This window comes from Malus domestica, chromosome 01 (genome assembly GCF_042453785.1).
Source record: "Malus domestica chromosome 01, GDT2T_hap1".
In the NCBI taxonomy this organism is placed as follows: Eukaryota; Viridiplantae; Streptophyta; class Magnoliopsida; order Rosales; family Rosaceae; genus Malus; species Malus domestica.
In genome coordinates, this window is record NC_091661.1 from 23,087,742 (window position 1) to 23,158,811 (window position 71,070).

Sequence of the window (71,070 nt, forward strand, 5' to 3'; positions counted from 1 at the left end):
AACCTTTCTCACATATCTTTGTTATGCTTATGTGGACCATTTTTAATCCTTTTACTATATTTATGATCCATGTTTTACTTAATAAAACAAAGTTAATAACGGTTATTAATAAGGGCAATCCTATCCCTATTGTAAATTTGTAATTAAAAAAAATTCTTTGGGTATTATTATTCCCACACGCCTATTAGTGAAAAAATGTTCATGGCAAATGGATATAAGTCGAGTGAAAATATGAAAAATTCTCACTCTGCTCCTCATAAAGCCTTGAGGAAAAACGGAATACTAGCTTGATCGGTCTTAATCATATATGTTCAAGAGAAGTTACAACTTTTCCTGCAGAATAAAACTGTTCAGTTATATCATACATATTCTTTCAATATAGGCTTCTTCGTATCAGCACACCAATTTTACGGTGTACTTTCAATCCTTCACACATGATTACACTCATTGTGAAAAAAAACCATGTCATTATAAATCATATTCCAACAGGCACACCCTCTCCCTCCACCACTAGCGACCTAGTAATGAAATCTCCTTTTTTTCCTAACACCAACAGGCGAGACCAGTAAGATCACTAATCTCTCTTGGTGCCAATAAAAATGTGAGGGAGAATAGGAGAGTCGCAAGAGATCAGGGGAGGAGGCGTCAACAAATTTTTTTCCTATTATATTTTGAATTGAGTAAGACACTTGCAGGTGGTGCTTTAATAAAAGAAAGAAATAATTGTTCGCAGGTGGTGCTTTATCACAATGGTGGAAAATAATAATGTCTGTGTACCAAGATACGGGTTTGATCTCCACTAAGTTATTTTCCCCATGACAACCAACTATTTAACCTACTAACGTTATTGTTTGTAAAAAAAAAAAATGTTGAGCTTAAAAGGACAAACCTGGCATCAAATTTGTAAATAAAATTTGGGATTCAACTTCAATAGTACGTAACATTGAGTCATATAAATTTTCAGTAAGATTAACTATTACGAATTTCATTAGATCCATGTATCTAATATCTAATCGTTACTCAGGTACGAATAGAAAACCCCAATTTATTTATTTTGTCACAATGGTGGAAAACTAGACTTGGCAAACGGTTGTGTTCATTTCGTGGTCGTGTCATATCTGTTATTTTAACATATAAAAATGTTATCTTAATAAATTATTAACATGTGACTCTGTAGCGACTCGACTCGTTAATGAGTCATATGGTTTTGTATCAGGTTAATGACTCATGGAAGAATTGTTATGCTTAATGTCTAGATGACAAACAAGTCATATTCGTATCATTTACGTGTATACTCGTTATCTTAACAAGTTTTTAACGTGTGACTTGATAACAATCTGAATCATGTTAATAAAAAATTTATAATTTTTAAGAAAAACTAATGAAAATAACTTGAAAACTTTGAGTTTTAACCATAAGGAAAAAAATAAAACTTAAAATAAATAGTACCAAGATTGATTTTTTACTGTAAAAATATAATTTTTCGTTAAAATAAACAGGATGGAGCTTTCCTTCCTTATTTTTATTTTTTATGCTGTCTTGGTCAACCGCCAAACACCAAGTCCTCCTCCTAAACCCGCAAACACGACCCAACCTAGACCCCCGGTCGTTGAACCTCAAACCCTCCCTCCCTCCCTCCCTCCTCCTTTCTCTCCGCATATCTATATCGCTGTTCTCGCCAATCTGCCCCTAATAATTTTTATTAATTTTTCGTGCTTTTTATAAATTTCATTCGTGCTATTTGGTATTGATAATTAGGTTTTTTCAATCCAAATTCTTGTTTTTTATTGCTTCTTCTTGCTCGTTCTTGTTGTTGATCTCAATCTGTTTTCTGGGTTTTTCTCCGCCCTCCGATTCCATTTATCAGCTTTCGCGTAAGTCAAACTGCGTTTCGTGGTTGATGCCCTGCGTTTTGTTTGAAGGTACCGATATTAATTGGCAATCAATTAGGGTTTTGGATTCTTGTTATCGAAGATTTTTGGGATTTTTACTGTGGATTGTGTAGTATGTTTGATTATTTTGTTTGTTTGGTTCATTTTTGTTTTGATTTTGTTGTAGCAGGATGCTAAAGATATGATGAATCAAGGAGGTAATGCTGAGACGATAGCTCCACTGGACCCGAATTCGCTTGAGGTGATTACTACTAAGCCCACTTCTCTGTTACGTTTTTTGTATTAAATTCTGATTGACAGCAGGAGATTTCAATTTCAAACAGATTTTGTTGCCATATAGAATGTGATTTAATAAAGCATAGCCTCGCCCGCATTTGGTAGTTTAGCTGTAATAAACTTAGTTTTTTTAGTATAGCTCAAAGGATTATCTGGGTGTTGTTCTCTTAGGCAAATAATTATCTTACCAAATGGCCTGTACTGCTCGTCTATAGTGGATGCTAAGCTTGTTGTCTCTGATTTTCCATTTGTTATATTCCGTTCAGTTTACTTGACACGTCTACCAATTTTATGATAGCCATTTTTTAGTTGACTCTGTATAATTTTTCATATATATATATATATATATTAATACTAATTGATTATTGCTTTTTGAATGGCAATAATGATTAACACAATTTTGCATTTATTTGTGTTTTAGAATCGGTATAATATTAATGCAAACCAAGGACAGACGCCTTCATATCCTCCTCTTTCAACAGCTGGTTCAGAAGCCTCGTCCTGGAACGTTCATAGGACGGACAATAGCTCGACAGATAATGGGGTTCATTCCCATTCAACCTATCAATACGATCAGCAACCACAGCCGCCTGGGAGTAGTACATCGAGTTTGGGAACAGTAAATGCACCACAAGATTACAATAGCTATGCTTCATACCAACATTCTTCAGATACATATGGTTATGGAAGCGCAGGGTACCCAGGTTACTATAACAACTATCAGCAGCAGTCCAACACTTCCTACTCACAGCCTGTAGGAGCATATCAAAATACAGGTGCTCCTTATCAGCCTCTTTCCTCATTTCAGAATACAGGGTCTTATGCTGGGTCTGCAAGTTATTCAAGCACTTACTACAATCCTGCTGATTATCAGACAGCTGGAGGTTACTCAAGTAGCAGCTACAATAATCAGACTACCGCTTGGAGTGACGGAAATTATGCAAATTATACGCCTCATCAATATTCACAGTACACCCCGGATACCACTGCTGCATATAGTTCTATTACTGCGACTTCAACTTCACAAAATTATGAGCAGCACTACAAGCAATGGGCAGATTATTACAGTCAAACAGAAGTCAGCTGTGCTCCCGGTACTGAGAACATTTCTGTTACAAGTACACCCAATGCAGGATGTCCGGTTCCAGGTGCTACCACCGGGTATCAAACCTCGGACAGCCAGCTACCCCCACCACCACCACTACCTTCATATGCTCCTTCTTGGAGGCCAGAACCCAGTCCATCTGAATTGCCATCAGTGCAGGTTTGAATTTCCTTCCGCGGAGGGTTTTTGAAAACGTTCCATGCCCTCATATGCCAGCTCTTCTTGATATGGTGCATTGTTCAAATCTATTAATGATCCAAGTCTTAGTATTCATATGATTGAAACTGTCATTAATGAGTGATATTGTCATCAAAGATTATTGCTGGTGTACATTGTAGTTATACTTCAGATTTGTGCATCATCACATATATAGCCTTTATTTTTGTTTTATGTTTTGTTTTAGCTTACAGTTAATCTTTACATTTTAAACCAATCATTAGATAGAGTTCCATGATATTTCTGACAACTACAGTTGATGGTTTATCTAATGATATTGATCTGATTTTAAATTCGAATATCTCTATAGTCATGACTATGCTGTTGAAATATGTTTGGTTAGTAAAATTCTTCTTGTTATTTTTTGGCTTCTCAGTCTGGTGCTGTAGTTATTGGTGCTCATGATGGTTACTGGAATCATGGGGCTCCAACTTCTCAATCTCAAGTTCACCACAATAGTTCCATGCAACAACACATCCAAAAGCCTATGGATGAAAAGGCTTCTTATGATAGCTTTCAGGATCACCAGAAAACTGCATTTTCTCAAGCACCCAACATGCAGTATCCTGCTTCTCAGCCGGTTCCCCATGCGTCTCATACTTACCAATCACCCTTGCAACCTGTTCGATCCCATGCGTCTCATACTTACCAATCACCCTCACAACCTGTTCCATCCCATGCGTCTCATACTTATCAATCACTGTCCCAACCTGTTCCATCCCATGTGTCTCATACTTATCAGTCACCCTTGCAACCTGTTCCATCCCATGCGTCTCATACTTACCAATCACCCTCCAAACCTGCTCCACCTATAGGTACACAAAGAGATAATAAACTGCAGATTCCAACAAACCCTAGAATCACTTCAAATCCAACCTTTGGGTTACCAAAAACTGACAAGGATAGCTGTACAACCACTGCAGCAGCAAAACCTGCTTATATCAGTGTTTCACTGCCAAAGCCGGTTGACAAGGTGACATCCAGTGCCACTGCTGATTCTCTACTTAAGGTATGTCTTCTGCTTTGATGATTGTTGCTTTTTTTTAAGCATCAATACCCAGTTATTTCTTTCCAGACTGACTACTAAAATAATAAAGATATGATGGTCATTGCTTCTCATCTTTTCTTCCAGAAATATCTTTGGAGTGGAAGTTTGTTACCTCTTAAGATACTCTTCTTAGGTTGCGAGTGTGCTATTCTGCTATGTTAATCATACATGGTTCTTAAATTGTAACATAACATAAATTGCCATCCCTTTTACTAACCCTTTTTAAATGCAAGCATACTGACATTCTACTACTTTTAAGAAAACAAAATGTTGATAGCGCTGGGGCAGCATATAGTCCTACAATGAATAAGCAATTAATTAAGAAGTTGGCTTTGGAATGGGCGTGCTTTTTTGAAGGGAAAAGTGAGGCAGTTGGCCTTAAAATTTAGAATAAAAAGGGAAGATTTTGTCACTTCAACATTTATTTGAATACTTGTTTTTCTAGTAGGATATCTGGAATAATAAGTGGAGAAGAATGGGGGAATTCTTTCCTGCAACTTCGTATAAAAAGGAACTCTCTTTTCTCTGAAACTTTTTAATTGAAGAGTTCATTCCAAACATATAAATAACATGAGATGAACCTACGCCTCTAAATATGAGGATGATTACCTCTAGAGTGATTTGAAATTTGCCAGGGCTTGCCTTATGATATGGTTTTGATACAAATTGATAGTAATGAAATAAAGTGTCATTCCTCTCTTAAAGTCCAAGAACTGATGCAAAATCTAGTGAACAGTTATAATTAAGCTATAGGTACTCGACTCTGATTGTGGTTGATAGGTGCACCGCATGTTTTTAGCATCTTAATTCATTTTGAATACTTAATTGTTTAAATTGATAAATCAATGTGTTTGGAGATTTCTGCAGCATCCTACCAACATGGTTTCCTATAATGTGTTTTTACTGTTTTGGGTGTTATGCATGTCTTTGTCCTCTTCCCGTATGTCATAACATTACGCAGAGAATGGTATGTAGTTCATGACTCAATAATCTATATGCTGTAGCTAATGAATATGAATTTATTTATATATGCATCTTTTTTCGTTTTCAGCCTGGTATGTTTCCCAAGTCGCTGTGTGGTTATGTCGAAAGGGCTTTGGCTCGCTATAAAGATGATAGGCAAAAGGCTGCATGTCAGTCTGTCATGACGGAGGTAAGCCAAATTGGTTGGAAGTTTTTCTCTGCCAACTGTGAAATCATACATGTTGATGGACTCTTGCAAACTCCACTTTTTGGCATGACTTTTGGATTTTTTTATCAATTGTAGCCGCCCTTAGTAACTGTTATCTAATAGGTTGTGATGATAATAAAACCACTATATACGTTATTGCGAAGAGTTGAGTCTTGAGGTCTTTGCAAAATGCAATGATTTTCCATGACCCAAAACCTCCTGCATGTTCTATGACTTACCTGCCACATATTTATCTGAAGAACTATTACCTATATATGAACATCAGTTTATCATTAAATGTCATGTTGCGTCTTCCACAAATGTTCATCTGATGGTACACATTTTTTTTTTTTTTGAGAAGAAACAATTTTATTAAAGAATAGAGAAATACACAGAAGTGGATAAGAAGTCCACCAACAAATTAGAAAGGAAAATCCCAATAGGATTTGGCTACAGCAGCCAATTCTAGACCTAGCTCACTTAACTGCTGCTAACAAATCCCACAATATTTGAGATAGAGAGCAATTATTAAACTCTTTAGTAACCGAAGCCCAAAAAGATGCCCAATATTTTACTCTCCCCCAAAGTACTTCTGCCCCCACTCCAGTATAGTCTTCAAAAATCCTTTTGTTGCGTTCCAGCCATATATTCCAAAAAATTGCCGATACCAGGCAACCCCACAAAGCTTTGGATTTTTTCCCTTTTCCAAGTGCCTTAAAATTGGTGCTTAGTAGCTCAAAACACCCTTTAGGAATGACCCAACTTACTTTAACCTCCTGAAACAGTTTCCACCACAGTTGGATCGAGTAGGAGCAATGAAGAAAGATGTGATTTACACTCTCCTCCTTAGCTTTGCATAAACTACACCAATGTGGGGATAAACACATCAGAGGGTTTCTCCTTTGAATTTTGTCGCAAGTGTTGAGACTCCCAGTGGCCACAAGCCATACAAGTATTTTAACCTTCGGAGGAGCTTTTGATTTCCAAATCTGAGAGTAGGGTGGATAATAGTGCCCAATCCCATTGTTGCTCAGTAATGAACGATAGGATTTGCATGTGAACAAACCTGAATGTTCTAGGTTCCACCTTCTATTATCCATTTTTGATGGAGACAAGTGAACCACTTCCACTTTCTGTAATAAGCTGGCCGCCTCTTCTATCTCCATCTCATTCAGATTTCTCCTAAAATCAAAGTTCCAACTCAAGGAACTTGACGAAACTTCCACAAAGCTGGAGATGTTATGATTATGCTTCCTCGATAATAGGAATAATCTGGGGAATTGCTCCTTCAGCGGTCCCCCTGCTAACCACCCATCCTCCCAAAACCTCACCCTCTCTCCATTGCCCACCTCAAACTTGCAACATCTAAGAAACTGATGAGCACCACTCGAAATGTCTTTCCATGGGCTACGACTTGAAACCCTCCTTGGAGGAAGTGCATTCCAACCATTAACTTGTAACCCATACTTGCTTCTTATCACCTTGTGTCATAGGGAATGAGACTCCCTTGGGAATCTCCACAACCACTTAGCCAATAATGCTTCGTTCTGATTCCTCAAATTCCCCACCCCTAGACTTCCTTCCTCCTTGTTTTTAGTAACTAACTCCCATTTGACCAAATGGGTTTTCTTACCTTCCTCCACGCCTTCCCAGAGAAACCCTTTCATTAATTTTTCTAGACGTCTTCTTACCCCGCAAGGAATTTTGAACAATGACATATAGTAAGTCGGCAAGCTTCCCAAGACTGATTGAATTAGAGTTAATCTACCTCCTTTGGATAGGAAAGCCTTCTTCCAACTTTGAAGTCTTATTTCCATTGTTTTTACCACTGGATCCCAAAACCTTATAGCTCTTGGCCTGCCCCCAAGGTGAAGTCCCAGATACATTATAGGCCAACATCCTACCTCGCAACCCCAAGAAACTGCCATCCTGATTAATTTCTCACTTTCTGAATTTATTCCTGCCAAAAAGCACTTAGCTTTGTTGATTATCAATCCTGAGACCGAACAGAATAAGTTGAGCACTTGTAATAGGTTGTTCCAAACTTCCTCGTCTTCCGTCAAGAAGAATATGGTGTCATCGGCAAATTGAAGATGAGAGATCTCCACCTTTTCTTGCCCGATACACAAACCTTTGATGAGATCATTTTCTTGAGCCTTCTCCATTAACCTGCTCAAAACATCGACTACTAAGGTGAAGAGAAAGGGTGACAGTGGGTCGCCTTGTCTCAGTCCTCTTGAAGCTTGAAATTTTCCCCTAGGCCTCCCATTGATCAAAACAGAAAAATTTGCAGAGCATAAACATCCCTGCATCCATTTCCTCCATCTATTGCCAAAACCTTTTCTTTGTAGTACTTGTTCCAGAAATCTCCATTCAACATGATCATATGCTTTTTCAAAGTCGATCTTGAGCACCAATCCCTTCTCTTTTTTCTGCCTTATCTCTTCTACCACTTCATTTGCAATGAGGACAGCATCCAAAATTTGTCGATCCTTAACAAACGCCCCCTGATGTGGAGAGACAGTGGTAACCAAAATTCATGGAAGCATTTTGCTTTCAAGGGTTTGTATGTCATGAAACTTTTGTTTGCAAATTGAGGCAGATGCACTTCTGGCTTGCTGGTCAATTCTATGTTAGTTTCACGGACATGAAGCACTCAATAGTCTATTTTTTCTCCTTATTAACTCTATACTTCGCAGTTCTCAGTGCAATGTTTCAAGAAACATTTCCTTTTTTGGAGTATCTGTATATCTTGGAACTTCTGTTTGCAAATTGAGGCAGATGCGCGTTCTGGGATGCTACTAAGCTGCTTAACTTTTTGTTAGTTTCATGGACATGAAGCATGCAGTATTTTTTTTTCCCTCTATGCTGCTTTTGTGTGTGTTTTTTAGATGGGATGCATATGGTATGTAAAACTACTTAATTTTCGTTTCAGATTATCACCCAGGCAACTGCTGATGGAACGCTTTACACACGGGACTGGGATACTGAGCCTATTTTTCCTCTGCCTAATGAAGATGCTGTTAATAAAGAGCCTCCCTCCGTGGGCTTGTATGTTTACATTGCATTTATGCACCTTGAACTCATTTATTCATGAATATTTTGGTACCCACTGTATGAAAAGTGATCAGCCATTAGTCAGTTTTGGTTTGTTATTTTGTCACATTTCCTAACCTACTCTATGTGGGTTGATTAGCTTAAGGAGAATGCTAGGGAGACCATCTTTTTAGACCATATTTTATAAATTATATGATGTGGCGGTTAATGGTTTGATTCTATCTTTAAATCATTAAACAAGGACTCCAACCATCAACCTCCATCACGTGGTCTACAAAATATGGTTTAAGTAAATGGTCTCTCTGGAATCACCCATAGTAACATTCGTTGCAAGGTTTTAAATTCCAATGTACAGACCATTGACCTTTAAGTGCTTTGGTTGTGCAGCAGTTTACAGTCTTCAAACCTTGTTTCGTCATTGCCAAAGTACAAAAGAAGTCCGAATAAACAATCTAAAAGTAGATGGGAACCTCTACCAGAGGAGAAGCCAGTTGAGAAACCGGCATCTGTCAACAATGACAGTTTAAAATTTTCTTGGATGAATGTCAATGATAAGCAAAGAAAGGTAATTATTTTGTCAACCCGTCTTTTTTATTTATTCTTGGGAAGGAAACCCAATTGTCTTAATCTTAAATACATATATATATATATATATATATATTTTTTTTTTTTTTTAATTTTATGTATGGATGCATATTTCATTTTTACTTGCATTATCTGGAATATACATGATTCAAGCATAATAGCTGTCAAACATTTCTAGCCTACCCCTATATAACGTGGTGTTCACACATGCAGCCATGGATGGGGAGTGCTGGGTTCAAAGATGGTAATACAAGTAATGGAAAGTTTACTCCACAGGAGCCGAAAAATGGAAGTAAGATAACCCAGAAACCATTTAAGAAGCAGCGCCTTTCTTATGTTTTAAGTACGGTTGAGAACGATGATGCATCTAGTGATAGTGACAAGGAACAAAGTTTAACCGCATATTACACTGGAGCAATGGGCCTTGAGGATTCACCCGAGGAAAGAAAGAGACGTGAAAATCGCTCTAGGCGTTTTGAAAGAGTGCAAGGACATCGGGCACAAAATAATCACTTCAAACCAAAAAAAGCTGGTGGTGGAAACTTGTATGCCAGAAGGGCTACTGCCTTGGTGCTTAGCAAAAATTTTGAAGATGGTGGCAGCAGGGCAGTTGAGGACATCGACTGGGATTCTCTTACTGTTAAGGGCACCTGCCAGGAGATTGAGAAACGTTATTTGCGCCTCACCTCCGCTCCTGATCCTGCCACTGTAAGAATCTCTATCTCATATCTTTCTTTTCTATGAACATTCTAGTTAAATAAATCAAATGAACTGGTGAATTTGATGTGTGATGTAACTAATCTGCTAAAGAATCTGTTCTACCTGACAGGTAAGGCCAGAGGATGTTCTTGAAAAAGCTCTGCTTATGGTACAAAATTCTCAAAAGAATTACCTATATAAATGTGATCAGTTGAAGTCCATTCGTCAGGATTTGACTGTGCAACGAATTCGCAATCACCTAACAGTAAAGGTATATTTGATATCATATGGTCTTTATTAATCCTATATCATATGGACTCTAGTTTATTTACCCTTTTTCTGCTGACTGACTACCATATCTTTCAAAACTGACTGTTGACTACTTAAATCAACTTAACCAGGTCTTTTCGGCTAATTAGAGTCACTTTGATCACCCATAATTTTTAGCATTTGCTTCTTTACATCCTAATACAGCATTTAAACTTTTGCTGAAGTTTAATTATGTTATCTGTAATATTATCTTTCGTTTTCAACTACCGAACCAAATCTTTGTATGAGTTATGTTCTCATCAGTTTGTCATTCATTCTGCCTAATTTCATGGCCAGGTGTACGAAACCCATGCTCGCTTAGCAGTGGAAGTTGGGGACCTGCCCGAGTATAATCAGGTTGGTGATCTTAGTGTGGTTGAAAACAATTTTGTAAATACTTTATGGCATGACTCAGATAAGATGACAATAGAAAAATTTTACCTTGCCAAGGGAGGTTGTGGTAATTATCTGTGGGTATCAATAAATTTGATTAGTTTGGCTTCAAAACTGATAATTCTTTATAACTTTTTATTTGAGATACGAATTTATCTGATGCAGTTAAAAGTTTATGCACCTTTTTTCAGAAAGAAAAAGAAACAAATATTGTTGCGCAATTTTAATATTTGTAGGTATTTATTCCTCATAAGTTAGGGTGTCGAATAAGAGTCTTTCATGTTGTTTTCAGTGCGCGTCACAGTTGAAATCTCTCTATGCTGAAGGTATTGAGGGATGCTATATGGAGTTCTCTGCATACAACTTACTTTGTGTTATCCTTCACTCAAATAATAACAGAGATCTAGTATCATCAATGGCAAGGTCAGTAACACTCAAGTAAAGTCATCTTTACTTGTATGGATATTGTGGCTTCTTACTATTAATATATTCAGGTCTCTTCTTTTTTGTTGATTAAAGTTCCATAAAAACTCGGAGTCATGAACGGGTCCATAGGACCATAGGTAGTGAACTTTAGTTTATGGAAATACACATTTGGCAGATATTGGGACACTAAAAAGTTACAAAGATATGTTTTATTGTCTTCTACTTGACTATCAACAATGTTATTCTATATTTGAAATATGGAGTAGAAATAAATTGTACATGTCCTATATTGCCCAATTGTGTGAGATAACAAGTTTGGTGCAGAATCGAAATTTAAGAAATTAATGATTGGTCACCTGATTTTTGATAGTAATGATTACTTTTTCACCACAAAAGAGATCATATTTGATGAAATATGAATCAAACCATGCATGGTCTAAGATTCTTGAATTTCACTACTTGTTTCTTGCAACTTTGCCTCTTAGTTGCACTGTAGAGTACGATTATTGCATGCAGAGCAAAAGTGATATTTCCCCCTTCCAGTTTATCAAGCCATGTGAGATGACCCTTAATATATTGTTCAACGTTGTTGAATGTAGCTTGTCAGCTGAAGCGAAAAGAGATGAAGCTGTTAAGCATGCTCTTGCGGTTCGTTCAGCTGTGACTTCGGGAAATTATGTTATGTTCTTCAGGCTCTACAAGACAGCTCCTAACTTGAGCACCTGCCTTATGGGTGCGCATCTCTTTCAAATGAAATTATCTTTTACATTTTGGATTATAAAAAATATAAAAATGGATTATTGTATAATAACTCTTCCTTCTGCAGATCTCTATGTTGAAAAGATGCGGTATAAGGCAGTGAGCTGCATCTGCAGATCATATCGGCCTACGATACCTGTTCCTTATGTTGCTCAAATTCTGGGATTTACCACCAGTACACCCACAAACGAGGAAAGTGAGGAGAAGGATTCAGAGGGATTGGACGAATGCATTGAATGGTTGAAAGTACACGGTGCATGCCTCACTGTTGATAACAGCGGAGAAATGCAGCTTGATACAAAGGTAGATTTTAATTACACAAATTTTGCTCACACGGATATACACATTCCCTGTGCTAAATTTATTTTCGATTGAATTGCGCATTAGCTGTTTGATGTCTACTTGGTGGCAATTGCTATATAGACAGTGGCTTGAAATGGTTATGTTTGATGTGCAGCCTACGTCCTCAAGTCTTTACATGCCGGAGACTGATGCGGTGTCCCACGGAGATGCCACTCTCGCAGTTAACGATTTTTTGACAAGGACACCTTTATAGCGAATTTGTTAGTACCCGATTTTATTTCGAGTCTCAGAGAGCGGTGGAAGAAGATGCTGCCTTCAGAATTTAATGCGGAAGAAACGAGCGGGCAACTTCCCAGACTCGTAGGGCATTCGGGGTTCCCTGTAACATTAGAGAAAGGAAAAAGAAAAGATAGGTTAGTGTTGTGTAATTGGAATATTTGATGAAAAAGGAATCCGAGTTGGGTAATATGTAATATCCATTCTTTCTTTTTTGGGCAAGGATAGAATATGGTAAATACACAGAGAAGAAAGAATAAGAAATTTTAGAAATTATTTTATGAGATTAATCTGTACTTTTGAGTATATTATTTTGGTATTTTAGCCAAAATAGTCATAGATTGTCATCACTCTTTATTTTGGTCTCTGAAATTTGAAGTCGAATAGAAGTGGTCTCTGAGCTTTTAAACCATTAATTATTTTGGTTTTTTTGGAAGAACTTTGTTAAATAAGTACGCAAAAAATAACCAAAATGCTTGCGATAAACAATGATCAAAATGATTTGACAAAAATTAAAAGTATTTTTATCATTTTCTTCTTATTTAATGGATTTTTTTTTTACAAAAAGACTAAAGTGATTGACAGTTGACAAACTCAGGAATAAGTGCTATTGATTTTATTTCTTATTGATGATACATAATGTGATTTGCAAATTTAATTTAAAATTTTAGTTTCTCTAGCATTATTTTTTTCATTATAATGGACGCTAAGCTATTTACGTCGGCATTTTTCTCGCACTTTAAATTCTTGACACAGGGCGGTAAAGAATGCCCTAATTACGGACAATCCACCACTTGTTTGTATTTTGAACTTCTTCAAAACTATGCAGAAGTGAATTCTGTTCTACCTATGTTTCAGGCCTCGCTAGCATTTTTTTTAAAATATATTTTTGGGTTTTGCAACTTAAATGTTCTATAAAAAAATGCTTACATGACTCGATAAATGGTGAATTTTTTTTCCCTATTCCTTGAGCTGTACGTAAAAAATCTTGAGAGAACCCATAAACGTTTATATGGTTGTAATGTGTGCTATGATTAGCGGAACTGTTTTATGATCTAAAAAGATGGTTTCCCTACCGAGCATTTTTCTCATTTGAATGACTCAAAAGTATAATCTTATAATCAAGGGTTGAATTTGCATTACAAAAACAAATCAAAATTGATTAGAATTTAATACTAGAATAATCACATATATAATTTAATTTCTGTTCCCTCTTTGGGCGGAGCAGACTGAGGCCACACACTCACCTTCTCCTTCTCATACTTAATATACACCGCCGCAACCGCCGCCACAAAGTAAACCTGAACCAGCCCAAATGACGGCGTATGATACTTCAACACGCTCTTCCCCGTTGCCAGCTCCACCAGAAGCAACGCCGTTAGACCCAGAACTGCGATTCGCCAGTTTATTAATCTTTTTGCGAAGGAGAAGAAAGGTTTGCGCGAGTGGGTTTTTGTCGATGAGGACGCGAGCGGGAATGGGTTGGGGAGTTGCAGGGAGGATGGTGGCATTGTCACCATTATTTTGCTGCTGAAAAGGTTCATCTCGTGGAGCCGTCTGCTTTCTGTTTAGGACGAGGAATGCTCTCCGGATTTTTTTTTTAAATTTTAATTAAATAATAAAATAAATACTTTTTTTAGATTTTATCAATTTGTTTTGGGTATTTTGAGTATGGAGTATGATTCAGATTCTCTCTCATTCTAATTCTCTCCCTCTCTCCTCCGTTCACACTTTTTTTTATCCTTCTCTTTATAAAAGTTTCAAAATAAAATTTTGACGTCATTTGATCGCAACTATTTAAATCTCTACTAATTAATAAAACTCTCATTATCAATCAAAATTCTATGAAATTACCAATTTAACCCTCTAATTAAAATAGAACATGAATAAGAAATATGAACAGAAATGTAATTTCACACAACCAAATTTTGCTATTTTTTTTTTTACAAAACCTCACCTACATGTAATCCTAACATATCTCTAATTAAAAAAAAAAAAAACGTCCCAATCCCACATTCTCTATCACTCTCTTCCTCTCTCCTTCTATTTCAAAAACAAAAATAATTTTTTTTGACACACTTTGTGTGCGCCCATATGCTAGTAAACAGAAAGGGAGGGGAGAAAAATCCTAATCCGTTTGGTATGGAGGCCATCGGGTGGCGGGAACCACTTGGGCTGCTAGGTTTTGGGTTAGGTGAATGTGTTGAAGGAATTTTAATGTGGTGAATGCTTTTAATCAAATAAGGTACGAGTATTTTATCAAATTTTTATATTCTCTTATTTAAAGAGTTGTGCATGATTCATCTCTGAATTATTTAAAGGATATTTTGGCGTTTGAAATATTCTTACACTCTTTTTAGAAGTCCACATGTCAAAGCTCATGCAACTTATAAAATGGAAAACATAATTAGTAGGCCAAACATTGTAACAAAGTTTTGATTGAAATAGCAAATTGGTTCAGTATTCTTTTCAAGTGGCAAATTGGTTTTGGTGTTGGTATAATTTTCCACATAAATTATGCTATTAAATGGTACCAAAGTGAGTAAATGTTCTTTTATTATATTTATTTTTGTCAAAATAATAATTATATCGTTAGACTGTGAAATCTGTACCACATAATCAATTCACGTTTAAAACAAACAATCAAACTGATCCAATCATTCATATTTACAATTTGATGACAAAATGCGATGTCAAATAGTCTCAATGGTCTTAGCCTTGAGATTTGTTTGAGTTGGGTTGAGACCATAGAGTTCTTTCAAGCCAAGTCCTAGCTAGCTAAGTAACATTGTTCGTCCCCATCTCACTTTCTTTATTTTTTATTTTTGTAAGAACGATATATCAACACTAAAGGGATGAAGAAGTGAGTTAAGCCTAACAATGAGCTACCAATAATGTGGTTCAAATTCACCTTTAACGAAAATCATACTTAAGACTTTTCACTTACATATACTACTAAGTCGCCCCTCTTTCTTGTTTGAAAGGTAATTGTGTGGAACCCAACCAAATATATTCCTCATCACGTAATGGGTAGGCAATTCTTGCATGCAATGCAAATGACCAAGTCGTAATTAATGTGCAAAGTGGAAACAAATGCATGGGTATTGAAGTCAAAGCAAACACATGAATTCCAATATGTACTTGACAATCTAAGGCTTATATAATAAAAATTGTATGATGCATCGGTGTATCGAACTGCTAAATTTGTAAAACTTAATTACGAAATTTTGACAATTTCAATTTAATTGGTCAAAAATAGGTGCATAGTGAAACAGAAAACCACTAAAAGTGTAAGCGCAAATTTCATCTTCCCTTAACAAGTAAGCATCTTGGGTCGAAAACAAACAAGTATTAAGTTCACATAATTGTCGTAACGATTATCATTGGTGTGTATATATACATTTCATCACTTGAGCTCAATCATTTTGTGTATATAACATTCCGTGATATTCTGAAGACAATACATCTATAGTGGTAAGACATATCTTCTCTCATGTTATATATGTAGTGGACGTGTGAAGTCTCTGTGTGCGTTTGTAAATGGACAAAGAGTAAAAACATATTCATATTAGAATTGTAGTAATGAACAAAATACATCTTCAACTTGTAATAATTTCTATCCATACATCTCGGATTTGAAATTCCGACATCTCCTAAATCATTGTAATAGTTTCGAGAATTTTCTTTTTAAAAAAAAAAAAAAACTTGTTTAAAATAAAATAAAAAGAGTAATTTATTATTATTTTGTCGCAAGGAAGAAACTTACTAGAGATTTTGACAGGCGACATCAACACGTGCTTAGCTTATTTGAATAAGTTAATTTAGTCGGATGTCATTAATTCTCTTCTCTGAGCAGTCCTAATCATAAAGTTTCCAATATTTCACACAGCTTGATGTCTCGTATGAGAATAATGTTAAGAAAATTAAATTTGTAAACAAAATTTGTAAATTAAATGATGTGTCACAAATAAGAAATGAGTATATTTATCAACGCTTAAGTAATCATTCAATCGCTAACTTTCATATCATTCAGTTACAAAATTTTATCTATAAATTTAATTTCCATAGCATTACTTCTTGTATAATCCATATATATATAGAGCATGCTTATTAATGAAACTTAACATGCACGCCACTAGTACTACCGCGCATGCCGAAGAGAAATACACTATATAGCTATCAGCCCAGGTACCACTCTCATGAAGGTCATGTGTCAAACTAGCTAGCACAATTAATTAAGGAACCGGCAGCGAGCAACCCAAATTTAATGAATTTACTAGACAATCTAGCAAACAATTGCCAGAGTCACAACTTAAATGATTCGGACTCGTTTAGTATAGAGGGTCGGATTAGAATCGATAAGCCATTATTTTCAAGATACGTTGAAGGAAGAAGTATTATGTTTGAGTTAGATATGCACGTAGAAGATGATTACTCGTTAAGAAAACATATCAATATTTTACTCTCTCTAAATTAGTATGATTAATAAGGTCTCCCTTGCTTTAATTTATTCCTTCATGTCTAATTCCCGTCCAATAACCTCAAAATAAAAAGTCGTTAACTTCTATCTTCAATATACCTTGAATTCATAGGGTTAGTTATTTCAATCAAATAATGGAGACCAAACGAGGACTTGGTCACACACTCAGGAATCATCATTGTTGAATTGATTTTGGTCACATGACCATGAGAGAGATAGGTGATAAAATTATATATGTATCACAATCGGCTAGTTATAAGGTAGAATCTCTCCTAATCCATGGCCGACCTCAGCTCCAAATATCTTGAAAATAATTTTGCAGAAATTAAACTCGCCAACAATCAAATATCGGTCATTGCAAGGAGTAGTATTCCAATTTATATATGCAATTAATTATTTTGCAGTGCAATTAATCAGCCATAGGCCCATACCAATATGAAGCGAGATTTTTCAGTATGCTCAAAACACAGAGCGGTATGTCACATGTTTTTATACACTTAGAGAGACGCTTGAAGAAAAAAAATATTTCTCTACAATTATTTAATAACAGGTGATGTACCGCCCCGTGCTAGACCGAAAAATATCTCCCATATGGAACAACCACAGTTATTTTCTTTCTGTCGGCACATGCATATTAAACATCCCGTCACCAGCCACATACAACTTGGAAAAAATAAAATAAAATAATTAGAGTTTATATTAATTTACCTTACCTCCTACAACTTTAACTCCTATACATATATATGGAGCCAAATCTTATAAATAAAATAATATTGAAGTTAATTTAGAGCCAAAATAGTATACCTTAAACAAATTAATTATGGTGAAGCTAGCGTGTGAACATATAGATTAATCTGCAAGGGGAGAATACATAATGTGGTCGATGGAGTGTGGGTGAACCGATTAACCCCTAAATTATACATCCTACTTGATTTTGGTCTCCTCCAAAAATTATTTGTCAAAAATATCCTCGGGGATTAAGTTTAGATGTCGGATTGGTGAACAAAGTGGGGAAAAGTTGCTTTATTTATTTGTGGTTTGTAGTTTTGTTCTTGTTTTTGGTCAATATGGTTTTGTTCTTAGATATATGCATGCATATTTGATGTTTTAGACTTTGAATCCTTAAACATGCATGAATGAAGCATATATGCCCCCTTTTCACTCCAAAACAAAATCAATTATCCAAAACCATTGTTATATACAAACTTTTATGATATTAAAACGGATTTACGTGTCATAATATAAATAGACGACGCGTTTATTCTTTAGATTATAACATAAACAACCAACAAGATCAACTCCTGAAATTTTGGGGCTTGTGTTAAATTTAAACCGAAGCCCTCAAAATCTCATTTTACTCCCAGCTTTTCCAAGTCTTGTTTGAGAAATATTTATTGATTGTGACACAGAACAAGAGTTGAGTAGGAAGTAGCTAGTCACAAGGTAATTAACGGTCAATTTGATTTTGTTCAAATGGATCCTGGTCAGACTTATGTTGGTCAATGGCGGAGACACTATGGGACTAGGGAAGTCCTAGGCATATCCTGCAATTTTTTATTTTCTTTTCTACGTATAAGATATAGCATAAACTCCTTTTACTTCTAGTAAGTTTAGTTGCAATCTTGGAGTCCTTGGATATGAGATTCTCTTATTCTACGTATAATGATGTACCTTCTTCTACTTGTTAATTACTTCAAGTTCCCCTTTGGGTGGTGGAGATTAATCTAGGTCGGAGTTTTCGAGCACATTTTCTGAATCTAATAGTCAGGATTTATCACTCACTGCTTTTAGGGCTAGTTTGATATTGCTGTGTTTTGAAAAAAAGCTGCTGTGAGAATAAGCGGCTGTGCTGTGAAAATAAGCAGCTGTGAAATAAATCAGCAGAGTGTTTGGTAAACTTTTTTGTAAAAGTGCTTTTGGAAAAAAAAGCAGTCTGATAGTGAATCTTTTCATTAAAGGAGCACTGTAGCTCCATGTGCTTTGAAAAAAAGCCATTTTTCCAAAGCTGCAAATAGCAGCTTCAGCTTTTTCCCTTGATTTCAGCTTATTCTCACAGCAGCTTCCAAAATAAGCATTTTTTTTTCAGTTTACCAAACACCTAAAACCCTCACAGCTTTTTTTCATGGGTGCTTTTTTTTTAAGCACCTCACTCCCAAACCACCCCTTAAGCTAAGGACTGTTGGCTTGAACTTCTAGTCCATCGTTTGTCTCTTTTCTTAAGCTTTGCTCTTACGTATTATTTGAATTAAGTGACTATATGGTCGGTGCAATTTGAGATAAATAAATAAAAATACAATCAACCTACACAATATCTTAGGCGTTAAAAATAAAAGTTTCAGATTTGTGAAAGGCATCCTATAAAGCAAGATTCTAGCTCCGCCATTGATGTTGGTAACTTTTTATGTCAATTTTGTCAACATTAAGGAAAGGAGATTTAATTAGACCCCCCGTATTTGCATATTCTTTTTATGTTAACTTTTGTAGACATTAAGAATTTAAGCAAAGGAGATTGAATTTGACGTCTTTCATGATGCATTTGTTGCACCAGATTATTTCAGATTGGACTAGTTTTAGGGATTAAGTTGAAGTCGCGCCCGAACCCTTTGTCGTTGAAAATTGAGATCGATGAGCCCAAGGTGGCAAAGCAGATGAAGGCGAGAGAGAATGCAGGCGAGAGAGGACGAAGCAAAGGTCTTACTCAGTCCCATATAAATTTTGGGGGGTCTCGCTAAGACCGTCTAGCGAGGCCTTTGTTGATGTGAGTCACACCTAATAACATTAAAGCTAGTTCCGCATGATAACAAACATGAGACTATAGTAATACTTAGTCCAGTCCAATGAAAACTAACGAGGAAAAAAAATGCCCCCTCATACCCTCAGAGCTGGCCTGATAATTAACAGGATATGCTGAAACTATACACATGCTAAATTGCTGATAGTTCAGTACATGTGACATGTATTTTGCCTTGGATTGACATTCAACAGATTACACTTGGAAACTTTTTGCATAAATAATTGAAAAACCGGTAGAAGAGGTTGATCTGAATGAAAGATTATTATACTTCTCGCGATTATAGTATATGCGCTATATTGCAACGGTGTACATTTTGCATGCAACACCAACAAAATCAACCTGGCCAACGTAATTCAAATTTCCGAAATAATATTGGAAACCCTAAATAAAAAAAAGGTAAAAAACAATTAAAATTTGACACAGGAATTTCACAGTTTCACTCAGACCAATCAACCTCGCTCCCGCCAAATAACCAGTCGGAGCTTATTTTTGCCGAGAGCATTTTTGCTCATCACCATTTAGTGTGGTGTATGTTCATCATCATATTTATTTCCGTTAAATGAGTTTAAATTTCGAGATTCGTGTTGTGGATAAACACAAATCTTAAAATTCAAAAACTCATATAACGGTGATAAATATGATGATTAGTATACCCCACACTAAATACTGGTGAGCAAAAATGCACTCATTTTTTTCCGCTTTTTTTTACCGCCTCTTGTTCTTGCTGCCAAGCAACAAGGCAAAGTAAAACAGAATCCTAAACAGAAACCCCCAAGCCACCGTGATCCAGAGGCAGTTCCACTTGCTCAAATCCGTCACCCCCTGCTGCTCCAAAATATCCGCCCCCGTCGTCAGACACGTGGAAGTCGTGATCCGCACCCCCAGCGTCTTGCTCATGCTCTCCAGCAGCTTCAGCTTCATCGCCCCCGGCACCGTCCCCAGCGGGGTGTTGTCGAAGATCTGGACCCCACGAACGAAACACTTTGTGGGGTCCTGGAACTCGTTCTGCAACACCCCCTCGTAGGGATACTTCACTAAAGACAAGTAGTGGAACCAAATCCAGTAGGCCGGGATTCTATCGCGAGTGATGAAGAAGCCGCTGAAGAGGAGGAAGTAGGCCAGTATTGCGACTACGATCGTGTACCCGAGCATCACGTGTGGGACCACCCCCGACAGAAACGTGACGAAGGAACTCCCCGCCCAGAACGACGCGAATATTATCAGAAAGTAGAATAAGAAGCCGGACAGTCCGCCGTCGAGCCCCACCGCCCAAAACGTCGTCGTTGAGAACGCCGCCGAGAGAATAACCAGCGACGGAAGCGCCACTAGAGAATGCGACAGGACGTAGGAGGATCGGCGGTAGGCGTTATAGGCCGTTTCGCGCATGAATATGTAGCGTTCCTGGAGGAAGACGGGGAGAGCGTCGGCGCAGGTGTAGAAGGTGGTGGACATGGCAAATGCGATGAATCCGAGGCGCTCCTGGACGCCTTTGGGGGTGTTATCGAGGTTCCAGAACATGGTGGCGAGGATGAATCCGGTGACCATGACGGCGCCGAGGCGGATGCCGAAGAGCTCCGGCAATCTTCTTGCGTTTTTCATCGAACGGTTGGCGAGCACCGCCATCTCTACCCAGATTGGGTTCGCGAATGTGGGGACCATCGAGTTGGGGCTCGGGTTGTTGTTGGTGGCTCCGGATACCAATTTCCCGCGAGAAATGCTCGCGCTTATCGCCTCCCGGAGGGGAACGACGTGTCGTGCGTCGGATGCTCCTCTGTACGACGCGTCGTTGGGGTTCGAGTGTTTCTTGTTAAGCCAGGTTCTGTTGAACTCCACCAAGCTTTTGGTCCCGCCGGGCGAGCCTTCGAGTTCTCGGATTATGTCGAGCGCAAACTCGGTCCGGTTCTCGGACTCGGGTATGGGGTGCCCGAACTCAGCGAAGTAGGAAGGTAAGTTGGCGGGGGACCCGCTGTAAACGGTTTGGCCCCGGGTCAGGAAGAGCAACCGGTCCAGTAGGCCGAGGATCCGATAACTAGGCTGGTGCACTGACATCACCACAATGCTCCCGCTCTGAGCGATTCGCTGGAGGACTTTCACCACCATGAATGCGCTCGTGGAGTCGAGGCCGGAGGTCGGCTCATCGAGGAAGAGGATGATCGGGTCGTGGATGATGTCGATTCCGATCGAGACGCGGCGGCGCTCTCCGCCGGAGACTCCGCGGTGGCCTTCGTCTCCAATGATCGTCTTCGCCGCGTTGCGGAGGCCGAGCTGGTCGATCAACGCCTGGACGCGGGACTTCTTCTTGGATTTCGAGAGCGCGCGCGGGAGGCGGAACTCGGCGGCGAACATGAGCGTCTCTTCGACTGTGAGCATCGGGAAGAGGAGGTCGTCCTGCATGACGTAAGCGGATATCACCTTCAGGAGCCGCGATTCAAGAACCTCGCCGTTTAAGCTGACGGTGCCTTTCAAGCTTCCTTTCGCGATCCGATTCGCTAAGGCGTCGATCAAAGTGGATTTACCGGACCCGCTCGCGCCAAGAACCGCGAGAATCTCTCCCTCGCGCGCTTCTCCCGTGATGTCGTTGAGCAGCGTCTTCGTCCTCGTGAAAAGATTATCTCCACCGCATACGGGATCGGAAGCCGTGGCGGGGCCGAGGAGGTTATTGGAGCCGGATAACATCCCCGACAAGCTGAACTTGCGGCGGATCTTGACACTGTAAGTGAGGTTGTTGAATGAGAGAACGAACGGCAAGGAGCGAGGCTCAAGGCTGGCGTCGGAGATGTCGAGTGCATGGTGCGCCGGAGTCTCGCCGCCGTCACCTGTGACGTCCTTGCGTACATCACCAACATGCTTCAGTAGCTGGCCGAGCGAGGGCGACGCGCCGTTGGCGGGGCGTGGGAAGTCGTTCAGCTCCATGGAAGTGAAAAACGGCGATATCTGATTGTCCGCCACGCGAGCCGACATTCGTATTGGTTCCTTACTCTCCAAGTCTCCTGATATTTATAGTCGCGGAGAATGTGACATGCAAGTGAGGAGAGAGCGGTTAACGGCGTTTTGGAATGGGATTAATTCCTCAGAAAAATATCAGAGCAGTGTTGTTTTGCTTCTTCAACTCAACAGTAGTTTCTGTTTCTCTCCCTAAAACTCCATTTCTCACTGTTCTTTTCTCTCTCTAGAAGTGAGATTTAAGCTTCTGCTTTATGGAGTTATGGAGAAGTGCTTTTCTATATATAGAAAGACAACAAACGTAAAAATGGGCGAGGTCTTTGATGGTGTGGGTGTAGGGTTTACTTACTTTTCTCTGTTATTTTATTTATTTATGTTTAATTTTCTAATTTAATTTTAATTTAATTTAATTTTCTACTGATTTGAAGGAGGAGGTGAGAGAGAGGTGACCTACAACGCCTAATCTCATCTCCATACGTCTTCCCTTTCTCCCTAAATTCTGCTTCTTGAGCAAGAGATGGGAGGACACGTGGGTGATATGGGCTGGTGACACGTGGAATTATGGCAGGGTTAACAAGTTTCGGGGGTCCAGAAGAAATTAGGTTGGGTGTTGATCAAATTATGCGTAAGCAGTAATGTAATTGTATGCATTTAGTCCATCATCTATAATTCGTGGATGGCTCAAGGGTCACTGTGATTTAGTTGCCCACTTTATGGTTTACCAGGTTAAGCCATCGAGTCATACAAATTTGACAAGTTTGTCTACGTATACAGTACACGATGACATGATTGATACGGTTTATTTTTCTGATTTCTTAACAAGGAAAGAAACGTATTTGTCCAAAAAAAAACAAAGAAAGAAACGTAATGTTATAATTTGATGAAGATAATAATACAGCATAGTAATATTCTGGATACACCGAAATATTGGTCGCAAACTTGGTCATTAAGCGATGGGGTTCCAATTTATGAGGTGTGCATGGTTGGCAGGAAGCGGAAGGTTACTGTTTACAGGCAGCTTTCTTGTTCAATATTACAATTCAATTTCCAGTTTTCACGTCTTCCTTGTTGTTTAGTCGTTTTACACTTTCTGGTACGAGTTTAATGATTTGGGTCATTGATTTGGATGCGGGTTATAAAGTTATAACTTCCAAGTTTAGATTTCTTTTCCACATGGAGCATCTGCTTTGGGACTCACATGTCTTTTGTTTTGGTGTGAAAACCTTTATAGGGAGTTTCTTAAGTCCGAAGAGATTCACAATTTGGAAGGGCAATTTACGATGAGACGTAAACACACCCGATTCATAAAGTGTGTTTTTTTATTGGGCGTGTTTTTTATGAGTTGTTTTGACTTTCTTAGTAAATTGTGATTGTAGTAGCACAAAATTGCTGTCTTTTGAGTCCTACAAAACAAATAAAACATCTTTGATTAAGGCCAAGAACCACGCGCCCTAAGGTGGAGGTTGATTGATCAATGAACTTTCGATGCCTAAGTCAGTTTTTTTTTTTTTCCTGAAAAAAAGAGTGAGATTCAGGGTTGAGTTATGCAGAGTAACTTCAACTTGAACATTGTGTAGCATGAGGTATTTATAGCATGGCCGCCCAGATGTGTAGGGTTTTTCATGTCATGTGTCTACCTCTAGTTGGTCAGGTTGTGTCATCCGATGGATGGAGTTGTATTTGTAACATGATAGTACTGAGGATAATCCTTATAGATATTATTAAATTAACTAATAATATACTAAGGATTTTCTTTGAGAATCCTTGATTAGAGGTAGGAATTAGTAATTGATTTTGCTTTTAATTCCCTTGCCTTACATCTTGGCATGAGTAGATGAGCTTTGAGAAGTCATAATCAGGAGCTCAAGTCTTATTCGTGGTTGAACTGCACATGGAATGGATGTGGCCTCGCCAATTTAATGAGAACATTCTTGTCTCTTGCCAGTGAAATTCCAAATATCAGCTCCACAAATTTCTAAATTATTTTTAGCTCTACAGTAATTTGTACAAAAAGAGCACCTAAGTGTCTCCTCTTATTATTCATTAATATTAGTAGGTAATCCTCAACTCTGTCATTTATTATTTCGATTTATCCCCTATGTTCAAGGGTTTCACATTTGCAATTTGAAACCCACATAATATATATGATTGGAGTTGCTTGCCTCCTACTCCTAGGGCTCCACTATGCCCATTCATGGTGCTCCTGCGAGGTCGAGTCATCAAAGAGAAATGCTAAGGAGACTCTATTAAAAGTGAGACTCTTTATGAATTCTCTATCATCTCATGTTTTTAGCATAATATTCTATAATGCTAGCAAGAGAATTAACGTTAAACTTTGAGGTGTTAGAAATTCCTCCCTAGCTAAGCACTAAGCAAAACAAGTTACCTTATTAGTACTAATTTTCTTTTTCATCAATCGGAAATGGAGATAAACTAGGCACTACGATGGGACGTGAAAACACTGGATTCTATTTTGACCTTAATATGTGGAATCGTCATGTTGGAGAGACATGATCCAAACCCAGTATGACATAAGAATAGGAAAATAGGTCTTTGATATATATATATTTTAATTTCAGTAGCAAATGCAAAACTTATAATAATTCAGGTGATACTTGTACAACACCCCAATTTATATTATGGTTATACAGTGACAACTGCATGATACACAAAAGTCCAAAACAATATCTAAGTCCAATTAATTTTGCAATAGTATACAACACACTTCAGCAGATTTTCTCACGTACCTCACCTGTTAAATTGGGAACAAACAATAGTGAAATAAACCATTCAAAGCAATTTTGTCACACATCATCGTTTCTAGAATAAAAAAAAGAAAAATCAAATTTGGTAGCTAAATGACGAGAAATTTCTCAAGAGTGTCGGGAACACAGTTAGGTACATCAAGTGCCATAATATAATTGGTTGGAAATTTCTTTTTCAAGTTTCCAACGAATTGTATTATAACACTTGGTGTCACGAAACATATTCCTGGCACGTTGAAAATTTTCTCCTAAATGACAAGGAGAATGACTCTTACAACGAGAGTACATCGTTATCATTACATCTGTATTAGTATTACAACGAAGTGTGCAAATGTTTCTTTACATGACATTGTATCATTGATATGGAACACTACAGTAGCAATGTACCCGTGCTAAGTTGTCATTTTGAGAAAAAGGAAAGTAAGAAAACAAGGGAAAGGTTAAAAGGTAGAGAGGTTGGTAGTTAAATATAGATAGGCTACCCCATCCTTCACCGGATCATAAGCTAACTCAAACCAATAAGGAGATAGGGAGGGATGGAGGGGCTTTGCTAGATATTTTATGTGAGAAAAGCCAAAGTCCCCTCAAAAGTCAAAACAAAAAAATTTAACCGGATGTGTCTGCATGCGCATACAGTGCGCATATGAATATACCTATATAGATCAACCGTTTCGGTCAAGTTTCATTTTCTATCAGATATTCCTCCAAAAGCTTTTGGCCTTTATTTTTTTGGTGTCCTTGTCTTGCATTTCTTCTACTTCTTCACTCCACTTTACACTCATGTTTTGACACTTTTCGCGGGGGGATAGGAGTACTGTTTGGGAAAATATCTTAGGTTCTGATGACCAAACCACGTGGCCGTCCAGTTGAACACACGTTGGGCGGGCTAATCGCAGATGAGCGGGGTTAGTTTTTATTTTTTATTTTTTTCCTTTTCTTTTTTTGCGTCTATGACTGGAGGGCTACGTGGTCGGTCATCCGGACCTGGATAAGAGTCGGGATAAGAGTCTCACCCATGTTTAGCAAACCTAGATGCATTTCGGACCGAAACACGGACTTTGCATCAAATTTCCAGCGCTCAAAGCCTGCTCCGCCCCAGAGAGCCATGTCCAAAACTAGCGTAATCCGATGATTTCTAAGCCGGCCTACTCCGCCCCCGGGAGCCAGGTCCAATACTCAGCGTAATCGGATGATGTCTAAGCCGACGCATCAAACGACGAGTGCTATGTATGAACGTCAATCTAAATTCCGCAGGAAATATGACATTTTAGAGAACCCTAGTAATACAAGACATGCTGGTCCAGAACCCCACATTTGAACGAGCACAAAATAATGAAACAAAAGTTGGCCCGACATATAGACATATGTAAAGCGAGGACTCCAAATTCTATTCGGTTTTGGTAGTCGAGCATTCATGCTTTGCTTTGCTTTAATGAAATGGGTCCAAGCATCATGTTTTCGCCTCCGAAAAACATCTACAGATAACCAACTCCCTGAAAATACTATACATTAGTACAAGAAGAAGTGCGGTATTAACTTGGCACAATGTTTGTTGGCCATCTACTTAGTTTCTCCGGAACCTGCTCTTATCCGCCGAGTACCTGTACTAGTTCATTTTACCCGTGTACCGATCATCGTTAGTAGTAAGAGGTGTAAAAGAAAATGCTTGCAGCAAAAGTCGGCACAACAAAAGAGATGTCATGAAAAGCACAAGTCAATACGAATTATTTCTCATTGAAGCAAATTCAATTTGTGCCACCCATAGTAGAATGGTTCACTTCATATAGGCACATACAACATCAACGGTGCGTATTAAGAAATCGCATAAGGTAAATTTTTAGAACTACTACTCAGTTATCAAAATGTTGGAGAGAAGTGGCCACGTTGAGAAAAATATAAGCCAAGGAACAAGGAATACTTCATCGAAGCAACATCTCCAATTACCTTACTAATTATCATCTTGGAAGTTGACCGCAAGATCCCAGTAATGAGCAACGCCAGCATCAGCAAAAATCTTCCGGGCAGCAGCTTCGGTCATGCATTCATGAACATAAAATCTATTGAAGCTCGGTCTGGCAACACTTCCTTGCCATACTAACACGCACTTGTTAGGAGGCTTGTCATCTTCAACATCATCATCTTCTTCCTCTTCTTTTACTGCTTCAGCCCAGTTTATGCGCCTAAGCATAACCTTAGCATACCTCTTAATAGACTTGCTTCCACCTTCAACAACCGCAACATTAATACCATCTGATATCACACAAGATCCAGTCAGCCGGTTCTCTCGCGCATTAACATCTATCTTGAAGCGGGCCTTTGGATGCGACAGCTCATTGATCCTGTAAACTGAGACTATGGTCTCCACGTTATTTGGGTCATCAAAAAGCTTCCTTTCTTTCTTCTCGCGTCGTTCGGCAGGAGTGAGCTTGCGTGCTATATTCCTGTCTGCATGAGCTTGTTCACGTTCAGCAGCTGCACTCCGGATCTCCTTTTCAAGCCTGGTTGGATCTTGGGTTGCTTCAGAGCCAAGAACTTTCATCAAATTACTCATTTTAACTTTTGGCTTTGGAGGCTCAAGTAGGCCTTGTCTAATCATCTCCTGCCTATCTTTCTCTCTGGCCAGACGTTTCTGTGTACGTAGTTTTTTCTGTTCCTTCTTGGTCAACTTCAGAGGTTGAGGCGGTGGAGGAGCTGGCTCAGTAGGGGGCTCAATAGGTTGAGGATGCTCAATATAGATTGTGATTTTTTCCATCTTTAATTTTTCTTCAGCTACTGTACCATCGATGACTTCATTATAAGTACCAGAGTGCAAGAGGGGCACATCCCTGACATAATTAGCAAGTATATTCAGAAGACATCTTTAGCATAATGTGTAGTTTAAATATGATTTTAATCAGACGACAAGTTCTAAGAGGACTAAACAAAATGCAAATCCAATCTGCAATTTAAAATTGGCAAATAAAACAATGACAACCTTCTTCAAACATCTTAGCTGAAAGACATAAGTAAAAAAAATGGATATTAGGATTTGGGTTCACCCCTTTTCTTTCATCTACCGTCACAGATCATGGCTTATTTTCAACATCAGGAACAGTGGGGAAGCATAGAGGAGAAAAGATAATCAGCAACCATATTGAATAAAGTTTCTAGGTCATTTCATTACTTGCAGTCACAAAAAATGATGTTATGTCTCCCCCAACCCAAAAAAAATTAAAAAATTAAAACAATCATTCAGCAAACTGCAGCAACGCAAAAGGCAATCAACTTACCACCACTCGATTTCAGGAATTGGATCCTTTGGCTTTTCTTTGGTGATAACTCTCTCTCCTACCTCTATCAAATTTGGATTAATATCTGGCGCTGCCCTTGCCTTTGCAAACTGTTGCTGCTTTGCTCTTTGCTCTTTGGCTTGTGCTTCTCCAAATTTACTCTGTACAGATGTAGGAAAATTTTAGTCAGAGTCTCAAAGACAGGTACATAACTCAAAATATGATCAAAGGGGTTAAAGGGACATCAATAAATACCTTTAATTTTATAAGCTCAGCATCTTTTGTCCATTTTCCTTCCTCTACAAATGCAAAACCCATCCTCTTTGGCCTCAAAAATTTTTTACTGATGCCCACATCCGGATCAAAATGAGGATTCTTTTCAGGATCCACATCCAATTCAGGTTTTAGAATCTGGAATGCTTCTTTCTTCTGTTTGTTAATGTTGACCTGAAAAAAAGAGAAGAAACAACATATTAAATTTCAAATAAAAAAAGTCCATATAACAAGAGGCGGCTGATTGACGGGTAATAGCTACTAAACCTTAAGAGTGCTGAGGTTGTTTGGTTTGGTCACATTCACTAAATTTCCGTGCTCATCTATTTCCCTTCCAAGGGCATCAAGACGAAGAACAGGGGCCTTAGTAGGCTTCTGAGGGGCAGCAACATCAGTTGCCACCTGTCCGGGAAACACGTTTATAAGAGGAGAAAACTCGGGGTCATGACGGAACCCCATCTGAGCAGCAAGCTCTTGTGCACGTTTTACAGCTTCAAAATTGGGAATGGCTGCTGCAGAAATGGGTAGTGCAGATGAATCAAATGTTGCCACAGAAGCAGCTGTACCACCAGCTGTTGATGGAGCCGGTGCATGTAGTATCCCACCAGTGGTAGATGGTGGTTTCAGTGCCTCCTTCGTTTCCAAGTTATGGCTAGCATCTTTGCTTGCATTGCCGCCCTTCTTCAACTGCATGATAAGAATAGTGATAGTAAGTTTATCCAAAGGTACAAATGTAAAAAAAAAATTGTATAGTGCATGAAAGTTTGTTGCACACAAGTGTCAGACACATTAAAAATTTATGTGGATATGTTACCTGGTTAAGCTTCTTCAGCTTCTCAGTCAATTCCTTCTGCTTTTGTAAAGTTCTCTTAATTTTTTCTACATCACCAAGAGACAGATTCGCACTTTTCCCAGCAGTTGAAGATGTTCCATCTGTACTAGAGTTTCCATGAACCTCATGAGATCTGGTAATACTAACTCCCTTATTTTCATTTGTTGTAGGAATTGAAGATACCTTGGTAGGAAGGGGATGATTGGGAGCAAAAGAGGTCTCAGGCATAGTCCTTGATGTCATAGCAGGTTCCAGAGCAGCACCCTGTAAGTGGAGAAAATTAACAACGTCACTTACTGCGCATGCCAAAAGATCTTGATCATGGTGGAGACAAAAAACACAAACATGAAGAATCAAAACAAAATGAAGGGAATACATTTCACACAGATGGCCTCGGTCCTCAGCTAATAGAGAGACGACCTACAACGGATATAAAGCATATAGCAAACAGAGCTATTTTCTAACAAAGAAAATAAGACACCTTACATTATTAAGGAAGAAAATACCTCACCTAAAAATCTGTAGCTTCCAGGTAAATCAATCATCAGTATACAACACTACAAATTTCAAGAGTAATAGCAAGGTAGTTCAACCAACATTTTCTGTTTCTCTTATTCGAGAAATTTAGTTTACTTCAACCTAAGTTGTTATTGGAGAGCCTTATGGCTTCTAGTACTATTAACATACAATCACATATAGCAACGCTATAGAAGGCAGAACCCTTCTGCTACATTAGTAATCCATACCTCAAACTACGATATCAACGCGGGGTTAGAAATTTCAGTTTCAAAAGATTGAATCTTCAGATTGTTCATTGCAGTTTTACGAGTGATTAAGAGGCTAACCTACGGTATAACCTAAATGTGGAATACTTTTGCTCAGGTTTGCGCAATTTCAGCATCAAAATAACGCAATTATCAAATTCAACTAAAAAGCAAACAAATAGAAAGCTAACATAAAGCTTAAAACTTACATTACCCACCCAACCACTCCCATTTGGGGGGGCGGCGACGCTCTGGAAATTGCCAATCTGATCCTCCCCAACTTCTACTTTCTTAACATTAACCTCACTCGCATTCACATTCAATTCAGTTCTCCGTCCAACAGCTCCACCATTCTCTCCATCCTCTTCCTTGACTCGGGGGTCATCAAACCTCCTACTCTTTCTCTGATCTCCATTCACTTCCTGACCATCTTCCTCGAATCGCTTCCTCTCTCTCCTCTCCCCCTCCGAAACCCTGGACCTCTTCTTATCTTCTAAACCATCACGATCGCCATCTCTACCCTCACTCCTCTCCCTCTCTTTCCTCTTACGCTTCGATTCCTCTCGCTCCTCCGACCTCTCGCGTTTCGCTTCCCGATGCCTGGACCTCTCTCTGCTCCCTTCCCTCTCGGCCCTGGGCTCGTAGGACCGCTCGCGGTGGTCCCGCGAGACATCCCTGCCGTCTTCACTGGGCTCGCGTGACCGTTCCCGACGAGATTTGTGGTCGCGGGGCTCGCGCTTGGAATCGCGGTCCGATCGATGGTGGTGGCGGTGGTAATCGGTGTCCTTTGACGATCGCTTTTCATCGGCGTCACGGCTGCGATGCTTATCGTAGTCTCTGTCTCGATCCCTGCGGTCGCGTTTGCTCGATTTGCCTTTCTCCATAGCTAGGGTTTCCAAATTTCTCACTCCTCTCTCTCTCCCTCCAAATGGGGTTCAGGAGGATAAATTGGGCAGAATGCAACGGATACGATTTTATATGGGTTTTTTCGCAAAAACAAAAAAGGAAAACCGACGGAAAAGTTTCATAATACTCTAATTTTAATGAAAAATGATAAATAAATATGTAGTGAATACTATCAGCGAAAAAATGTAAAAATATAATATTTCGTTAAAAGTGAACAATATCATGAATGTTACGTTAAAATTCCTTAAAAAATGAATTTGATTTATTTTTTTAATTTTTATTGCAAACCATTCCATATTATTACTTTATTGACACAGCGAGATACATAACGGAAAATCGAGCGATATCCCAATACTAAAATTCATTTCGAAGGAACTAGGAGGAAACTCACGTTTTATTGATAATAGTCGAAATATAAGAAAACATATCCTAAACTTTAAACGCTGTTTTAGGATAATAAACAAAGAAAGTTGGCCAAATTTTTCTCTGTTACAAGATTGTTCTGATACCAATGCCTAGACCTGCATTTCGCTAGCCTTGTTGCCAGTTTTTCTCTGTTACAAGATTGTTCTGATACCAAGATTGGTTGGAAGCTTCAAGTGGGTAGAGACTTTGCTGCAGTTGTGGTAAGAGATTCGATACCATAAATGGATTCCGAATTTAATCTATTCAATGAGATAATGAAACAAAGATTGTACTAAACTTTTTCGTGCATTCATTGTTAAAAAGAAATTCGCAAAGAAGAGAGATATTTTTACTTATTTTTTTAGTGGAATTTGTAGAAGTAGAATACGATTGAAGTGAATCGAAAATGTTTTACTGTTTGAAGAAAGGAAATTAAGGCTGCAAATGTCTGTGTAGCGGAGGCTCTAAAGATATTGGAAGGGTGCCTTCTTGCCCAAGAGAAATCACTACGAGCTTAAAACAAGGAGTTGACAAAGGCAGCTTGGAGACATTCCCAATTCTTACTCGTATTTTCGAGCTGCGGGAGTCCTTTCAAGCGTTGCAGCTAGTCCTAAGTTCGTCGGCCAGATAATGAAGCAGCGGATTTTATTGCATCACAACAAGGAGCGGAGATGAGCGATTTTTTTTTGTGTCGTTAGACCCCCATCTTCATTCGTCAAGATCTTGAACAAGTAGGGCTTGTCATATCCACTAGTTGATGCGAGTGAGTGAGAAGTGTGAGGGGATGACGTCTGGCCTATGTGTAGAGCGTCTTTCTTATTTCCCTTTCCTTCTTTCTATCATGTTTGTTTTTTTGTCAGCCTTCAATTTGGTTTTCTGTTTTTCTGTCGTTTTTGCCCTGTAAATGAATTCCAGCTTTACAAAGAAAAAAAAAAGGGAACTTTAATGAAAAACTCCCGGTACTGTTCACTTTAACGAAAAACCACATTTTTACACTAAAAAGTCAATCATGGTACTATTTATTTTACCTTTTATTTTGTCCTTATAATTAAAACTCAAAGTTTTCAAGCCATTTTCATTAGTTTTCTAAAAAAAAAAAACACTCAGGAGCAAGTTACTACTAGGCTAATAAACTGACGGCATTTTGTGGGTGTGCAACTTTGGGGCAAAAGATTCGTGTGCTTTTATATTTGTTTCAGACAATTTTTCTTGCTTCCCAGGATTGTGTGTATTATTGTTTTAGGGTATAGGAATTAGGGTTTAAGTTTACTAAATACTCAGGGTACGTATGCTTCTGATTTTTCTTGTTTTTTTTTATTTTTTATTTTTTAGGGAAGGGATTGTTAGACTAAGCAAGTTTATATTATATAGAGGTTAAAATCAGAGTACACCTATTATTTGATATATTTTTTTGTATTTGAACAATGGATGTTATCATCTGCACCTTGATATTATGATATGATGTTATTACGTTTTTGTTTATTGATATTTCACATTAATGGTACTATAAACATTCAGGAAAACAGGAAGACAAAAACAAGTCTATTTTAAATCCGATCTTTACCCGGAATATAGCCAACAATTTATCAAAACCACTTAAATACTATCTCCGTAGCCTTCGAAAAATCATGAAACTCGCCAAAATTGAACTTAACACCTCTCACTCATAAGTAGAGAGGAATGTCAATTAACGATCCTTAAGTTTTTTAGATGGAAAAATTAGGTTTTCATCCCTCATTTTGCTACTCTATTGATTAAAATCCTATTCATTTTCAATTTTTGATCAAGGTCCTTGGGTATTAATAGCATCATTAATTATTTCAATAATAAAATATTTTTTTATTTCTAAATATATTCATTTAATGTTAAAAATGTTACAATTAGTATATTTATATTTATGATTAAAATTTTTATCATATATTTTTAGTTTTAGTTTGTACCCATTTTTAATTTGTAATTCTTTTTTAACTTGTACCAATTTTCTTTTCAGTTTTAATTTATACACATATATTAACTTCTTTTTGTGCCCATATTTTTTAAAGTTTATTTGTATTTGTACCCATATTTTTTTTTTTTGTACTTTTTATTTTGCTAAATGTACCCATGTTAATTATATGTACCCATTCATGTAAAACTTTTTGTTCTTAGTGCGTTTGGTACGTGGGACGGGACGGGACGGAATGGGACGAGGCGTTCCGTCCCGCGTTTGGTGCGCCAAAAATGGGTGGAACGGGCTGTTCCACGGGACAGATTTTGAGTGTTTTTGCGTTCCACCTCCCCCTGGAACGGGTTTGTTCCACGTTTATGGAACGCAATGTTTTACCATTTTAAGACAAATATACCCCATGTCTTTTTCAAAAATTACACCTTCGTTCCGTCCCGTCCCGTCCCGTTCTGTCCCGTCCCGTTCCGTTCCGTTCCGTCTGCGTACCAAACGCACCCAAAATGTACTCATTCTTAAATATACCAATTTGTTATATGTAAAATGTACCCTTTTTTTCCATAAAATCTATTCAATTTTTTTCTAATCCATTTTTAAACATATATGGGTACATTCTTTTTTCTTTGATTTTAAAACGTATCCATGTCAAGTTTAATCGAAGAAATTTACTAATGTTATTAAGCCTAATATCTTTTTTTTTTTTTGTTGATTTTTGAAGAATGTACCCATATATACACACACACACACACACACACAATAGTATATTTATATTTTTAATCCCACAAATTATGTTTTTTGTTCAAATTTAAAATCTCATTTATATAAACAACTAAAATTTCTAATTTATAATTTTAAAAATATAGTAATGTACAAAGAAATAAATTATCACATTAATTTCAGGGACCTCGATCAAAAATTAAAAACCAACAAGGTTTCAATCAAAGAATATTCATAAATAAGGACCGCATTCAAAGTCTCCCTTTTTAGATTATCTAAGTAAATTCTTTTTGGAAAAATTAGTATCCGGTCCCTAGTTCTTACTGTTCATTAACTAAGACCTTATTAGTTCTCAAATTTTGATTCAAGTCCCTATCATTAATGTGATAATGAATTTACATGTTTATTATATAATTTTTAATATAAAAATTAGTAATTAATTTAGGGTTTAATACTCACACCTCTATTAAACTTCTAATTAATTTTCAATTCAAACATTTCTAAAATAATAAAAAATTAAATTAAATTAAGTTTGTACCTATTAGTTTTTTCTATATATATAAAAAGATTCTCAATTTTTTAATCTTAAATGTACCCATTCATATAATTTTTCAATTTTTTAAATCTTAAATGTACCCATTCTCAAATATATCAATTTGTTATATGTAAAATGTACCCTTTTTTTAATATAAAATCCATTTCAAATTTTTTAATTCATGTTTAAACTTATATGGGTACATTCTTTTTCGTTGATTTGAGAATGTATCCATGTTTTGGTACAATACTTTTTTTTGTTAATTTTGGTTAATGTACCCATACATATATGTATACACACAAACACACACAATATAATAGAGAGTATAATTTATATTTTATTATTTTTAATCCCATAAATTATGGGTTTTATTTAAAATCTCATTAATATAAACAATTACAAATTTCAATTTTTAATTTTTAATTTAAAAATATAGTAACTTACATTATTATATTAATGTCAGGGACCTCAATAAAAAACTAAAAACTAACAAGGTTTCAATCAAAGAATATTGATAGTTAGGGACCGCATCCAAAGTGTCCCATTCTTTTTTTATTAATGAATAATGGCGTAAGGATTTATCTTTAAGTCAACGAGCATTACCCTGTTTTCTCTTTCTTTGTTTTTTGGCAGAACGGTTCTCTCTTTGCTGGATTGTGTTTGGTGAAGGACTCTTTGTTTCATACAGATTGCAGAGAGATTAAGAGCAGGCTAATACAGATTAATCATCATTAATCATCAGCCACTGCAGGAAATCAATGGCAGGTTTGTTTGACAAGCAAGCAGATTTGTACTTGGATTCAAGGCCAGCTTATCCCAAAGAATGGTACTCTAAATTGGCAGATCTCACTCCTCACCACTCTCTCGCTTGGGATGTCGGAACCGGCAACGGCCAAGCCGCTATCGGTGTTAGTATCACGATACTACCCTCTTTCCCTTCTCAATTTGCTGCATTTCTTTAAATTCAGTTGAAATTATTTACTTTACAATACAAGTTACAATACACAACATAGCAAGTTAGTTTCTTTTTTCTCTTAAACTAAGACTTTCACATAGACGTGAGTCAGGAAAGTTGATCACGTTAGTATGATGGTGCCTTTGCACGGAAGTTCGAATAGCATATTAGAATAATTTTGAATATCGTTTTGTCAGGTCCATAATTTCATAATATACATATTGGTTGCATCCCTGCTTTTCTATGCTGCATAGACTACTTGTATGCAGCGATTGAGACCGAAAATATATAGATGACTATTGCACCCAAATCTTTTATTTTCAAATGATCAATATGCATACATAGAATCAAAACAAATGATTACTGAGATTCGCCAGGAGGATAGATCTTAAATCGCAAAAGGAGGGTTCGAACTCACTGAAGTTTTAGTCTAGATTATAGTCTAACCACATTTCACACGAGTATTGAACATGTTGACTGTTGCAAAATGTTACCGCAACGATTGTGCACATTAAGTTTGACAAGAGAACATTCATCGCTCTAACATGTATAATGTATGTTTTAATAAAAAGGTTGCTGAGCACTATAAACAAGTGATTGGAACCGATGTGAGTGAATCCCAGCTGCAGCGTGCAATGCCACATCCACTTGTTCGATATGCCCACACGCCGTTAACCATGACAGACGACGAATTAATAGCCTTGATCGGGGGAGAAAGTTCAGTTGACTTGGTGACTGTGGCTCAAGCTGTGCACTGGTTCGACCTACCAAAATTCTACAGTCTTGTTTCGCGGCTTCTGAAGCCAGGAGGCGTGTTGGCGGTTTGGTGCTACAATCACATCGAAGTTTGTCCCGAATTTGATCCTATTGTGAAGCGACTTGAGGATACAAGCCTTCCCTATTATCATCGTAACATCCAGTACGTGTTTGATGGTTACAAGACGCTTCCTTTTCCTTTTCAGAGCGCTGGTTTCGGATGCGAGGGGAGTCCATTGGCTCTGGACATTCCAAAGAAGTTATCTTTCGAAGGGTTTTTGAAGATGGTACGGTCATGGTCTGCAGTTAATACAGCCAAAGAACAAGGGGTGGATTTGTTGCCCGAAAAGTTGGTTAAAGAGTTTGAGGTTGCTTGGGGCGGCACCAAATTAGTCAGGTCTGTCAGCTACAAGGCTTTTATGCTCGCCGGAAAAGTTAAGGTGTGATCTTGTTGGGAGGGTGTGCGGATCATTTCCTCATTTCCTCCTACAAACAAATATTACTTTGACGTTTTTATTGAAATTTCTTCTTGTGTTTCTTATGAGTCAATATATGTATCAGCTTGTGATTTGCATACTATAGTGTATATTTATAGACTTGTGAGAACTGACTCGAATCTCACTTCAGAAAATAAACACAAGAAATTATTTAGCTTTCGCACTCTACCTCTTTCCTCTTTCACCTATTTAATGTATGAAATTCGTCTCAACCATTGATGAGTTCAACTCTTTAAGTACATGCGACATATATCAACAGTTAATCATCATTTACGTGTGCAATTTTTCTTACCATAACATTTTGTTTTATAGTCTCTCTGACGTAGCATGAAGCTAAGGATTACAAGTGTAATCCCTGTAGAACCAAAATTTTCTGGAATCCACCAATTTGGAGAGAAATCCCAAAGGATGATTTGATTAATTGATGATTGATGATTACATTGAAGCATCCATTGACTTAAATAAATGGACTACAACTCCCTGAGAAAACTTAAATGGCTTAGGTAATTTAAACGAAAGCAAACGACATTAACCAGACATAAATCGAGGTTCGGTTTTTATTACATAATTTCAAATGCTGTTTTGGAAGCCTAAACGGTCTCGGATGGCTAAAACTCACCATGTTTCATTGCAAAGCTGTGAGTTGGAACCATGGCGTTGTTCCCTTCTCAAAAAGGTATCATGGCTCAATTCGGAGCTTGGACACCAAATCTGCAAATTTATGCTGCATCCCTTTGTCTTTAGTTAGTCTATTTCCTCTTCTATTTCCTCTTCAATTCACTCGATCATTTGTTCTATGTCACTCTCTCTTTGTTCTTAAAGAATTGGCAAAAACTTCAATGAATCATGCCTCTGCAACCCCAAAGGACAAAGCATCAAATTCTATTTACCCAGTGAGGGCTGCTTCCCTCTCCGATCTAGGTCAACAAAATCATAACTTTATCACCTAACGGTGGACCAAGTTTTGGAAAAGGTTGTATCAAGTTTTGTGATTTATACTTTTGACTAATAAATAATTTACATAGTAAACAATGGCATGCATTTGTTTAAGAGTTTCGCTTTCGTTAAGTCTTTGTCACATTTAATTGATGGACATTCTAATATATAAAGTTTGGGAAAAGACATGTTGCCTCTTATTATAATACTCGATGTAGATGTGGAAAATAAATATTTTGTTCTTCATGCAGGCTTACGTTTGGCCAAACATCTTGGGGTTAAACGAATTGATATCTTCAGTGACTTTCAATTGGTGGTTAACCAGGTCACCAACAACTTTGACGCTAAGGATAGCTCCATGACAACATATCTGGCACAAACACAATTGTTGCTCAAGCACTTCCACTACCAGATCACCCAAATTCCTCGAGCGGCAAACAGTCATGCAGATGCTTTGGCTTGCCTCGCCTCAGCGGTGGAAGACAAGATTGGGAGAAAAATTCAGGTCGAATTATTGGCAGCACCAAGCACCATGGCTACGGAAGTGTGCAACTTACAACAGGGGGATAGTTGGATTACCCTGATTTATAGATTCCTTGCTTATGGCACCCTTCCAAATGACAAAGTCCAAGCTAAGCAAATTTGATACAAGGCTACCCGTTACTTGATCATTAATGACCAACTCTACAAGCGGGGTTTTAACTTACCATACCTAAGATGCCTTATGCCCGCAGAGGCGGAAACTGTCATTCAGGAAATACATGAAGGAGTTTGCGGAGATCATGCTGGATCTCGATCCCTAGCACACAAGGTTTTTCACCAAGGATATTACTGGCCAACATTCCACCAAGATGCCATCAGAATATCCCGCTCATGTGATAAGTGTCAACGCTACGCAACTATTCCTCACTCCCTTCCCGAGCCGCTCACTCCTATGATTAGTCCTTGACCCTTGGCCCAATGGGGACTTGATTTGATTGGCCCAATGCCTGTAGGGAAGGGCAAAGTTCGTTATGCAATCGTTGCAGTTGACTCATGTGATAAGTGTCAACGCTACGCAACTATTCCTCACTCCCCTCCCGAGCCGCTCACTCCTATGATTAGCCCTTGACCTTTGGCCCAATGGGGACTTGATTTGATCGGCCCAATGCCTGTAGGGAAGGGCAAAGTTCGTTATGCAATCGTTGCAGTTGACTACTTCACAAAGTGGGCCGAAGTAGAACCCTTGGCAACCATTACTGAGGCAAAAATAGAAGACTTCGTATGGAAGAACATCCTTTGCAGATTCGGCATTCCCAATGCGATAGTCACTGACAACGAGCGACAGTTCGACAACAATAAGTTCATGATGTTCTGCTCTAAGTTTAACATCAACTTATGTTTTGCCTCCCCATCTCATCCCCAGTCTAATGGACAAGTTGAAGCTATTAACAAAATAATCAAGCGAACTTTGAAAACCAGCTTGGACAAGGTTAAAGGTTGTTGGCCAGAATTTGTACCCTAAGTTCTTTGGTTATACCGCACTTCGTATCGGACATCAACAGGAGAAACCCCATTTTCACTTGCCTTTGGTACAGAGGCAGTTATCCCAGTTGAGCTTGAGCAAGCAACGTTCCGAGTCCAGAACTATGTGTAAAGCGAAAATGACAAACAATTTACTCTCAACTTAGATCTAGTCGAGGAACAAAGAAACCAGGCTCACTTGAGGAATGTCGCCTACAAGCAGTGCATCTCCAATTACTATGACTCAAGGGTCAAACCTTGTTCTTTCAAAGTGGGGGACTGGGTATTGAACAAAAAATTACTCTGTGACAGAGTCCCGAGTGAAGGAACACTTAGTCCAAACTGGGATGAACCGTTTGAAGTTGTTGGCATCAGTTGCCCTGGCTCCTACAAGCTTAGAAGCTCCGATGGCAAGACCCTTGGCCATCCATGGAACACTGATCACTTGAAGTACTATTACAAGTAAACTCACATTGTACAAGTGTTAAGCTTCAGCCGTTCGGCATCCTATGTAACGAAGACTATTTGGCTTGAATTCAATAAAGAGGTGATTTAGACAAGTCGGACCTAATCCTCTTACATTCCTGGCAATGAAACACTTGGGTTCAAAGCTTTAACATAATGCTTCCAACATGAAACAAAGTCTAAGTATATGTTAACAAGACTATACAAATAAAGGAACAGCATCACAGTATATTCGTTCAATCATACATTCCAACACATTCATACATAAGCCAACTGTGCTTTGAAAGGGTTCAACATACTTTGTGTCATTCGACACTTGCTACAATGTGCCTAGACACCTTGCCCTTATTCTCACCAACCAGGTGATGAAATGTACAACCCGTACTCTCATTCATGCCATCAACCAGGTGATGAAATGTACAACCCGTACTCTCCTTCATGCCACCAACCAGGTGATGAAATGTGATGAAATGTGATGAAGGAACTCACATTCGTACCACCAACCAAGTGATGAAAGCAACTCACCATTCATTCCACCTACCAGAAGACGAGTGGTACAACTTGTACATGTGAACTCCTAGTATTCACAAATAATCAAAAACCCTCAAGCTTGACAACTCAACTAGGGGAGCACTTATGCCCAACAAGAGTTATAGTAACTAACAAAATCTTATTGCAAGCCAATAACAACTTCAGTGCATGGCATACGAAGATCAAGCTATTCAGCCCTCTTGCATCTGCTTCAGACATTTCTCATCTCTAACAATGCAAACACTACAACTTGTAGAAAGCTTCACACACTCTTGATCAAAACAGTGTGAAGCAAAGCCAATTTATGGTGCCAACAAGAGCTTCATCAAAGGAGTTCAACCACAATTCTTAAAAGTTTCATACACTCTTGATCAAGACAGTGTGAAGCAAAACCAATTTATGGTGCCAACAAGAGCTTCATCAATGGAGGGCAACCACAATTCTCAAAAGCTTCACACACTCTTGATCAAGACAGTTTGAAACAAAACCAATTTATGGTGCCAACAAGAGCTTCATCAAAGGAGTTCAACCACAATTCTCAAAAGCTTCACACACTCTTGATCAAGACAGTGTGAAGCAAAACCAATTTATGGTGCCAACAAGAGCTTCATCAATGGAGGGCAACCACAATTCTCAAAAACTTCACACATTCTTGATCAAGATAGTGTGAAGCAAAACCAATTTATGGTGCCAACAAAAGCTTCATCAAAGGAGTTCAACCACAATTCTCAAAAGATTCACACACTCTTGACCAAGATTGTGTGAAGCAAAACCAATTTATGGTGCCAACAAGAGCTTCATCAATGGAGGGCAACCACAAGTCTCAAAAGCTTCACACACTCTTAATCAAGACAATGTGAAGCAAAACCAATTTATGGTGCCAACAAAAGCTTCATCAATGGAGGGCAACTACAATTCTCAAACCTTTGAAGCAAATTCAAGACTGTTCGAAGCAAATTCAATTTATATGGTTCATCCAAACCTTCAACTACTACAAGGTGTGACTTGCATCACAATCTTTTGCTCAATAGTGTGGAAGCAAAATTTATATATGTTGTCTCTCCCACATTTTCAAATTTCTAGTTTCCCCAAAAAAAAAAAATGGGAAATTTAACAAAGCTTCATCAATGGAGGACAACTACAAATTCTCAAAAGCTTCACACTATCTTGATCAAGATAGTGTGAAGCAAAATCAATTTGTGGTACACAACAAAGCTTCACCAACAAAAACTTCATCAATTGAGGACAACTACAAATTCTCAAAAACTTCACACTATCTTGATCAAGATAGTTTGAAGCAAAATCAATTCATGGTACCCAACAAAAGCTTCAACTCCAAAACTTCACCTACAAAGCTTCAACTCCAAAGCTTCACCTACAAAAGCTTCACCCACAATAGCTTCACCTACAAAAACTTCACCCATAAAAGTTTGACCAACAAAAGCTTCACCCATAAAAGCTTCACCAACAAAAGCTTCACCCACCACAAAAGCTTCACCTACCACAAACGCTTCACCAACAAAAGCTTCACCCACAAAAGCTTTCCCCACCACAAAAGCTTCACCCACAAAAGTTTCCCCCAACACAAAAGCTTCCGCCACCACAAAAGCTTCACCCATAAAAGCTTCACCAATAAAAGTTTCACCTACCACAAAAGCTTCACCCACAAAAGATTCACCCACAAAAGATTCAACACAAAAGCTTCACCTACAAAGGTTTCACACTATCTTGATCAAGATAGTGTGAAGCAAAATCAATTCATGGTACCCAACAAAGCTTCAATCTCAAAGCTTCACCTATAAAGCTTAATATATATATTTTCGGAAATTCAAAAATAGAAAAATTCGAAAATTCAAAAATTCAAAAATTCAAAAAAAAAAAAAAAAAAAAAAGCCTAGGCCTCCTCTTCTTTGGGCCTAACAACTTTCATAACAAATATATATGAATGAGGAGTTTTGGGCTACCACTTAGAAAGGAAAATGGTGAAGTTTTGTTACTTTGGAAACTTGGCTACTAGCAAGACACCTCATTCGTCAACTCCCTCGACTGGAGACTTGGGCGACTCCTACCATATGCTACTGCACCTTGATACTCGGAAGTCTCACGACTACTTAATGACTTGGATTTTTTCAAGTCTCCAAACGAGAAGTTTTCCTCACTCGGGAAATTAAGGGAGCACTACCTCAACCTACATGCTTCACTCACAAAGCTTCAACATACAAGCTTCAACAAAAGAAAAAATTCAAAGAACTTAGTGAAGAAGACCTTGGTGTATTTAACATAATATGTTGAAATGAAGCAAAGCTTGTTTATTGATATCTCCGATAAGTTACAAATATGTACATATACATGAATCAAAATAAACAAACAAGATAGAGCTTTCACAAAGGTTGCTCAGGAGAAGTCTCAGCAGTCAGCAGAGCCCCAGAAAGAGGAAGCACCAGATGGTGATTATTCGGAGCCTCAGTACTAGGCAAAACCCCAGAAGGAGGAGGCACCGAAAATTGATCATTTGAAGCTTCATTACGCGATACAGCCCTAGAAGACGAAGGCAACAAATGCCTTTAGAACAAACCCACAAACCTCTGATGATCAAGTAAAATCTGACCATCAGATTCTTGCAGATGGTCAAGCTTCCTCTTCATGTTTGTAGCATAGTCATGTGTAAGCCTGTGAAACTATTTATTCTCATGCTTGAGCCCTCTAATCTCATGTTTGAGACTTATCACTTCAGCCACCAATGATTCAACTTGGCGGGTTCAAGCAAATAGGCGTTGGGCGATATTAGACACAGAACTTGCACACTGAACACTGAGAGCCAGATAATCCTTAACTGTCAACTCATCAGACTGTTTGGAAAGTAGTCTGTTATCTTTGGGAGTGAGAAGGTTCCTGGCCACCACCGCAACGGTCATATCATTCTTCATCACAGAGTCCTTAATGGTAAGAGGACCAATAGAGAATAAGAAGGATGGGCGCCATATGTTGTCTTGAGAAGGCATGGCTGCCTCTTCACCAAAGTTCAAGTCAAAACGACGGTCAGATGGGCCAGACATTCTCAAAAATGATGAAGGAGAAATGAGGTGCAATAAATCTCTGAAGTAAGGGGAAAATTCCTACATGCAATAACTCTCTGAATGTATTTCTTGCACACAATTGGTGCCCTTATAAAAGAGAGGGCAACATGGTCGTTGGTTCAAAAATCGAAGAAGCACCACTCTCCGGATTTCGAAGAGGCACCACTTTCCACTCGCAACATCAGCTCCTTGGGTACCACAGATAACTTTGCAAAAGATCTCTGACAAAGTTTAGACACATAAATTTTGAAGGTCTAGCTACCTTACTATTACCCACAAGGGTAAAAGAACAGCACCACAGCTTGATAACTGGAAAGTCCCTATGTGTGTCAACCTTTGTGCTCCATGGCAAGGTAGATTGGCAAAAATGCACAACCTTTACTCACATTCAAGAAAACACTCCCAACAAGATTGCTTGCTCAAAAATCAAAGAGGCACCGCTATCTGAATCTCGAAAGTCAGACTCCCAACAAGATTACTTGCTCAAAAATCGAAGAGGCACCGCCCTCCGAATCTCGAGAGCCAGACTCTCAACAAGATTACTTTCTCAAAAATCGAAGAGGCACCGTTCTCGGAATCTCGATAGCCAGATCCCCGACAGGATTGCTTGTTCGAAAACCGAAGAGGCACCGCTCTCTGAACTTCGAGAGCCAGATTTCCTTGGATAAAGCTTGTCTGCAATCTTCACACGCAATATCAGTTTTCCAGGTACCACATACCACTTTTTCAAAGTGATCTGACAAAGTTAAAACACGTGAAACTTACAGCTCCTACTACATTGCTATGACAAAAAAGGGTAAAAGAATATCATTCCTACTTGTTGTTAGGGAGACTCCTGATGTGAAAAATAAGTTAACACACAAATTAAACCCTCTTGTTGACAATTGTAGTATATGTATAAGTAGGGATCGTTCTGGACTGGGGATTAGGAGGGCTTGCTAATAACCTCTCAGTTGACTCAAAAATATAAGAAGAAACTTAAAAACACAAAAGTAGGCTTTAAAACACTAAACTAGACTCAAAGAGTTCAAAACAAACTTAAGCACACTTTGATACAAGAAAATAAATGGGGGGTATTGGTTTTGGTTGTGATTGAGATAAAAAGTAAAACTAAATATATGGTTGATGGATTAGCTAGAGATCCATTCTTCACACATGACACACTTGTACATGAATTGATTTCCAATTGCTTTTCAATAGATTATGAAACTCAACACCCCAGATTAACCGTGATGCACTAATTAATCCTCAGATTTTCCTTGATTTATTGAATTGGATGAATGCATACGACAATCCAAATTATTCTCCAAAAGTCCTGTACATGAATGCATAATAGAGATACAATCAAAGATCATTACGTTCTATGAAAATCATAAGTGTTAACGAGGCATTCGTAACTATGAATGCATGATACGTTTGCCAAGAATTCAATTAACGCGATTGTGACTAGCAACCTTCACTACCAATGAATATAAACTTGTAACGATTAGGTGAAACTCATTTATATCCTAGCATCAAATTCATGCATGAAAACTAAATATGCATCCTTAATCAACATACAATAATTAGTTTTGAAGAAAGTAGTTAATTGAATTGCATTCACAACTTATTAAATCACAATTGGAAGAAATCAATTCATATCTCAAGCATGTTCATGGCTTCGAACTTCCCCCTAGCTAAGTAAGGTTTTAGTTCCTCATACTTGCAATTAAACAAAAACAATTGATATTAAACATAGAAAAACAAAGTAGAATACACCTAGAATGCTCCAACAACTCCAATGGAATGGCTAGCACAACTCCAAGCACTCCTCCTTCTTTGCAAGCAGCGGCACTAGAGGTTTTGGACGGTTTTGGGTGGTTTTTATGGTGTAGAATGGATGGGGAATGGTATGGAAATGTTTAGGGTTGATGGGTGGTGTGGCTAGGGGTGATTTTTTGGCTGAATTTGGAGAGAATGGTGGTGGAGAGGTGTGGCTAAGGCAAGGATAAAATCTGTTCTCCATTGATGAATATGGAAGGTGGTATTTATAGGCTTGAGAGAGGACCACTCCATATCCTTTGCATGTGCAGCTTGTGTGGGTGTGTGTTGGCATGTTTCCTCTTTACATTTACACACACATGCTTCATCATTTCATCCATAACACACACACACATTTTCTGCCCTATTTTCCTTTACATTTACACACACATGCTTCATCATTTCAAGCACTAAACACCCACATTTTCAGCCCATGTTTCTCCTTTCCTTTGCATGTGTTGTGCCTTCTCTTCTAGCTGTGCATTTCCACTTGCTCTAAAGACAAATGAGTGTAATCATAACCCCATTTGCTGCTGAGTGTTGATGACAAAGCAAAACACAAAACAAGTGCCTTTTATTAGCCAAATCTGCTTAGCCCGTTTCTAAACCTTTCAGTGTTAAAATGCCCATAACTTCTTCTAGAAAAATGATATTAACAATCTGTAAATTGCTCCAGAAAATAGACATCCGTAGCTTTCCAAGCATATAAGGCTCATTCTCTCATTCATTCGGAACTGTTCGTAACATGCTTCCAAAGTCAGCTAATCTGCACAGGCAGTTTTGACGAATTTGTTGGTTGTCCATGTTTCTCTTTTGCACATGCCTTTCTTGCTGTTTTCTTCTTTGCATGTGTGTGTTGTCATCTTTGTTTCTCCTTTGCACATGACATGTGCTGTCCATGTTTAGATCCCCTTTGCATTTACACACACATGCTTCATCATTTCAATCACAAAACACACACAATTCCTTCACCTTTGCCATGAGTTTTGTCTTCACTTTGCATGTGGGCTTCTTTGCATGTGTTTTCTCCCTCTCTTGCCTTGAGTTTGCATGTGGGCTTCTTTGCATGTGTTTATCCTTGCAATTACACACACACACTTGCACACACAAAAGCCCAAAACGTCCATCCTCATGTCTCCATGTTTGCACCATCCAATCTTAGCCCAAAAATGCTCCAAAATGCTCCAAAATGCATCTTCTTGCATCCTTGGCCCATAGAACCTACAAACACACAAAAATGGCTTAAACTACTAACATAACTATGAACTAAGAACATAAATGCACGAAAACAAACATACTAAGTCGCATAAATATGCTCCTATCAACTCCTATATATGTCGACCTTCATTCTCAACGGACAGGCAGACCTGCAAAAATGCTTAACCTTTCCTCATATCTGAGAGGGCACTCCCAACGAAGCCTCTCGAAATACTCAGCTTTCTTTCCCCCCGATAATACCTCTACAAACAAGCTACACCAGAGCAAGAATATCTCATATCATCAGTGTTAAAAGCAAGAGTATCCCATATCATGCTTTTTCCCTGTCTTTTCCTTTGGCCTTGTTCTTACCTGCAAGACAAGGAGAAAGAGAGCAATCAGTTAGCACTTGGAATCAAGCTTCTAGTCAGGAATTGACTGCTTAGAACCCCTTGCCTGATTACTTACCTGGCATTGCTCTCGAGTACTCATCTTCAACATCTTATGCTTCCAGAGAAGATACCACATCTGCTTGAGGAACAGATAGGGCAAGTGAGAAGGATACAAGGAAGCATGTGGAGACAAGCGTAACAAAACACGTGCCGATACATCCACTACTTTGTCAACAGCAAAAGTATCCCATATCATCAGGGTCGAACGTACTCTAGATTTGATGGACTTGTTTTGACCCTCAAATTCTTGAGTCGGCCTTATACTCTGGAGGAAACCAGAAAACCCTCCAGCCCAGTTCAAGAATAAGACTGTGGAAAGTTACTTCTTCAAAAGCAAAAGTATTTCATATCATATCTTCTCCATTTGCTTCTCCTTATCCTTGTTGCTGTTTATGACACAAGGCGAAGGAGAATAATCAACCGGAAGCCGAAGTTGAACCTCCGATCCAGGTTGCTTGCTTGGAAGTCTGATTGCTTACCTTGTCTGTTACCTCATTCGACAAATCTTCTAGCTCGGCAACTTGGGGGACTCCTACTATAGGGTTTGTATCACACTTGACTAAGCCCGAAACTACAAGTAAGCTTCAAGTGAAATTGATACATTACCTTGTGCATCTTTATCGGTTAAAGATACCACCCATGGATGGAGGAAAAGTACTTCCAGAGAAGATGCCACACCTACATATGAGACATATAAGGCAAGTGAAAGTGATACCACACTTCGGTACTTAGAAGTTTCGTGATTACTCAATGGCTTGGATCTTACAAGTCCCCAACTGAGGAGCTTCCCTCACTCGGGAACTTAGGGGAGCACTGTTTGTACCATACTTGAACAATCCCAAAACTACTGAGCACCGGTCAACGTTATACCGTCAAGGACCCAGAAGAGTTTTCCTCCAACCAGGAGGCCAATCACAGCGCGACACGTGTCGACATCAGAAGCCAATCATAGGGCGACACGTGTCAACATCAGAAGCTAATCACAACATGACACGTACAATGTCAGAATGAAACTAGAAACTCTCTTCTATAAATAGAGATCATTCTCTCACAATATTTCCTAATGTCATTTGTACTAAATCATTCACTTGTACTCACTAAAGGAGAGTTTGAACCTATGTACTTGTGTAAACTCTTCACAATTAATGAGAACTCTTCTACTCCGTGGACGTAGCCAATCTGGGTGAACCACGTACATCTTGTGTTTGCTTCCCTATCTCTAGCCATTTACATACTTATCCATACTAGTGATCGGAGCAATCTAGCGAAGGTCACAAACTTAACACTTTCTGTTGTACCAAAGTCCTTACTGATTTTGTGCATCAACAAATATTATATCATTATTTTTTACTATTAAATCCCATGTGCCGTATAAATTTGTAGTTCTAAGTCGTTAATTTATGTGGCCTTCATTATAAAAAATTCATATGAACTACATTTGACAGTTATTTATATAGACATGAACTATTGCCACTAGCGTTTAACTTTCATTAAGTGAAAAGATATGTTGCCCTATTATTATGACAATTGACGATAAATGTGAAAAGAAAATTACAAATAAAATCCTTTACGCGGACATTAATCCAACGTATATGGTTAGGCTATGCATATAAGAAACAAACAAATACAAGAAATTGAATTAATGTATGCATAAAAGCTTCCTTGTGTGCCACTGCCATGTGTGGGAGTGGAAGAGGGAGGAGAAGAACTCTTCGAATCGGGCTCTACTCTTGTGAACACTTCCATGGCACTCACTATTGGAGGTAGGGTGGACCCACTGGCCGACGCCATTGTCACATTAATTGTGGGACCCACAACGGTCACAGGATACAAGGTGATTACTTTGTATTCTACGAATTTAAGTGTTGCTGTAGACTTTATTTGACCGTTGATGTAGATGTCAATGATCCTGATGTCGTTTGGTTTGGGCAGGGTTGTCGTTTCGACGAAGTAGAGCACTATGTAAGCCAATTGTGGGGTCGAGTGGGGGAGATCAACGGTCAGGATGATTGGATCAGAAGGGTTCAGTGACTGAATGGAGTCGAGAAGCACCGGAATAGGAGGGTCGTTTTCTATTAAAAGGAGGGCAGTGGCAACGGTAGGGACTTGGAAGCAGTTTGGTGGGGTTGTTCCACGTGTCCATACTCGGTTGTGCCTTTCCTCACTCAATGGTCCTGCGTACTTGCATTGATTTAGCATTTTGTGTCCATTGTCAATCAAAATCCAACTCATTTCTCTAATAATCTAGGAGAGACTTTGGGTACGGAACCCCGTACAGTCGAATGTTAGAATTTATTGTTGATATATTATGAATCTCACATGAATTAACAATACACATACAAATTTTTCATGTCGAAATTTAATGAGTATACAATTAGGTTAAGGGCATAAACAACTATATATAATTTAGGAAACCTTTAAATGAAGAAATTCCTATTTTTTTTTATAAAAATGGAAATTAGTTGTGGGATCGACACAACATCAAATTTTAACGATCTGAACCATTTATTTTTTAAGTTGTACGTCATAGATCATCATTCCAAAATATTAGCCAAATCGGAAATACTTAAGACATCTAATTGGGCTTAAAAAATAAACGAATACTTTGTTATATAAGAAACAATGAAATTTGATCTTAATATATATATATATTACCTACCTCTCAATGTTTATGTGAGACTCACTTTTACATGGTTAAGCTCTTATGCAACTTTTGAGAACTCATATGAATTTAAATTTTTTCGAGTAGTGTGAGATTCTAATAGCACTTTGTGTTACATATAATTCGCCCTATTTCTCATGTCAATGTTCATTCCGACACAATGCAACATACGAAATTCAGTAGTCACATATGTTGTGTGATAAAGATGCAGAGAATAAAAATGGTAAATTGACACCAAAGAATTTGAGAGGGGAATACCTTACTTCATTGCCACCAAGATTAACCCGAGATATTAGATCATAAGCGTAACTGGTCTCCATCTTAGGGTACAATGGACCTGTAAGAACATATATTGGAACAGCTTCTATTGAAGATACAAAGGGAACCATTCCCTTCTCAACCTGCACAACACACACATTGAGAGATCCTGACCCTTGATTCACATACATCGCTTCATGGTACAATGGCCCTTCCGCCGTTGATGCTTTGACCGTTGACCACTTTTGGCCGTTGATACGAAGATCAAACGGCGGAGGGCGGGAGAGACCATCAGAGTCTCCGTAGTAGAAGCCCGCCCTGATCAAGTACCGCTGAGTAGGTGCATTGTAAGGCAAAACATAACAATTTTGCTGGTTTTGGTTAGGGAATGATCGGAGGGTGTTCATTTCTTCAAGTGGTTGCTTTTGTGGAACTTGCTTGTTGATGCCTGCCTTGGTGTAGTCATTGTCTGTGACCCATTGGAGTAAGTTTTTATCCCAGCTTGTAGCATTGCTACCGCAGTCAATGTTCAGCCATCCGATTGTAACTGCGATTTTAAAAATAATAATCAAGAGCAAGTTTGATGTACGCAGTCATTCGCAATCTAAACTATCGATCAGGTGAATTTGTACTCAAATGAATATATATGAACAAGAATTGAGAGTTTAGTAACATAATGAGATGACGAAAGAAATAAAAATTATGTGGTGCAAGTTATACGTACTCTGAGACGAAGTGCGGAATAAATGGAAGGCTAGAAGAAGCGCCGGTACCCATAAATTTGTATTCATAGAGAGTGGCTTGAGTTTTAGAATTGAGAATGAATTTCAGTGAGGGATGTTTGGTTTGTGAGGTTAGATTTGATTTGGTTATGTGACTTATGTCAATGAAAATACCCTCCCCTGAATATACACACACACACTGCTGTGACAAATATATACATACATGTAGCAGTGGCACTATTTCTTGAATTTATCTCTGTTTCGTTAAGAAATATCGAAACCAACATTGTAAACTTCAAACTTTTGATCTAAATACAAATATTTTATAATTACCAATGGGTTTCTATAGAAATTTAGTAAAAGAAGGACTAGCTGGTAGCCTAACCACATCAGTTTCATTCTTCTAGGGGTCGGGAAGACTCACAAGGGCATTTTAGACTCTCGTGGCAATCATCGTGTGATCGAACCCAAAACATATCATATATAAAATGGGCCGATAATTCGTTAAACCTACCCAAAAAAAGTCAAAGACGTCTGACATGTATTTTTACCACCTGCAAAAGTAGGGATAAGAACACTTTAAATATTTGCAAGAATACAAGGTAATTGTAGTATAGTCGACTCTAGCAAGATCGTTTTCCTCAGGGATTAAATGAATAATTTGTATCAAATCAAATCTTAATTAATTACTTAAAACAAGGGTTTGGAATAAAGGTGATTTGTGATTTCAAATAATGAAAAGGTAATTAAATTGTAAAAACCTAGGGTTCCGCCGTCATCTTAACAATCTTGAGTTCTTCCAATTACTTATGAATTACACATGCATATTTTGAAGGTTAGGTCTTCCTAATATATGCCTACTTGGACCCCCAACATAGAGCGTATATCAAACATGCAACCCGTCTGTGATATTCAGATCAAATCTAAACATGCATGACTCATTAAGCTTTGTGAAACCTTTTGAAAAACCATACAACCCTTAAAACGTGGTATTTATCCTAAGTGAACTTGCACATATTAATCAAAAGAAGCCTTCGTCAATTTCAAGGACCGACCTCCAATCAAAATTGCATCACATTACTTTTCTAAAGATCATAATGGTAGCTAAGCATTAAGACAAATAGATTGTTTAAACTGGTGTTTAATAATTCAAACCTGCATGCATAATATCATAAGCAAATTAAAAAGAAACTACATATTCTTGCTAAGGCTCGTGGCCTCACCATAGCAAATGGAATTTAGTTACCAGCAATCATACAACGAAATATTATTAAAAACAAGGATAGAAAACACCTTGAAAATAAACTTGAATCCAAAAGCTCTCTAAAGTGTACGTTTTTTTCCTCTCCCCTATCTTCTCTAAAAAAATCCTAATGGTTAAAAAGCCTTATTTATACTACTAGAAAATAAAACCCTACCTAGAAAAGGTCTTAGAATAAAACTAGAAAACCAAATAAATTAAAATAAATTAGGAAACATAATCTTAAATTGACTAGTAAAATTCGCCCAAAATCTACATAGTATCAAAACAGCCACGTTTTTGGAACTTCAGGGCTCCAAAACAGGCCCAAAACAGCTAGAATTAGAGCTTGAGATGTCCGAACATAATTGTATAAGGCCTCGAACCCAAAAGACACCATATTGGATGCCAAAAAGCCCAAAGATGCCCAAAACGTCACTTTGACAACACTGCACGTTGCTCATTTATTTCATCACCATAAATAAACCGCTTGGTATAAAATTATGAAACTTTGATATGATCAATTCAACAGACTCACGAACATCCTCCAATTGGAATCACTCTAAAATTCATCTGTTTGATCACTTTTTGCTCCAGAGGAAGTCGAATGTTCTGCATTAAGAATATAAATCAAAGTATCAATATTCTACTAAGAATATTGGACCAAAATAACCAATAAATTAATACTAAGAATATGGTAAAATATATAGTATAATATAGAAGTAAAAATATGGGTTAGGGGCCTTAGGCATTTAACTAGAGCAATGTGTCAGCCCCTTAGCATTCAAGTTTGAAACTCTTTCTTTTTAAATTTGAGTAGTTTATACTTTCTGTTTGACAAGACGAAATATATTATGAAGTACTCGATTTTATGGGAAGAGGGAATCGAACTTGGGTGCAAATGGTTAGACCCTCCCAACTGGTTGACACAAAGCCAGAGATTTGGTCCAAAATTTGGGGTTTGGTTGGGTTCAAAAGCAATGTTACAGGCATATCAGATTAGACATATTTACCAATCGACATCTATATTTGTTGATTTGAATTAAACATATAACAAAACAACACTAATATTTCTCATAAAACATGATCATTTTTCTTTAAATTAAATAAGACATAGCACTTTCCTATAGCTTCATAGATTGTATGTAAATAATTCACTAAACATAGAACAGGAATCCCTCTCAAGTTTTATTTCTCCTCTCTCAGTTTTCATGCCTCCGCCCTTTCATTTCCGGCTTCAACACCATTAGATTCCTTGCACCCATTCAACAATTCGGATAACCTCGTGGCCAAACTTTGCTTTGCTGCAGGAGAAACACCGTGCTTTCCAACGATCGACTCTAGAACTGCCTCGGAAAGTAGTTTGTTTTCTATCACCACGTTTGCAGCTTCAGGTACGGATGCATCTCTAGAGAAGCTAATCTGTGGCGAAAGCGAGAGAGAATGATGTCAAAAATCCGATGTAAACTACAGAACTAACCATCCAAAAGTAGGATTACTAACCGTTAGTGATCCTTTGGGAGATTGTGTGAAAAGAATGGAGGCGCCGGGTGGGAAATTTTGATCTTTGAAAACCTCAAGGAACATTTCAATGGCTTTGCCTTCCGCATCCGTGTAAATTCCGACTAACTTCCAAAAGGCAATGCAATTCTCCGAAACTTTCTCAGAGTATTGCTGGCCTGTCAGTGGCAGTATCGTTGTCACTTGAATGAATTTCTCAAATGGACCTACAAAAGGATAGCAAAGATCATAATCCGCGCTACAAAACCTCAGTCATATCTTTAGTAACTGTTTCTTATGCCTCAAGTAATCATCATAACCAGAACATAGCACTACATCTTGAGAGAATCATTCATTCTAATTGGCTAGTCAGGACTAAATTACCACCATAAGCACACATAAATTTACAAATTAGAATACAACTTGAAAAATTTACAACATTCATCGACCGCGACAGATGTATATCGGCCCCTGAGAGAACGGCGGGCTGTAGGATTGCCTCAATTTGGCATGACTAACGATCATTCTAAAACGGCTCCACCTTAAGATGCAAGGCATGAGTAACATCTACACTTTCAACAGCATCAACGAGATCACAAATCAATTTACCAAAAGATACAGAAGGCATCCATTTGAAGATTAATATGATTATATTTTGAATCTGACCGTTCAACCGGACTATGATAAATAGAAGGGAAGATACATATGAAACCAACTTATCTTTAACAAGTCATCCACTTGTATGAACCTTTTTTAATGTGAAAATGTACTTATGAAAAGGTACGGATAAAGGGTCGAACATATATAAGTTAGATAAAATTGTTAAATAAAGAGTCGAACGTATGTATTCATAGGGTCGAACATCAATGAATTTTACTCCAAAAGAAGTCAGAGAAAAAAAAAGTGAAGAGTAAAAAGTTAATTTAAACTCTAAATTTGACTTGTTTCATCTCTAATACACTGAAAAAAATTAGTTACGTATATGAATAATTTTTCCTTCTATCTGGTAAGTTTAGCTAAAATTGGGTTCACCATAGCATGCAATTTTATTTCTTTGCTAATTATAACACGACAAGGGAACAAATTTGCATTGGTAACTGGAATTTACTGTCAAAATTCAAACAGTTGTTAAAACAGCAAAGAAATCCGTGGTACCTGTAACGATGTCCCTGAAGAACTCAACGGACTCCGTCAACTCCTTGGCTGTCTTACCCTTCCACTTAACGGCGAGCTGAGGCACTGCGTTATCCTCCAAGTACACTCCGATTGCCGTGAACTTCACGAAGTTCCCCTGAATCTCCAGCCCCCTCACCCCTGCGCATGTTAGGAAGCAAAGTACCGTCAATCAAAACTAAAAGCAACAAACAATCATAATTACGGATATAAGAGCCGGACGTGCGAAGTTTACAAACCTGCGCCGCCGAGGAACAGAGTGTTGGGGGAGCCCGGAGGTTTGACGGACGGTGGAAACGCAGTCGTTTCGACCTGAAGTCCGGCGAGCGACGGTGGTGGAGCTATTTGACAATCTTTCTCATTTCCAGCTTTGGCATCATTAGATTCATTACACCCGTTCAACAATTCGGATAACCTTCCGGCCAAACTTTGCTTTGCTGCAGGGGAAACACCGTGCTTTCCAACGATCGACTCTAGAACTGCATCGGAAAGTAGTTTGTTTTCTATCACCGTGTTTGCAGCTTCAGGTACGGATGCATCTCTAGAGAAGCTAATCTGTGGCGAAAGCGAGAGGGAAAGATGTAAAAAATCTGATGTAAACTACAGAACTAACCATCCAAAAGTAGGATTACTAACCATTAGTGATCCTTTGGGAGATTGCGTGAAAAGAATGGAGGCGCCGGGTGGGAAGTTTTGATCTTTGAAGACCTCAAGGAACTTTTCAATGGCTTTGCCTTCTGCATCAGTGTAAATTCCGATTGATTTCCAAAAGGCAACGCAATTCTCCGAAACTTTGTGAGAGTATTGCTGGCCTGTCAGTGGCAGTATCGTTGTCACTTGAATGAATTTCTCAAACGGACCTACAAAAGGATAGCGAGGATCATAAACTGCACTACAAAACCTCAGTCATATCTTTAGTAACTGATTCTTATGCCTCAAGTAATCACCATAACCAGAAGATAGCACTACATTTTGAGAGATTCATTCATTCATTCTAATTACCACCATAACCATAAGCATACAAAAATTTAAAAATGAGAGTATAACTCAAGAAATCTACGACATTTGTTGAACGTTACAGATCTATATCGGCGACTGAGAGAACGGCTGGCTATAGGATTGCCTAGGTTTGGTATGACTACCGATCATTCTAAAAGGGCTCCGCCCGAAGATGCAGGGCATGAATAATATGTACACTTTCAACAGCATCAACAGGAGCTCAAATCAATTTACCAAAAATTACAGAAGGCATCCATTTGAAGGTTGATATGATTATGTTTTGAAACCTGACCGTACAACCGGATTACGACAAATAGAACACGACAATGTAACAAAATTCAACCCGTCGTTAAAACAGCGAAGAAATCCGTGTTACCTGTAACGATGTCCCTGAAGAACTCAACGGACTCCGTCAACTCCTCGGCCGTCTTACCCTTCCACTTAACGGCGAGCTGAGGCACGACGTTATCCTCCAAGTACACTCCGATCGCCGTGAACTTCACGAAGTTCCCCTGAATCTCCAGCCCCCTCACCCCTGCGCACGTTAGCAACCAAAATACCGTCAAGCGGAAGCAAAAGCAAGCAACAAACATTCAAACAATCAGAATCGCGGATGTAAGCGCCGGAGATGCGAAGTTTACAAACCTGCGCCGCCGAGGAACAGAGTGTTGGAGGAGCCCGGAGGTTTGACGGACGGTGGAAACGCAGTCGTCTCGACCTGGAGTCCGGCGACCGATGGCGTTGGAGCCATCTGACAATTTTGTTGTTATTGTGTAGAGAGAGAGATGGGGTCTGCTTTAGGAAACGGTGGGTTTAAATAGAGATGGAAAGTGGACGGGAGAGGGTTTGATGAGTAAGAAGAGGCAGTTGGGTGGGAGCCTTAAAAAGGTGCCGGCGGCTCAAGGGAAGTCCGGGTTTGATGAGTAAGAAGAGGCAGTTGGATGAGTAAAAGATTCAATTTTAAGTAAGCAACGAACTTTTCTAAGTTAGCTGGTGATGGGTCCATCTTGGGTGATGTGAAAGGGTACGGTGGCAGCTACTACTTTAAGGGTCATCAAATAGTTTTAATTATGAAAACAACGATTTAATTTTGGGGGATGTGAAAGAGGTTAGGTGGACAGCGGACCTTTACATATATGTATTTACTGTTTAGCTTTTTGTTTTTAATTAGTGTGCTTAAAAAATAAAATTAACAACTAAAATTAAAAATCTTAACAAATTCATAATAAATATGTATGAACTAATACTAAACTAGAAAACTTACAGAAATTCTGAAATTGCTGTTGATGGCCTTCGCTGGCTTGGGTGGCATGATAAAGTTGAATTTGATTGAATTTGATTGAAAGTAGACTAATGAAAAGCAATTAGGTATATTATATTTAGGAATAGTATTATCTTCCCTCTTTTTTCCCTCCTCTCATATTTGAATAGTCACGATTAAACCATGTCAACATCTTATATTAATTTTTTATAGCAAACGAAAGACAAAATAAGAGAATGAAAGAGAAGGGGATTGAAAGGGATGGAAAGAGGAGGTGAGAGAATCATATTCCTTTGAAAGTAGACTAATGAAAAGCCATGGGCTTTATTAAATTTCAAATTGTTTGACTTTTTAATAAAAGATGGTGAGTGCTATCACGTGAAGGCTCTCATGTGGGTTTTTAATTTTTTTTTTAATGACTTGGATCACAATGACGTAGTTTTGGTCAAGTCGTTTAAAATAAAAAAAACCTTTCTTCTTCCTCCTTCAGTTTTGCACAGCGCAGCAGCGACCACTGCTCAGACTTGGGTGGTCCTAAGAGGTCTTCGCAACCATTTATCCAAGCTTCTGGGTGGTCACGAGGCCACCCTGGTCCCGAGACCATCCTGGTCCCTTAGTAAATCTGCCTCTGCACATGATATAGTAAATTTAATTAATTCATATAATATATAAGAAGCCAATTTGTAGCAAAAGTGAGCAGGAAAGATGTCAAAATCCGATGCAAACTCCAAAACTAACCATTTAAAATTAGGATTACTAACCGTCAGTGATCCCTTGGGGGATTGCGTGAAAAGAATGGAGGCACCGGGCAGGAAATTTTGATCGTTGAAGACCTCAAGGAACTTTTCAATGGCCTTTTCTTTTGCATCAGTGTAAATTCCGACTAATTTTGATTGTTGTCACTTGAATGAATTTCTCAAACGAACCTACAAAAGGATAGCGAAGATCATAAACCGTGCTACAAAACTTTAGTCATATCTTTAGTAACTGTTTATTATGCCTCAAGTAATCACCACAACTAGAAGATAGCACTACATTTTGAGAGATTCATTCATTCTAATTGGCTGGTCAGGACTAAATTACCACCATAACCATAAGCATACATAAAATTAAAAATGAGAGTATAACTCAAGAAATCTACAACATTTGTTGAATGTTACAGATCTATATTGGCAACTGAGAAAAGGGCGGGCTATAGGATTGCCTAGGTTTGGCATGACTACCGATCATTCTAAAACGAGGAGCTCAAATCAATTTACCAAAAATTACGGAAGGCATACGTGTTACCTGTAACAATGTCCCTGAAGAACTCAACGGACTCCGTCAACTCCTCTGCCGTCTTACCCTTCCACTTAACGGCGAGCAGAGGTACGACGTTATCCTCCAAGTATAGTCCAATCGCCGTGAACTTCACGAAGTTCCCCTGAATCTCCAACCCTCTCACCCCTGTGCACTTTAGCAACCAAAATACAGTCAAGCGGAAGCAAAAGCAAGCAACAAGCATTCAAACAATCAGAATCGCAAAAAATATGTATGAACTAACACTGTAACACAATCTTCGACAAAAAAGAAAAATACAATGTAATAGAATTCAAGTAATATCAAAAAATCCTAGCGAATGAACAATAAATATGTATGAACTAACACTAAAATAGATATGAAAAAATCCTAAGAAATTAACAATGGATAAGGCTGAACTTTGTTTAAAACCCGTTAGTGTGTGATTGTTTGGCTTTTTATAAAAAACCCTTACCAAAAACCATTATCAAAGACCCTTACATATATGTATTCACTGTTCAACCTTTTGTTTTTAATTAGTGTTCTTAAAAAATAAAATAAAAAACTAAAACTAAAAATCCTAACAGATTAACAATAAATATGTATGAACTAACACTAAGAATAAGTATGAACTAACATTAAACTAGAAAACTTACAGAAATTCTGAAATTGTTGTTGGTGGCCTTCGCTGGCTTGGGTGGCGTGAGGAATAGGCAATTAGGTATATTATATTTGATAAAGTTGAATTTAATTGAAAGCAGACTAATGAAAAGCCATGGGCTTTTATTAAATTTCAAATTGTTTGACTTTTTAATAAAAGATGGTGAGTGCTATCAAGTGGGTTTTAAATTTTTTTAATAACTTGGCTCAAAACAACGTCGTTTTGGTCAAGTCATTAAAAAAAAAAAACCTTTCTTCTTCCTCCTTCAGTTTTGCACAGCGCAGCAACCATGGCTGCTGCTCTTCTCTACCACTGCCCAGACTTGGGTGGTCCTAGGAGGTTCTCACAGCCATTTATCTTAGCTTCTCTTTGGTCCCGAGACCACTTTGGTCCCTTAGTAAATCCGCCTCTGCACCTTATATAGTAAATTTAATTAATTCATATAATAGATAACAAATTTACCTAAATCCGTCTAGACGGCCTAGGTGCGCTCGCCTAGATCCCGCCTAGCCGACTAGGCACTAGGCGCCAGCCCATCGCCCAACCAGCGCCTAGCGTTTTTTAGAACCTTGGTTTACATGTCAATAATGTTATAATCCAACGTGTCAATAATGTTACAATCCAACGTGTTATATTTCATCTAATTTTATATTTCATGTAATTTGGTTTGATGCTGCTAATCTTTCTGTTGTTGAAGGATTTAGATTGTGTAACAATTGATTAGTTTGCAGGAGAATCAAGGGGAATTTATCAAATATAGCCAAAATTTAGCCTTTAATTTCAAATATCTCAATTTTTATAAATATTTTCAAATATATCTAAAATCTCACTTAAATAGACACAAATACTCTCAAATTTAAAAACCAAATAAACAAAAGAACCAAAACTCTATTAGGTGAAAAATTAGAGAATTTGACAGCAAAACCCTAGGCATAAGAAATGGTGGAGACATGTGCATAAGAGAGTGAAGGCATCGGTTAGTAGGAAACGGTGGAGACTTGTGTAGCTGTAAACGACGGTGAGTGTAGATGGTTAATTTTCTTGCATATTTTCTTGTCTATGTTTTTTCTTTGCTTTTGTTGTTCTTCCTTTGATTAAATATTTATTGAAGAATGAATTGTCAATCCTTGTTTACGTTTTCTCTTTGTCAGACGTTGTACCACAACACTTGTAGGTAAATTTTTGGATTTTGCACTTGTTTGTGTTTGCTTTAGATTTGCGGTGGACCTCATGGAGTAAATCATAGCTCTTCCTGTGTATTACGGTGTTTATGAATTTGTTAGTGCAAGTTGAGCAAGATCAACCAGTTTTTCATGCCGCATTTACAAACAGAATCAATCACCTTCATAGTCCTCAATTCATGAGTCAGCAACACTTTGATTGTAGCACTAGAAGTCTTTTAGTCAATAACTAATTATTCAAAGAAATTGAGGGTATTTGTGTCTATTTAAGTGGAATTTTGGATATATTTGAAAGTTTTTATAAAAACTGTCATTTATGAAATTAAGGGTCAATTTTCGGCTATATTCGATAAATTCTCATAATCAAGTGACACAAAGAAGGATCGAAACAAGTGGGGTGGTGGAGAAAAGGATTGTTCACTCTTGATGCTTGGTTCTAAGGCCATCTCCAACCGAAGGTTGGCCAAAACCCTCTAAGAAATTAATATTTTAATGAACAGTGTAGGGCCATATTCCTTAGGCCATCTCCAACCGAAGGATCCAGAGGGCCAGACGCCCGAAAATTATCTCCAACCGAGGGCTAGGCCAGAGAGGTCGTGGAATTTTAGAGGGCTCCACGGAATCTGAAAGGGCTTGATGGCTGTAGGGCTGGCTACGGCTGGCCAGAAAATTGATTAATCTTGTCGATTATAACCGACAGTAATACATTTATATTAAATACAATAAATGTATTCTTGTCGGTTATAACCAACAGGAATTCTTAAAAAGACTTTTGAATCCAACGGCTAGCTGGCTCCAGTTACCAATGGATTCAAGTTTTTTGTTTTTTTTTAGGTTTTTTGGGGCTTTTGGTGAAACACCCTAACCCCATTTTATTTAAAAATTGTTTTAAAGCCTTAATTGGTGAGCCCGTGGGACCCACTTTGTTTTATTTTTTTTGTGTTTCCCGGTCTCTTTCTCTCCTATCCCAGTTCTCTTTCTTCCTCTTCTTCTTCCCTTTCCCGTATACCCCTCTCAACTCTCTCTCTCCATCTCTATCAACGTGAACACCCACCACCATAATCACCGCAGCTACTCTACTCGAGAACATCATCATCATCAAGCACTGCTCTAGTCTTTCTTCCATCGCAGCGAGATTGGTGAAAGCAGAGAAAAGGAACCTCCGGCGAGCACCGCCCCTTTTGAGGCTATTTCAGGCCAAACCACGGTGATTTGGCCGGCGTGTAAGGTATCAATTTCTTCGTCTCGTCGAGAACTACAACTTTCCTTTTTGTTTCACTTGATTTCGTTGAGTATTGAAGAAGTTATACTCATTTGAATCTTACCCAGTTTCCAGCGACCTCAGTGGCTTTCGAGGCATTTTCCGGCCAAACCATGGCAAGTTGGATGTCGTGTAAGGTATCATTCTCTTCGTCTCTTCAAGGGATACAACTTTATTTTTTGTCTCGCTTGATTTCGTTGAGTAGTGACCAAGTTATAGCCGTTTAAAGTTGGGTGGTTTTCCGGCCGAATCTCCGGCCTTCTTCTTCGGCAAAACCAGGCCTCTCAGGCCCTTTAGAAAACCCCACGGGCCTTAAGCCTGTTATATCTTAGCCCAAAACCCCAGCCCACATCCTTTTTGTTTTTGTTTATTTGTTTTTAAAAACCCAAAGGCCTTGGGCCGGTTTTTGGTTAAGGGGCTCTAAGCCCAACCCTTTAATAAGGCCTTAGGGTCGGCCTCTGTGTGTGTGTGTGTGTGTGTTGTGTGGGTTGTGCACTGCATGTGCAGCCCGTGTGTGTGTGTGTGTGTTTGTTTGTGGTGTGTGTGTGTGTGTGTGTGTGTGTTTGGGGTTTAAGCCCAAACCACATTTCTTCACCCTAAACCCTTTTAACCCAAAAACCTTAGAAAACCCAAAACCCAATATATCCTAATCCTATTTAACCTAAACCCTAATCCGGATTTCAAGCCTAAAACCCGATAGACCTAATTTGACTATTGACCCCCGGTCAACGTTGACTTTAGGGTTAACTTTTCAGGTTTTCGTCCGGGACCCTTCTTAGGGTAATTCGACATATTCAAGATGATATTCCTTGGTGTATGCTTCTCGCAGACGATATAGTGTTGATAGATGAAACTCAGGAAGGGGTAAATGCAAAGCTTAACCTTTGGAGAGAAGTGTTGGAATCTAAAGGTCTTCGCCTAAGCTGATCAAAGACAGAATATATAGAGTGCAAGTTCAGTGCAAATGGAGGCCAAAACGAGTTAGGGGTGAGGATCGGAGATCAAGAAATACCAAAGAGCGATCGTTTTCGTTACCTAGGATTTATCTTGCAAAAGAACGGAGAATTAGATGGAGATCTCAACCATAGAATACAAGCTGGATGGATGAAGTGGAAGAGTGCATCCGGCGTATTGTGTGACCGTCGTATGCCACTGAAGCTCAAGGGAAAATTTTATAAGACGGCAATAAGGCCGGCGATGCTGTATGGCACAGAATGTTGGGCGGTGAAGCATCAACATGTACACAAAATGGGTGTAGCGGAGATGAGGATGCTTCGTTGGATGTGTGGGCACACAAGAAAGGATAAGATTAGGAATGAGGATATCCGGGGTAAAGTAGGAGTAGCCGAAATTGAAGGAAAGATGAGAGAAAATCGGTTACAGTGGTTTGGACATGTGCAAAGAAGGCCTATTGACGCTCCGATTAGAAGATGCGACTATGGGACAGAGGTTCAGGGCCGAAGGGGTAGAGGAAGACCTAGGAAAACTTTGGAAGAGACTCTAAGAAAAGACTTAGAGTACTTGGATCTAACGGAGGACATGACACAGGACCGAGCACAATGGCGTTCAAAGATTCATATAGCCGATCCCACTCAGTGACTTCGATTTTCCAAGTCTCCAACCGAGAAGTTTTCCTCACTCGGGAAATTAAGGGAATACTACCTCAACCTACATGCTCCACTCACAAAGCTTTAACATACAAGCTTCAACAAAAGAAAATTCAGAGAACTTAGCGAAGAAGGCTTTGGTGTATTCAACACAATACGTTGAAATGAAGGAAAGCTATTTATTGATATCCCCGATAAGTCACAAATATGTACATATACATGAGTCAAAATAAACAAACAAGAGGGAGCCTTCACAAAGGTTGCTTAGGAGAAGTCTCAGTAGTCGGTAGAGCCCCAGAAAGAGCAGGCACTGGAGGGGGATCATTTGGAGCCTCAGTACTGGACAGAACCCTAGAAGGAGGAGGCAGCAGAGGTTGATCATTTGGAGCTTCATTACGCGGTATAGCCCCAGAAGACGAAGGCAATAAATGCCTTTGGAACAAACCCACAAATCTCTGATGATCAAGTAAAACCTGACCATCAGATTCCTTCATCTGGTCAAGCTTCCTCTTTATGTTTGTAGCATAGTCATGTGCGAGCCGGTACAACTGTTTATTCTCATGCTTGAGCCCTCTAATCTCCTGTTTGAGACTCATCACTTCAGCCGCCAATGATTCAACTTGGCGGGTTCGAGCAAATAGGCGTTGGGCCATGTTAGACACAGAACCTGCACACTGAACACTGAGAGCCAGAGAATCCTTAACAGCCAATTCATCAGACCGTTTGGAAAGTAGTCTGTTATCTTTGGGAGTGAGAAGGTTCCTGGCCACTACCGCAGCGGTCATATCATTCTTCATCACGGAATCCCCAACAGTAAGAGGACCAGTAGGGGAGACGAAGGATGGGCGCCATATGTTGTCTGGAGAAGGCGTGGCTGCCTCTTCAACAAGGTTCAAGTCAAAACGACGGTCGGAGGGGCCATACATTTTCAAAGGTGTTGAAGAGAGAAGAGGTCGGACAAATCAAGATCTTAGAAGTGCAAGAATGGAGCTTTTACTGGTGGAGATTCAAGTGTGCTTTGGAACTTAATGCCAGCCTCTATAAAAATCTGCACTCGACGGAGCTTCAGAAATCGAAGAGGCGTTTGCTTTCTCAAAAGCTGTGCTGCTCAGAGACCACGAGACGTTTGCTTTCTCAAAAGTTGGGCTGCTCAAAGACCACGAAGGCCGATCTCAGAAATCGAAGAGGCGCTTGCTTTCTCAAAAGCTGGGCTGCTCAGAGACCACGATGGCTGATCTCAGAAATCGAAGAGGCACCTACTTTTCCAGCCTTGTCAGCACCTGTCAGCTTTGCGGAAATTATGGGCATTATGTCGAAGATTTCTGGTGAAGTAGAAAGCACATGAATCTTACTGTTCAATCACCCACTTCCCATACGCAACATTAGCTCATGGGTACCACAGATAACTTTGCCAAAGTTCTCTGACAAAGTTGAGACACGTGAAGCTTGCAGCTCCCACTACACCGCTCTGACCAAGAAGGGTAAAAGAATAGCAGAGAAACAGCACTAATAAAGTTTAGACACATAAATTTTGAAGGTCTAGCTACCATATTATTACCCACAAGGGTAAAGGAACAGTACCACTGCTGGATAATTGGAAAGTCCCTGTGTGTCAACCTCTGTGCTTCGTGGCAAGATAGACTAGCAAACATGCCCAACCTTTTCTTACATTCGAGAAAACACTCCCAACAAGACTGCTTGTTCCAAAATCAAAGAGGCACCGCCCTCCGAATCTCGAGAGCCAGACTCCCAACATGATTACTTTCTCAAAAATCGAAGAGACACCGCTCTCCGAATCTCGAGAGCCAGACCCCTAGCAGGATAGCTTTTTCAAAAATCGAAAAGGCATCGTTCTCCGAATCTCGAGAGCCAGATCTCCGACAGGATTGCTTGTTCGAAAACCGAAGAGGCACCACTTTCCCAACTTCAAGAGCCGGATCTCCTTGGATAAAGTTTGTCTGTAATCTTTACACGCAACATCAGCTTTCCAGATACCACAGACCATTTTTTCAAAGTGCTCTGACAAAGTTAAAACATGTGAAGCTGGCAGCTCCCACTACCGTGTTATGACCAAGCAGGGTAAGGGAATAGCATTACTACTTGTTGTTAGGGAGACTCCTATATATGTTGACCTCTATCCCCAACAGACAGGCAGACCTGCAAAAATGGTCAACCCTTCCTCATATCTGAGAGGGCACTCCCAAAGAAGCCTTTCGAAATATTCAGCTTTCTTTCCCCCCGATAATACCTCTGCAAACAAGCTATACTAGGGCAAGAATATCTCATATCATCAGGGTTAAAAGCAAGAGTATCCCATATCATGTTGTTTCCCTGTCTTTTCCTTTGGCCTTGTTCTTACCTACAAGACAAGGAGAAAGAGAGCAATCAGTCAGCACTTGGAATCAAGCTTCCAGTCAGGAACTGACTGCCTGGAACCCCTTACTTGATTACTTACCTGGCATTGCTCTCGAGTACTCATCTTCAACATCTTATGCTTCCAGGGAAGATACCGCATCTGCCTGAGGAACATATAGGGCAAGTGAGAAGGATACAAGGAAGCATGTGGAGACAAGCGTAACAGCACACGTGCCGATACATCCACTACTCTGTCCAAAGCAAAAGTATCCCATATCAACAGGGTCGAACGTACTATAGATTTGATGGACTTGTTTTGACCCTCAAATTCTTCAGTCGGCCTTATACTCTGGGGGAAACCAGAAAACCCTCCAGCTCAGTTCAAGAATAAGCCTGTGGAAAGTTACTTCTTCAAAAGCAAAAGTATCCCATATCATCTCTTCTCATTTTTCTTCTCTTTATCCTTCATGCTGCCTGCAAGATAGGGAGAATGTGAACAATCAGCCAGAACTCAAAATCAAAGTTCTGATCTGGGACTGATTGCTTGGAGCTATGATTGCTTACCTTGTCTGTCACCTCTTTCAACAGATCCCCTAGCTCGGCGACTTGGAGGACTCCTACTACATGGTTTGTATCGCGCTTGACCAAGCCTGAAACTACAAGTAAGTTTCAAGTGAAATTGATACATTATCTTGTGCATCTCCACCAGTTAAAGATACCACCCCTGGATGGAGGAAGAGTACTTCCAGAGAAGATGCCACATCTACCTACGAGACAGATAAGGCAAGTCAAGACGATACCACACTCCGGAACTTAGAAGTTTCGTGATTACGAGATCATTCTCCCATAATATTTCCTAATGTCATTTGTACTAAATCATTCACTTGTACTCACTAAAAGAGAGCTTGAACCTATGTACTTGTGTAAACCCTTCACAATTAATGAGAACTCCTCTATTTCATGGACGTAGCCAATATGGGTGAACCACGTACATCTGGTGTTTGCTTTCCTATCTCTATCCATTTATATATTTATCCACACTAATGATCGGAGTAATCTAGCGACGATCACAAAAAGCGACCGTTTTCGCTACCTAAGATCTATCTTGCAAGAGAACGGAGAATTAGATTGAGATCTCAACCATAGAATACAAGCTGGATGGATGAAGTGTAAGAGTGCATCCGGCGTGTTGTGTGATCGTCGTAGGTCACTGAAGCTCAAGGGAAAATTTTATAGGACGGCAATAAGGCCAGCGATGTTGTATGGCACAGAATGTTGGGCGGTGAAGCATCAACACGTACACAAAATGGGTGTAGCGGAGATAAGGATGCTTCGTGGGATGCTTCGTGGGATGTGTGGGCACACGAGAAAGGAGAAGATTGTGAATGAGGATATCCGAGGTAAAGTAGGAGTAGCCGAAGTTGAAGGAAAGATGAGAGAAAATCAGTTACGGTGGTTTGGACATGTGCAAAGAAGGCCTACTGACGCTCCGGTTCGAAGATGTGACTACGGAACAGAGGTTCGGGGCCGAAGGGGTAGAGGAAGACCTAGGAAAACTTTGGAAGAGACCCTAAGAAAAGACTTAGAGTACTTGGATCTAACGGAGGACATGACACAAAACCGAGCGCAATGGCGTTCTAGGATTCATATAGCCGACCCCACTTAGTGGGAAAAGGCTTTGTTGTTGTTGTTGTTGGACTTTTTATGTGCTTAGGGGCAATTATTGTGACGTTTCCGTCTTCGCTAGTGGCGCAGCTTTTAGCAACTAAGTACTGTGAGTGGACCCCTTCTAAAATTACATGATTTTATAGTAAATGCATAAATGATTAGCATGCCTACAAATTTATGAATTGATTTATGTTAAGCCTGTTTATGAAATTTATTGATTTCGTCTCGTGTTTTGGTGAGGAAATGAATTGTTAGCCTAGTTTGTGCTATATTTTAATATATCTTATTTTCTATAAAAACCATGAACTGGTAGACTATCCGATGGATGACGATAGGATGCTAGAACATGTTTTAGAAACCCCTCTTTATAGTATAGACAATGGATGACTTTATACTATGAAGTGGTTATTTATGAGAGGCGTAAATATTTGTGCGTACCTAGTAGACACTATGCCGCCTGGGGCGAGGATCTGGTGTTGGCATGTAGGCCGGGAGAAATAATCCCTAACGAAAGGCTGAGGGACACGGAGACATGGGCCGGGAGGGAGTTATCTCTGGCTACGGGCACAGAGACTGAGGTGCAGGCATTGGGCTGAGAGTTATATTTATTCGGTGATCTTTCTAGCAGCACACCGCGTTTACGAGACGATTTATGATACGTTTATTGTTTTGATTTCCTCGATGCGTTTCCGCGATATGACTTTTGACATATTTGGCATGCTAGGATTTTTATTAAATCCATCACTTACTATGCTAGTAGTTTTCACTATTTAAACTTTGGGGGTTAGTATGTTGATAACTGTTTTATTATTATTGTATATATAAACTTGGTCCACTCACTTTTGTTTTGCGCCCCCATTCAGGTCATAGAAATGAGGACTACGACTTGACGTACGAGGCATTCCCCTACCAATAGCACTCTATCACTCACTTGTGTGATATCTTGTAATGCTCTTTCTTTTTTTGTAAATCTTGGTTTAGTTTGTGTCTGGTTCATTCTAGATACTTCCTTGAACTTTGTTAATTATTCTTAAATTCTGATGTTATTCATGAATATTTTCTTCTAATCATTACTCTTATAATCAATTAATGGCTTTCGTCACACTCAGGTGTCGGCCAGTACGTGCCTATCCTGATATTCGAGGAATATCAGGGTCGGGGCGTGTCAGATTGGTATCAGAGCCAGGTTTGTTCAGAGCATACTTAGGATTCTCTTCTATTCTCATAAAGTCTTGGTTTTGACATCATTTGGATGTCACGATTTCTGGATTTTGTGCCAGTCGGTGCAGTTGTGCAAACCTTTCTCTGTTTGAATTGTCATCTTCTGGTTGAAATACAAGAATTCGTGTCGGGATTGTGCCTCATCGATGACGTGTTTGATTTGTTGGACGACTTTAAACATCAGATCGATACTCAGCGACATGTTTTAGAAATCTCAATTTGAGGAATTTTGGTTAAGACCAGCCGTAGATTCGAAATGGCGATGCCACTCTGCAACATGCGTTCCCTAGGAATTGCAGGCGAAATCGGCTCTACATCGAAATCTTTGGAAACTCCTCAGTAGTAAACACTATTCTCATCAATTTCCAAATTGAGTTGCAATTCTTGTTGTTGTTGTAGTTGGATTTGGATGATGAATATCCAGCCTTGTTTGGATAAACAGATTCCTTGAATTTCACCTGGGTCTGGTACTCGACGGAAAACCCTAGTTCCTTGTCCGCGAGTTTTTCAGGGAAGGTGAACTTAGTCCCTTGCTTGCAGCCTAGCTGTTCAGCTTTGTAATTTTCAGTGTAATGGCTTGAGACTTTATCATATTCATCATTATATGAAGATCGAGCTTTACTCTGAACTTCTCTGGACTCATTGAGCTTTGGTTTACTCAAGGGCATCATTTTAAGGTAGCCAATCGTGCCACTGCATGCATACGCAGGTTGTTTTGTATCTTCCTTCTTCGCTATTCTGCTGATTCAGAGATTCTACATTTAATTTTTGAACTTTGAAACAGCTCTCACAAAGTGTTGTGAATTTCAAAATTGTCTTTGGCCTCGTCAAATCTTATTATCAGTTCTTAAATATTCTTGAGCTTAGACCTATTTCCTTTTTGGCTAAGAAACCAGTTGACCATACTGTGATGATTTGCAAAATAATCATAAATAGTGATTTGTATTTCTGCATCTTTATCTTCCTTCGCTTGTTGGTTTCTCAATGTAAAATTGAATCATGCCAGAACAATAGGAGTTTGTTCTTAGCGTGGTTTCTGGTTCAAATCCTGATTTCTTGTAATCTATCTTTTTATGGAATTGTTTTGACTCTTAAATTCTTGAGTATTGTTTCAGCCTTTCCGACATGGTTTCTCGCTCAATTAGTGAGGAATTCACGATTGATGGATTCGACGGAAGTGTGCGCCCAATTCTTATCGATTTGGACATGAATGTTGGGAGCATAATCTTTTCACAAACTTACCAGACTTACCAGAAAGAATTCCATGTGGGTATGAGGTTTAAGTTGTATTTTTGTAAGAGACTGGTGAAGATTGTGGTACAGAAGGTCAGCATATTGTATCACCATCTTACTAGAATTCATAGGCATCACATCGGTTATTTTCCAACGATATGTGTTCGTCTCGACGCATATTTCCACTGCTTTACTTTCAAACCTTATTGTTGTGAGTACATGGTTGTTAAAACAGTTCTAGCAGATCTGTTTGGTGCATTCTGGAATGGCACTACAGGACGGTTGAAGCGAGAATTGGATAATCTTTACATTTCTCTCGAAATGTGCATGTTCTCTTTGGTTGTTAGGATGACCATTTGAGAGTCGTTCTTCTTTCCACCAACTTTGATCTTGTTTGACTAGAAATCTGCAACTAAGCAAAAATGGAGAGGTGGATTAAGCACTACGACAGTTCCTAAGAGATACTGTGTGTTAAGGAAGATGACTTCTCGTTTTCTGCTTGCTTGGTTCGAGCTTTTGGGTCTACTACTAACATGGTAGCCACTTCTCTTGAATCCCAAGGTACAGTCTTCAAATGGGTTATTTATTGGCAAAATTCTGGAGTGGTTGGTTACATTAGGAAGAACTGAGGAGGATATGATGCTTGGTGCTGGATAGAGTTTTACGACAGCAGTTTCTGTTTTATTTGGTTTGGGTATGGCACTGTTGCGAGATGGTACTAGAATTTCTGCAGGTAACATTGGTTGTTAGAGGAGTTGTGCGAGCTTGTATTCAGGGGATCGAATTTACGACGTGTAAAATTGTGCATCCTCAGATAATTACTGCTTGCTTATCGAGACAACAAATGTGTGATCGATATCACGGGCGGCCGATTGTGATATCGATAGCTTATTTGTTGGATTCATTAAGCAAGTGGGCAAGAAGATTCGTCTACAGTAGCTGACGCAGATTCAGAATTGTTATTCTTGGGACTCGACCCAAAGATACATATGTTCTCGAAGTGCGTGACATTTCGAATTCTTGGGTGAGACCTACTCTCATTCTTCAGTTTTGATTTTTAGTATAAGTATTTTAACTTCATTTACTCTAGTTAATTGTTTTGACGTACAAATGTTTTTGGAAAAGTATTTCTGTTTTCATTTTTAAGTTGATTCGAGTTTTTGAACTATATGTTAGTACATATCTATTTTGACGTTATCTGGCCTTAAGCTATTTTGTGTTTTCAACTTTACATTTTATTAAAGTATGTTTCCTATTTTTACACTGATGGGGAAAGAAAGTTTGAGCCTGGAGGCATGAAAGATGGAATCATTGCAACCCGATCGCGACGGGATGGCATTTTTCCTTTTGTACAACCGTTCTGATTTGATTTCTTCGTTACGTATATATATGTGTATCCTTTTTCGTATTTTCGAGTTTTTCAGTGTAGTATGTTATTTTAAATTTCGGGGACGAAATTTTTTTTATAAGGGTGGTAGATT

At 38.7% G+C, this 71,070-nt stretch overlaps 6 protein-coding genes across 12 annotated transcripts; 2 read left to right on the top strand and 4 right to left on the bottom strand.

Moving 5' to 3' along the window:
* The first annotated feature begins 1,515 nt into the window (after window positions 1–1,515).
* On the top strand, window positions 1,516–12,821 carry LOC103433624 (SAC3 family protein A). 5 transcript variants are annotated; one of them, XR_011582956.1, is made up of 14 exons: window positions 1,516–1,922; window positions 2,062–2,133; window positions 2,590–3,432; window positions 3,866–4,498; window positions 5,589–5,690; window positions 8,644–8,759; window positions 9,153–9,330; window positions 9,564–10,058; window positions 10,180–10,320; window positions 10,656–10,715; window positions 11,078–11,174; window positions 11,777–11,910; window positions 12,004–12,239; window positions 12,394–12,821. XR_011582956.1 is itself a non-coding variant. In XM_008371896.4 (14 exons), the coding sequence occupies exons 2-14, from the start codon at window positions 2,074–2,076 to the stop codon at window positions 12,490–12,492; spliced, it is 3,228 nt and encodes a 1,075-aa protein (XP_008370118.3). In that variant the 5' UTR covers window positions 1,516–1,922; window positions 2,062–2,073; the 3' UTR covers window positions 12,493–12,821. The 5 variants fall into 5 exon arrangements, 3 of the variants coding, with proteins under 3 accessions (XP_008370118.3, XP_017188355.3, XP_028956634.2); XR_011582957.1 differs by having other exon boundaries at window positions 9,156–9,330; XM_008371896.4 differs by having other exon boundaries at window positions 11,044–11,174.
* Window positions 12,822–20,031: 7,210 nt separating this feature from the next.
* LOC103433635 (ABC transporter G family member 6-like) lies at window positions 20,032–22,986 on the bottom strand. The gene has a single exon (XM_008371905.4). It carries the CDS (start codon window positions 22,748–22,750, stop codon window positions 20,495–20,497), a length of 2,256 nt encoding a protein of 751 aa, XP_008370127.2. The 5' UTR covers window positions 22,751–22,986; the 3' UTR covers window positions 20,032–20,494.
* Window positions 22,987–27,195: 4,209 nt separating this feature from the next.
* LOC103433644 (protein RDM16) lies at window positions 27,196–31,645 on the bottom strand. Of its 3 annotated transcripts, none has more exons than XM_070825073.1 (7): window positions 30,845–31,583; window positions 30,055–30,135; window positions 29,854–29,972; window positions 29,307–29,726; window positions 29,022–29,213; window positions 28,767–28,927; window positions 27,196–28,322 (listed from the first exon to the last, which is right to left on the bottom strand). In XM_070825073.1, exons 4-7 carry the CDS (start codon window positions 29,496–29,498, stop codon window positions 27,446–27,448), a joined length of 1,422 nt encoding a protein of 473 aa, XP_070681174.1. In that variant the 5' UTR covers window positions 29,499–29,726; window positions 29,854–29,972; window positions 30,055–30,135; window positions 30,845–31,583; the 3' UTR covers window positions 27,196–27,445. The 3 variants fall into 3 exon arrangements, with proteins under 3 accessions (XP_070681174.1, XP_070681176.1, XP_008370136.2); XM_070825075.1 differs by having other exon boundaries at window positions 29,854–29,977; window positions 30,845–31,580; XM_008371914.4 differs by having other exon boundaries at window positions 29,854–30,135; window positions 30,845–31,645.
* A 4,075-nt stretch (window positions 31,646–35,720) lies between these two features.
* Window positions 35,721–37,502, top strand: LOC103406305 (uncharacterized). The gene is made up of 2 exons (XM_008345302.4): window positions 35,721–36,048; window positions 36,668–37,502. The coding sequence occupies exons 1-2, from the start codon at window positions 35,899–35,901 to the stop codon at window positions 37,295–37,297; spliced, it is 780 nt and encodes a 259-aa protein (XP_008343524.2). The 5' UTR covers window positions 35,721–35,898; the 3' UTR covers window positions 37,298–37,502.
* Window positions 37,503–50,147: 12,645 nt separating this feature from the next.
* LOC103433817 (probable LRR receptor-like serine/threonine-protein kinase At1g05700) lies at window positions 50,148–51,238 on the bottom strand. Its single transcript, XM_008372109.2, has 2 exons — window positions 51,175–51,238; window positions 50,148–50,776 (listed from the first exon to the last, which is right to left on the bottom strand). Exons 1-2 carry the CDS (start codon window positions 51,236–51,238, stop codon window positions 50,148–50,150), a joined length of 693 nt encoding a protein of 230 aa, XP_008370331.2.
* Window positions 51,239–53,242: 2,004 nt separating this feature from the next.
* LOC139197517 (chalcone--flavanone isomerase 2-like) lies at window positions 53,243–56,819 on the bottom strand. Its single transcript, XM_070825092.1, has 7 exons — window positions 56,509–56,819; window positions 56,240–56,398; window positions 55,501–55,724; window positions 55,104–55,419; window positions 54,847–55,005; window positions 53,695–53,918; window positions 53,243–53,613 (listed from the first exon to the last, which is right to left on the bottom strand). The coding sequence occupies exons 1-7, from the start codon at window positions 56,612–56,614 to the stop codon at window positions 53,401–53,403; spliced, it is 1,401 nt and encodes a 466-aa protein (XP_070681193.1). The 5' UTR covers window positions 56,615–56,819; the 3' UTR covers window positions 53,243–53,400.
* Window positions 56,820–71,070: the final 14,251 nt, after the last annotated feature.

Bases quoted from the DNA above. Each gene is read 5' to 3' on its own strand.
- LOC103433624 (XM_008371896.4), top strand. From the start codon at position 2,074: ATGATGAATCAAGGAGGTAATGCTGAGACGATAGCTCCACTGGACCCG. The intron at 8,760-9,152 runs GTATGTTTACAT...TTGGTTGTGCAG, and splicing joins GAGCCTCCCTCCGTGGGCTT to CAGTTTACAGTCTTCAAACC. The intron at 10,059-10,179 runs GTAAGAATCTCT...TCTACCTGACAG, and splicing joins CCGCTCCTGATCCTGCCACT to GTAAGGCCAGAGGATGTTCT.
- LOC103433635 (XM_008371905.4), bottom strand. From the start codon at position 22,750: ATGTCGGCTCGCGTGGCGGACAATCAGATATCGCCGTTTTTCACTTCC.
- LOC103433644 (XM_008371914.4), bottom strand. From the start codon at position 31,519: ATGGAGAAAGGCAAATCGAGCAAACGCGACCGCAGGGATCGAGACAGA. The intron at 28,928-29,021 runs GTATTTATTGAT...ACATCTGTACAG, and splicing joins CTGAGCTTATAAAATTAAAG to AGTAAATTTGGAGAAGCACA. The intron at 28,323-28,766 runs GTAAGTTGATTG...TAATTATGTCAG, and splicing joins ATTCCTGAAATCGAGTGGTG to GGATGTGCCCCTCTTGCACT.
- LOC103406305 (XM_008345302.4), top strand. From the start codon at position 35,899: ATGGCAGGTTTGTTTGACAAGCAAGCAGATTTGTACTTGGATTCAAGG. The intron at 36,049-36,667 runs GTTAGTATCACG...TTTAATAAAAAG, and splicing joins ACGGCCAAGCCGCTATCGGT to GTTGCTGAGCACTATAAACA.
- LOC103433817 (XM_008372109.2), bottom strand. From the start codon at position 51,238: ATGTTGGTTTCGATATTTCTTAACGAAACAGAGATAAATTCAAGAAAT. The intron at 50,777-51,174 runs GTATGTATATAT...TTAAAATCGCAG, and splicing joins AAATAGTGCCACTGCTACAT to TTACAATCGGATGGCTGAAC.
- LOC139197517 (XM_070825092.1), bottom strand. From the start codon at position 56,614: ATGGCTCCAACGCCATCGGTCGCCGGACTCCAGGTCGAGACGACTGCG. The intron at 56,399-56,508 runs GTTTGTAAACTT...TAACGTGCGCAG, and splicing joins TCTGTTCCTCGGCGGCGCAG to GGGTGAGGGGGCTGGAGATT. The intron at 55,420-55,500 runs GTTAGTAATCCT...CTTTCGCCACAG, and splicing joins CTCCCAAAGGATCACTAATG to ATTAGCTTCTCTAGAGATGC.